Source organism: Furipterus horrens, unplaced genomic scaffold (assembly GCF_987537825.1).
Source record: "Furipterus horrens unplaced genomic scaffold, mFurHor1.1.pri manual_scaffold_3, whole genome shotgun sequence".
NCBI lineage: Eukaryota > Metazoa > Chordata > Mammalia > Chiroptera > Furipteridae > Furipterus > Furipterus horrens.
This window is the reverse complement of record NW_028327173.1, coordinates 180,755,251-180,819,448: the sequence shown is the minus strand read 5'-3', so window position 1 is coordinate 180,819,448 and position 64,198 is coordinate 180,755,251. Positions and strand designations below refer to the sequence as shown.

At 36.9% G+C, this 64,198-nt stretch overlaps 1 protein-coding gene and 1 non-coding gene across 3 annotated transcripts; both read right to left on the bottom strand.

Annotated features, from left to right (window-relative positions):
* Positions 1-7,950: 7,950 nt before the first annotated feature.
* On the bottom strand, positions 7,951-50,675 carry HIF1A (hypoxia inducible factor 1 subunit alpha). Of its 2 annotated transcripts, none has more exons than XM_090270961.1 (15): positions 50,536-50,675; positions 32,466-32,656; positions 31,517-31,662; positions 31,348-31,432; positions 27,560-27,672; positions 26,274-26,476; positions 18,922-19,028; positions 17,653-17,800; positions 16,465-16,685; positions 15,521-15,807; positions 12,774-12,896; positions 12,216-12,640; positions 9,806-9,920; positions 9,135-9,261; positions 7,951-8,282 (listed from the first exon to the last, which is right to left on the bottom strand). In XM_090270961.1, the coding sequence occupies exons 1-15, from the start codon at positions 50,568-50,570 to the stop codon at positions 8,131-8,133; spliced, it is 2,478 nt and encodes an 825-aa protein (XP_090127087.1). In that variant the 5' UTR covers positions 50,571-50,675; the 3' UTR covers positions 7,951-8,130. The 2 variants fall into 2 exon arrangements, with proteins under 2 accessions (XP_090127087.1, XP_090127088.1); XM_090270962.1 differs by having other exon boundaries at positions 9,812-9,920.
* On the bottom strand, positions 46,727-46,890 carry LOC150016880 (U1 spliceosomal RNA). The gene has a single exon (XR_016510290.1). It is a non-coding gene; the product is annotated as a U1 spliceosomal RNA (small nuclear RNA).
* Positions 50,676-64,198: the final 13,523 nt, after the last annotated feature.

Below are 64,198 nucleotides of genomic sequence, written 5' to 3'. Positions count from 1 at the left end.
CTGGAGGGGAGGAATGTGTAAAGGTGTAGGTGAGAAAAAGCCATGAGTGGATGATTGCTGAAGCTGGTACGGTGGCTGGTGCTGTGATCAGATAACCAGACATCTCAGGAGTGAAAGGCTTACTCTCCTGGCTGCCGGGAGCAGAAGATGGTTCTCAGCTCAGTGCTCTTTGGGGATTGCCTCAGCCGAAGAAAGCTACCTTACTTAAGGTCATGTCTTTTTTGGGAGGCAACCCACATCCAGTGAATGATCATTTTGGGGGTGTAAAGGACCCTGCCCTCCCTGTAACGTGGGACAACTCTCAAGGGTTATCCCAGTCCAGAGCTCCCCATGGGGCTGCTGAGGCCCACTTCTGCTTTTCCCCTGCTACATGTGTTGTTCCTTAAAGCACTCCTTAATAAATGACCTGCAATCTTCATCTCAGAGTCTTCTTCCCAGGGAACCCAAACTGCAGACACTGTGGCATCATTACAGTATTTGCTTTACTTTTGTACTGTGCAAAGGTTTCCATAATGAGACTTCTCTTTTTCCACCGCCATTTATCACCACCTTACCCTCTTCCACCTCCACCTTCCACTTACCCTCCTACAATCACCGCACTGTTGTCTGTGTTCATATGTTCTTTCTCTCTCTCTCTCTCTCTCTCTACTTCCACCCCCAGCTCTCTCTCCACTTCCACCCCCAGCTCTCCCTCCCAGAGCTGTCAGCCTGCTCTCCATCTATGAGTCTGTCTCTATTTTGCTTTTTAGTTCAGTTTGTTCATTAGATTCCACATATCAGTGAAACCTTATGGTATCATACTGTACTTTCTCTGACTGACTTATTTTACTTAGCATAATGTTCTCCATCCATAACGAAACTTTAAAGAAAGAAAAGAACCGAGTCAGACTGGATGTGGTGAACCAGGGCATGGCAAGTGGCCTCTAGAGCTCTGATTTTGGAGACTGGGTGGTGCCAATCATGATGCAGGAGGAGGACCCATTTGAAGCTAGTTATTGAGGAGCAATCTGGCCTGGACATAGATTATCAAGGTAGAGACCACCATGAAAAGGAGGGGGCAATGGTGACTTAGAACAACTTAAATGGCCAATAAAAATTCTTTTCAGCATTCAATCTTTTGCCCAGTGAATGTGTGACTACCTCACAGGGTGGGAATTAATCACTCTCTCAGTGGCAGGTACCATCTTCTAGAATATCTATATCACAATGTTACATCTTAGAATGATATTGTTTTAGTCTAAGGTGCAGCAACAAAATACCACAGACTGGGGGCTTATAAACAACAAAAATTTATTCCTCACAGTTCTGGAGGCTGGCAGTCCAAGATCAGAGTGTTTGCACTGTCAAGTTCTAGTAAGAGCCCTGTTCCAGACTGCAGATTGCATCCTCACATGGCCAAAGGGGCTGTGGAACTTTCTGGAGTCTCTTTTATAAGGTTATGAATCCCAGTCATGAGGTCTCCATCCTCGTGATCTAATTACCTCTCAAAGATCCCCACTTCCTAATACTAATCATTTTGGGAGTTAGGTTTCAAAATATGGATTTGAGGGGACACAGACATTCAGAATAAAGCAAACATCTTGAACTCACTCAACCTTCAGTAATTTTTCATTGAATGAATGGATTTCATTGGAAGAGCTTGAAAATGGTTGACAAGAGATAAATTCTTCAATGTCCTAAATTAAATTACAGAGGGCTGGCAAGTGGGAGAGAGACAACCGAAGCATTCAGTTAACATCTGTGGGCCAAAACTAACAAAAAACTATTCAGGAGGGTGGGGGATAAGAGGGGAAAGAAGAGGAAGGAGCTAAAGAACATGTATGAGTGACTCATTGACATGGACAACAGTGTGGAAATTGACTGTGGGAGTGGGAGTGGGATAAGCTGAGAAGGGCAAAGGGGGGAAAATTGGGACAACTGTAATAGAATAACAATAAAAAAATCTCTAAAAAAAACTATCCATTCCTCTTTTTAATTTTATTGATTATGCTGTTACAGTTCTCCCAATCCTTTTCCCTTTTGCTCCCCTGCGCCCAGTATCCTCCTTCCCTCCAGCAGTCCCAGCCCCCTTAGTTCATGTCCATGGGTCATGCCTGTGTGTTCTTTGGCCTCTCCCTTTTCTTCACTACTCTTAACATTCCCCTATTTTGTGCCTACCAATTATGTTTCTTAATCCCTGCGCCATTTCCCCATTCCGCCCTTCTTCCTCCCAGCTGATAACCCTCCAGATGATCCCCATACTTATGATTCTGTCCCTATTCTGGTTGTTTAGTTTTTGTTTTTATTTTTTAGATTCTGTTGTTGATAGCTCTGAATTTGTTGTCATTTTAATGTTCATAGTTTTGATATTCTTCTTTTTCTTAAATAAGTCCCTCTAACATTTCATATCATAATGGCTTGGTGATGATGAACTCCTTACCTTTGCCTTGTCTGGGAAGCACTCGCCCCTTTTCCAGGTACTTCCCCTGCTTCCCATATGGCTCTGGCACCTCTCTAGCCGCTCCCCTGATTGTGGTTCCCAGAATGGGTGGTTTTGTGGATGTTCTAGGTCTGTGGTGGCCTCTAAACCAAGTGGACTCTGCTGAGAGACCAGCAGTTTCTTCTTCTGCCCCACCCCCACTGGTTTTCACAGTCTGAAGCAAGGAGGCTTTATTTTTCCCAGCCCTGGAGCCATGAGCTGCAGGGCATGGTCTGGGGCTGGGATTGCTCCCCAAGTGTCCATCCCAACTTTTATAATGTGTGACTGAGCTTTGCACTGGCTGGCTACAGCCACAGCCTTGCTGCCGCCGCCACTGATAAACGTTGCACCCCACCACCACCGCCCTCCCCCCAACAGTCTGTTCTTCTCTATGGAGAATCACCAGTTTATATTGATCTATTAAGCATCCATAAGGCCATAAGGCATCTTTGTAAGTAAAAATAAACACACCAGGACTGAGGCTACCGATCAGTTTCATTAGTAAAAAAAAAAAAATTGTAGAAATTAGGGGAAAAGGGGACAACTGTAATTGAAAAACCAAAATTAAAAAAAAAAATTGTAAACACATTAACCACTTTAAAATATATATTTAAAAATAGACTTCCTAGGAAATTCTATTAGAAAAACCATAAACTATGAATTTTCCTTAAGAATATAATTTATAGTAAAATATAAATTATAGTCAGCTCTGGCTATGCATAGGTGAGGTTATTCTAAACAATACCTGCCTTTCTTTGTACTTTACAACAAACTGCACAATCCTAACATATTAATAACAGATTAAATTTAGAGCCTCAAGCTTTTCCCTATTCTATAAACTCACCACCCTTCTGTCCATCGAGATTATCTTCTCCCAAAGGACTCTCAATAGCTGGCCTCAATAAGGTTAAGGCACACAACAAATTTAAAAAACACAAGCAAAAAACAAAACAAAAACATCTGGAGCAGCTAACGTTTCCATTTACTTAATCTGAGACACCTCAAAGTGCTTTATTTAAAATAAACTGTCTTTGAGTGCCTTGAGGGGAATATATTTAAAGAGATCAGATTAGTAGGTAACTAATTAAAAAAACAAAAAACTGTTATATAGGTAATCAAGGTCCAGTTTGGCACAAAGAGACTTCAGATATTTTTTCTATTCTACAAAGCACAGCTTCACATCCCAAAGCATTAGATTGGGAATTACGGAGACAGTTCTACTGCAACACCCCTTCCTCCCGCCCCCACCCAAAAAAAAGTTTGGGGAAGGGCTGGGCACCAGAATTGGATAAGGCACCGAAGGCAAAGGGCACTGCTGACCCTCTTGCACCGCCTGCCTATCCAAAGGCTGGGAGGGGCCGGCCTCACAACATGCGATCTCACACGTACGCGGGAGCACGCAGGAGCAGACAGCGGACGCGGCGAACTTGCTCCGGCCCCAAACCCGGTGCTGTCGGGGCGAGGGCCGCGGCCGGACCGCGCTGCTGCGGCCAAGCACGTATCGGGGCGTGGCCTGCAGTGGGGGGCGGGGCTCGGGCAAATTTCTCCCGGCGGCTTAGAGTTCGCATCCTTAAATAGTACCAGCGGAACCGGGGACTAAAGGGGTGCCAGGTGTCTTCCGCATCCTTGGTATTTTCCGTGATGAGGGTCTGATCGCTGCTACTCTCAGGCACCTGCTTTTCCTCCGTCCCGGAATGGAGCCAAGACAAGAGAATAAAGGACATAACATAATGCAAGGAGATCGGGTGTCTGAGCAGCGTCCTGGGTAAAACCGTCCACTACAGGTAAGAAGAAAAGTTATGTCCAAGCCTCTGAAGGTATGAACACAACAAAGCTCCAAAAGGCATTCAAATTTGTGGTAAGGTGTAGCTTTTATCTTATAGGTAGACTATTGTATTTCGTATCAGTTCTACAGACTGAACTAATTCTCTGTAAAATGATCTGGGAGAACGGTCCGGCGCTATTTAAAGGGATGAAATATGAGCGAAATTGTAAGTGGCAGACGTAAAAGAACACCCGAGTAAAAAAAATTTTTCTTTACATTTTTGTTAGTTCCAGCTAGCAATATGTTTGCAAAGGTCTTATTTAACCAAATGCAATTGTTTTAAAAAAAATAAAATTTTATATTCTTGGCAATTGGTTTTTGATATTGTTGTAATGGCAATTTGTACTTTCAGAATTTTTTTTAGATTCTGCAAAGCCAGTAACTTTAAATTCATCTTTTCAGTATTTTAGAGGTTATAGGGAGAAATCAAGATTTGCAATGAAACAAATAAGTGAAAAAAATTGCGATAATTGCAAGGTTATCCAAACTTAATAGAAAATAAACATGTCTATTGTGCCATGGAGTCAAATAGCTCTGGGAGAATTATACCATATTCATATGGTATTTTAGTTCATTATTTTCTATTCATACATCACCTCATTTACCTGATAATGTCTCCAAAATCAGACACCACATCTGTAGTTAATACTAAAACCCAGCTAAGTAGCATTTCAAAACACCACTTTTATTAGTTTCCATTTCTGTCTTGCCATTCCTCTCAGGACATCTCCTCAATGTTCTGTATGATTCCATTACCTTCAAGAGACACAGACCATCAGCTCCCTCCACCCCCACTGCTTTCTCCTGTTTGCTATTTAAACAGTTAACGAGGAAAAATGTTCTACTCAACTGGACAGCACTGCAAGTGGTTAGCACCACTGGCTATGGAGTTACTGATCACCTGCTCAAATACTCTGAACCTTAGGTTACCTCTCCAAGCTATTTTCTCATCTACAGAACAAGATACAAGTACTAATTCATAGGTTTTATTTTTTTATAGATCGTGATTAACATGCAAAATGCTTAGCACAAAGTCTAGCGTAGAGTACTTAAGAAATGTTAGATTCATTTTATTTCTGGGAGACTGGGAAATTACAGTATTTCCAGTTCCAAGGTTAATAGTGAGGCTTGGAACAAAAGAACAAGACACACTAAACTCCTTTTACCATACCTTCAACTGTGACAATAATAAAATGGTCATTCATTCACAGCGGCACCAGAGAGAGGGACAAGAACATTAAGGGAAGAAGAGCTATTACAAAATTATAGTTGTTAGGGTAGGGTTATACTTCCTGGATAAAGATACTATTTAAAAAGTCTGATGGTGTCAGAGAGCACAATGCGGGGACGGCTGGTTCTGCTATTTCAGTTTCGAGCACTCCAGGGGGTTTGTTTTTTAATGGCCTAGAAGTGGGTACTTGTTTTCTTCCAGCTCGAGAGTCCTTTAAAGTGGCTTTCTCTTCTAAATCACCACTCTTAAACAAGTCATTTTTCCAGACTTCCAGATATTACATAATCTGACCATTTACTAATATTTGAAAACTATAAACTTCTCATTTTCAACTCAAGATAATTTACTATCAGAATGAACAGGATTTTGATATTTTGACCTGAAAATATTAAGCAACTACTTTATTTTAAAATACCACCTCTAGTACTGTCTGTAATTAAATTCACAAGCAATTTGGATGACAGTATTTATAGTAAAGTACACATGTGCCCCAAAAATCTTGTATTGGGTTTTAGTATTGTAAACTTTTGTTTCAAAATTTTCATGCATCTGTAATCACATTTTTTTCATTCTTAGGTAAAAACAGCCCCCCATGCAACCCCCAAAGATCCATGGTTTATTTTGTTCCTATAACTTCAGAATATAATACCTAAGATTCTGGCACCATTTATATAACTTGTCCATAAAAATAATTTGTAGTTGCCTCTAAGTATGGGGATTCACAGTGATTTTTGTGTTTTTGCTTTTATGATTAGAAAAGAAATACAGCAATCCCATGAAAATGAGATAAAAAAAGGTATTTTGAAAAATTTAAATATGCAGTATCATTAACATGAAACAAGGTTAGTTGTTTCATATTAGAGTCAGAAAACCTAAGTTTAAATCTCTGGTCTGGCATTTATTACTTTAGGGCTTAGACAAATCGTGTCATCATGTATCATTTGAGGTCTAAATTTCTTCATCTATGAATAGGAATAGATTAGAAATCATCATTTTTTTAAAGTTTTTTCTTTTATCGATTTGGGAAAGACATAGATTTGTTGTTCCACTTATTTATGCATCGAACCCACAACCTTGGCATATTGGAACAATGCTCTAACCAACTGAGCTACCTGACAAGGGGTAGAAATCTTTAGAGGAACTTCTAGTCCTTACAACATTATGTGATTATAATGTTCATGATTTGTTTCATTCATCCCATTCATATTAAATCATTAAAATTGTTTTACCTTAATAGGTTCATAAACTTATAAACAGATTTCATTTCTAAAAGCATTCTCTTTACAGTGGAACATTATGGTTTGTTATTTACCATGACATTTAGGGACACGATATACATTAAGGTGATAGCAAAAGATAAATGGAGAAATAATCAATGTCATGCCAATGTAACCTTCATAAAATACTTAAAATTGTTGGCAAACAATTTTAGGAGTTGGAGGTATTGAAATAAACATTAACATAGAAGCTGATCGAGGTGGGGCCTGGTCCACAGAAGATGTTTATTTGAAGTAACAAAACAATACAGTTAGTGTTAGAGCCAACCACAAAGAGCAAAAGGAATGAAAAATGTGTACAATGCACATAGAAAAAACAAGATGTTTACTGTGACAACTATATATTTCTAAAATAATACTTCTAAAATCACTCAATTATTGAAATCTATATGAAAACAGAAGGATGTTAATCGCGACAAAGTGCATAAAACCAAATATCAAAATTTGAGCAAATTAACATACTAGGCAATTCAGCTAACAAAGCATGATTTTTGTTTGTTCACAATATGCTCAAAACATCTTTATACCAACAGGGTGGGCAGAACATTTAGGTTTAATATCAATTACACAATATTAGCATAAACTTTCACAACTACAGATAGGGTATTGTTTTTTTTTTTGAGCTGGCAAAGTGACTATAGAAACATCAAGTTCATTTCTCTGAATTGAGAATTTTATTGAAATAAATGCCACATACCTTCCAGATATATGCATCTTTCTATATCATGTAAATGGCTTTACCCATTTAATAAACCATACAAGCATTTAAGAATCATTCTATGATTAACAATGTCATGTTCCAGGTTTAACAATTTCATAGGCCAAAAAAATGTTCTTCTTAAAAACTAGTTTTATAAATGCAGAATATATTGCATGAGTAACTGCTGGTATTTTTTTAAGAAAATATATTGTGCAATTGTGGCTACCATGTACTGCTGGCAAATCATTATTGTTTACGTAAAATATGAAAAAACTGAGTAAAAATTTTTCAAGCTGATCATGATGACAGGTTACTGCCTTCTTAAAAAGATTATATTGGCATCTTATTAAAAATAATTCAACAGGGGACAAACTCCCTAGCCCAAAATAAATAAATAAAAAGGTGCGCTTAAAAAAATGATGCTATACTGCAATGCAATGGTTTAAATATCAATGTGAGGATGTGCTGCCTGTGATCTGGCATTAACGTATATTAAGTAAAAGGGGATCAAAACTGAACTAACAGAGTTTGTGCAGTATTGTAGCCAGGCTTCTAAAATTAGATATAGAAAATATAAATAGACTGCTTTAGGTAATGAGCCACCAGTGTCCAAAAAAAGGAATGAAATTATGAAAAAGCTCAGTTAACTTGATCCAGCGCTCTGAGTAATTCTTCACCCTGCAGTAGGTTCCTGCTGCCTTGTATAGGAGCATTAACTTCACAATCGTAACTGGTCAGCTGTGGTAATCCACTCTCATCCATTGACTGCCCCAGCAGTTTACATGCTAAATCTGAAAAACAAGGAGATGTCTTAGTATTCCTTCATGTAGTCAATGATTATTATTAAATACCCACTCTGCACTAGGTAGTGGGAAAATAAGCAAATAAGGCAAATAAGCTCTTTCTGGAAGACTTTTTTAGTCTGCAGTATTTCCTCACTTATCGACCCACCACCCCGTGATAGGGGAAAATCAGAGAAGTAGGAACCTTACATTTATTTTAGTATTGATATGTATTTTAAGGCTTTATAAACCCTTCCCATACACTTATAAACCGTTCCCAGTTCCTTATTAACCTTTCCCACTCCCGTATTAACCTTTTCCACACTTTTATAAACACTTGTGTTCTTAAACATATACTACACTCTTAAACCTACGTAACTTTAACAACATACCTATACAGTACCACAAAATCCCGCAATATAGCAAAAAATCCATGATAAATAATTAAATATAATATTTTTAAAAATCCCGCGATAATAGAGGGACTACTTATAGTGCAAAACCATAGCTATATAAACAAGTAAGTGCAATCAGGTGTTACTGGTACTACGTCAGAAATGTTTACTGGACATAGTGAAGGCATGAAGGAGTGATAAATCCATTTAGAGAAAGGCTTAAATACTTACAAGGTTCAACTTCTATTCAATATTAATAGTACACAGACATATCAAGGACAATTGCTAAAAAAATTAAAGTTCCATCTTTAAATAGCTACTTCTGTATTTCAGCCATTAGAGAAAACACCACCCTTCCTTTTTAATCTTGCTAAGGAACGAAAACCACTCTCACATGGAGCAAAGCTCCTAAATAAAAAGTCATATAATTCTCTTTGTGATATCAGGGCAAAAAGAATAAACTAACCAGAAGGTATTAAAATAATAGTCTTTTGCTCCATTCCATTCTGTTCACTAGATCTGCATCCTTTTACGCGTTTCCAAGAAAGTGATGTAGTAGTTGCATGATCATCTGGCTGCTGTAATAATGTTCCCTAAAAACAGCAAAGTTATTTCAATTTTACTATTTTTTTAAATAAAAAACTTTGATATCAACATAAGCTTAATAACATGGAGTAGGCAATTTTATTAAATCAAATACTGCCTCAAATTCTTTTACTTCTTTCTCTTACCACTAAATAAATGATAAAGACATTTATTTGCCACACATTATGGCTGATATCTCTTAAATTCTTTCCAGTTAATCTGGATTACATGAATATTGACTTAACATAATTACTGTGTTTTGGGGGTAAGAAGGGGAAAGTAACTTAAAGGGAAGAGAACAAGGCTGGTGGTAATATTGGGAGGAATGAGGGGAGAACACCATTTTTTACTCAAAATACACCTGTATTACCTGAAAGTTTTACACTGAAAATGTACTCATTAAGTGTTTGTTCCTAAGAAACAGTGTATACAAAGTGAAAAACCACGTATAAATTCTAAAAAATCCAACTGCAGTATTTAGAAGAAACAAGAATTACCTCTATGTATAACTTATAAATAACACATTAGCTAGAAAAGCAAACATATTCTCACACTTACAATTCCTACTGCTTGAAAAAGTGAACCATCATGTTCTATTTTTCGTTTTCTTTGAGCATTCTGCAAAGCTAGTATCTTTGGATTTAGTTCTTCCTCAGGAACAGTAGTTCTGTAAAAAAAATTTTTTTAATAAAAATATGGTTGTCTTATTAAAAAAATATCCAACTAGCTTTTTCCCAGAAAATATATAATGCTTGTTTTCCAATTAAGGAATATAATGTTATATATGATAACTTTTCCTGATTACTAAAGCTTATCACTTTAAAAGCCAAAGCTCAATTTTTAAAACAAAATATCCTAAAATTTTCATTTCCCTATTAATAAAATAAGTGAGCAGAAGTAAGATTGATATTTTTGTAACTTAAATATTGGCCTTTCATTCCACCTAATACAGTACAGATATTCTTAGGACTGCTGTAATACAAAACTAATTTCATATTTGTATAGCATTTTCAGTTCGTAAAACGTTTCATGTTTATTAGTTCATTTTAGTCTCATTTCAATCCCAAAGACAGTAACATAGGTATATAATACCCATTTTATAAATGAGAAACCTGAGGCCTGTTAGTTGCTATCTCAAAGTCCCACTGCTAATTAGTTGGAGATATGGCAGTACATTCTGGACCTCTTTATTACCTGTGTCCCTCCCAGTGATTTTCCTACTAAACCATTTTGCCTCCAGTATTGATCTTGTTATCAAATCTGCGTGCATCTAAAATTAATGTTGAACAGTGAACTTTTATAGCTCAAATACATCAATTTTGTCATAGCTATTTTGCTTTTTTCAAGAACTCCCCAATCCATACATAATCATAAATGGCTCCTCGCTCTGCTCCATAATAGTTGAGAATGCACACGGGTAGGTGATACATTACTCTGCCTTCCTACATGCAGTTTTGTAAAACCTCCAGTATACAGACAGACAGGTTTTAAAATCCTTAGATAACTATATTATCTTTATGATGTATAACTCAGTGTATTATGTAAATATCGTTCAGTAGTACTTTTTTTAATGGTTATCTTTAATCTTTGCTATAAAGCTGTAATTTGTCTGGTTTAGTATAACATTTTGATTTTGCAAATAATTAGCTAGAGAAATTGTAATGAAAAAGTTTCCATATAATTTAGCTCTTAAAAATTTAGTGCATACTATAGTGGAATTAATATTAAAAATTGCTAATGTGACTAGAGATTAAGACAACTTCAGTTTTGACAAGTATATAGGTGTCAAAACTGAATATCCCATAGTCTCTTGTAGTGAATAGTAAACAATTATAGGTCATCATCATCACTGTTTATATTACTATTTTCATTAATCTGTTCATCCAATTACCATTTATTGAGCAACTACTACATGTTAGGTACTATGTACTAATTCCACTCACATGTCCAAGACACTGTCATTGCCCTAGAGAAACTCAGTCTAAAGTCACTTGGTAACACAATAATTCACGAAATAATGTAAAATACTTCTTTGTTCATCTAAAACCCCAAGATCTTTTCTTAACTCTAGGAAAAGCCTCTCACAGCACTCTAGAGTCAAAGTAGTGATGCAAGGCAGGAGAAAACACCATAAACTCTGGCTATGGCAGTGCTTTTTCCTATTGCTATTGATATCTGTATCAGTCTAGGCATAACAGAAAAGGAATCATTTCTCTCTTCAACATGCTGCCCCAATGACTAGCTTAAATTATTTCCTCTGACAAAAGCCACAAATTTTAAATATGTTAAATACCATTATATACAGAAATTATTCATTTAAAATTTGGTTGAAGTCCAGATATTTGCTCAAATTCACTCCACAGAAGCAATGTCATAAAATCAGGCTTAGATTCCTGCTGTAGCTCTTAAAAACCTATTTAACCTACAATAAATAATGTTCTATAAACATGTAACATAACTATACATAAACCTTAAAAAGCAGTCTTGTGAATATCTATATTGAATACTGAGGACCTAAGACCATCAGGCTTAATGTGAAATGGGGAATTGGAAATAACCTGAAGTAGGAAGGGCTTTTTTCAGGTAAGCTTAAAAAGAGTTCCATGAAACGGAAGCAGTGAAAATATGCTAACTAGTCTGATTTAAACAATCATAAGAAACTGGGCGAGTTTTTGTTCATTGATAGAACGTATTGGTTAGATTTTATTTTTAGAGGTATTAGAATACCCTCCTACATTCAGATAGTTGATATGATTATTTTAGAAAAAATAAATACATAAGCTAATTTTCAAACAGTTTTTGGAGTTATTGTTTTAAGTTCAGAATTTATATATCAATTTTATGCTCGTTAAAGAATACACATCAGAAAATCTGCTATGTTTAGAAATAATTTACCATCACATACATTTTCTCAAAAATAAATAAAAGAACTATAACTTTAATGTTATATATAAATAAATACCTTTGACTCAAAGTGATAGATAACACGTTAGGGCTTCTTGGATGAGACTTTTCTGTCTGTTCTATAACACCTTTTCCTGCTCTGTTTGGTGAGGCTGTCCGACTTCGAGTATCACTATATAGTGATGTTGCAGTACTAGGAGTTTCTTTCGGTATGTGGGTAGGAGATGGAGATGCAATCAATATTTTAATGTCTTCTGTACTATCTTTTGTCAGAGTTTTTAATTCATCAGTGGTGGCAGTGGTAGTGGTGGTGGTAATACTTGGTTCTTGCATATCAGTTGGCTGGAACACTGTAATTGTACTTGCACTTTGGGGGCTTGTAGAACTGCTTTCCAATGGTGACAACTGATCGAAGGAACGTAACTGGAAGTCATCATCCATTGGGATGTAAGGGGCTAACATCTCCAAATCTAAATCAGTGTCCTATAAAACAACAAATGCATGTGTTTTTACAATGGCTACATCTTACAGAAGAAAAACAAGTTAAACCCAAAGTCGCTTCAGACTAAAAATTAATACAAATTTAATATAAAATATAATAAATGAATTCATATACCTGAGTGGAAAATGGATTCTTTGCTTCTGTGTCTTCGGCAAAAAGTTTCTCTACCAATTCCAACTTGAATTCATTGACCATATCACTATCCACATCAAAACAATATTCACTGGGACTGGTAGGCTATAAAAGGAATTAAATGTGTTTACTTTCCCCAAAAATGCCTGTGTGTTTTGCTAGCTGTCAGAATTCTCAAACCAGATCTCAGAGAATACAAAAGAAAGTTTGCCTGTTCTATAAAATTTTATCTAACTAGTGAAAAGTCAAATTTTTGAACTTAAGACTTTTATCTAATTTTGCTAATATAGTAGTTCCGCCTTATCTGGGGTTTCGCTTTCTGCAATTTCAGTTGCCTGTGGTCAGCTGAGGTCTAAAAATATTAAATAGGAAATTCCAGAAGTAATTTGTTAAGTTTTAAATTTTACATTGTTCTGAGTAGTGAGATGGAATATTGCACTGTCCCACGACATCCTGCCATGGACATGAACCATCCCTTTGTCCAACATATCCACCAGCGTATCCTCACTGGATACCCTACCCACCCATTACTGTAGATGTAGTTACTTGGTAGCCATCTTGGTTGTCAGATCAACTGTCACAGCATCGCAGTGCTTGTTCAAAGTAACTCTTATTTTACTTAATAATGGCCTAAAGTGGAAGAGTAATGATGATGGCAACTTGGATATGCCAAAGAGAAGCTGTAAAGTGCTTTCTTTAAGTTAAATTGTGAAAGTTCTTGACTTAATAATGAAAGAAAAACACCCCGTATGCTGAGGTTGCTAAGAAGGAAAAAGAAATTTGTGCTAGTTTTGCTGTCACATCTTTAACTACAGAAGTTACAGGCACAGTACGTGACAGTGCTTAGTTAGGATGGGAAAGGCATTAAGCTTGTGGCTGGAAGCCATGAACAGAACGCGTGTTCCAACTGACGGCAATGTGCTGTGCCAGAAAGCACTGAACCTGTATGAAGACTGCAGCAAGGGATTCCCGGTAAACAGTGACACTGAGCCATTTACTGCAAGCCAGTAAGGGATGAAAAATTTAACATTTACTGGACAGCCTGCATCTGCCAATGAAGAAGCTGCTGCACATTTCCGGCAACTTTATCAGTTGATTAGGGATCGGTACTATGCTTGGTTTCAGGCATGAGCTAGGGGTCTTGGGATGCATCCCCCTAGGAGAAGGGGGAACTACTGTATACATATTTGACTATATGCAATATAACATCTTTTATAAAATTAAAGATGCATTTATCTGTTTATTCTAAAGAATAAAACTCATCTGGCGGCAGAGAGGTATAAGGGAGTGACTAAATGGTAATGTAAAAAATACAATAAAGATTAAATTAAAAAAAAAAACACCTCATCTAATAATTCAACTCTCACATGGTACCCAAGGGCCAATAACTAGATGATATATACTCACTGAAATCTACTGTTGTACCGAGAGGGCACCTTCCTGTGACCTACCTAAAAATCTTACAGCTACTCTGGGGGGAGGCATGGAAACTTAAGTTCTTTTACTTATATTCACCTTAATGAATGTACTTTTCTTTTTTTATTCTTTCAATTTTTTAAAATTGATTTGAGAGAGAGAGGAAGGGAGGGAGAGAAACATCCATGTGACAGAAAATCATCTATCAGTTGCCTCTCACATGTGCCCTGTCCCAGGACCAACCCCACAACCTAGGCATGTGCCCTGGCAGGGAACTGAACGTGCAACCTTCTGTTTATAGGACAACATTCCAACCGAGCCACATTGGCCAAGGCTGAATGTACTATTCTTTTAGAAGTTCTGAGCAAGAATTCTAACCAAAAAATTAAAGCTATGTATTCTGAGCATAAACTTTTACTTCCCTCATTATAACCTTTTTTTGTTGGTTTAAAAACAAAATGAATCAAAAACATTTTGTGTTAGGCAAACTGAGCAACCAGAGTATAGGATGTAGTCTCTAGAAGGTTATGAGATATCAATTATCTTACTCCTCGCTTGCTAGTCTGGATCCATAAGTATTTAATTTAAAATTAATTTACCACCTATTAAGGCTCACTTATGCTTCATTTATCAAGTCATCATATTCAGATCTCAGTTACTCAGCTCTTGAGCATATTTTTAGACACAAGGAGCTCTGAAACTGAAGCACTGTGGATTTAGAAATAGAGCCCTGTGTGATACCTGTAGTCTTAGCCCAGCGTATACCTTAAAGAGGATTTTTATTGTGCCTATAGGAACACTAATATCAAGACAGAACTCACATAAAAAATAGCTACTATTTTTACGTTACACTTATCCATAATTTCAAAATAGTGATGGAAACAGGACTAAATTGGACAGAGTTTAGGGTACCTTTCCCTTTAAGCTTTTGCCGTTGGACAATTCTACAACTCAAGAGTATGTATGGGCTTAGAGCTAACGTAGGTACAGTTTTCTTTCTCTGTGGATGTCTAAATTCAAAACTTTTTTTCCTCATTGATATAAATATACAGAGAAGCAATGTGTGTGTTACCTTTTGATTTTTTGTTAAGCCAGTTCCTTCCCATGTTCCTATCTTTGACTAAAATATGCACTGAAGGTCCAAGTTAAACTCTTAAATTAACAATTTTTGTAGTAATTTTAAAGTGCTAAAATGCACACAAACAAAACCATGACATGTGGGTCAAATAAACGTTTGAATCAAGTCTACAAATATATCCCTTCCTGAACATTAAAATCTGAAATTTATCCTGTTCGTGTTATATCACACCCACCTCAGGGGAACTTTGTCGTGTGCTCCCATCAGAAGGACTAGCTGGCTGATCTTGAATCTGGGGCATAGTAAAAGAGAGTTCCAGGGACTCTGGATTTGGTTCTAATTTTAATGCAACTTCCTGATTGAGTGCAGGGTCAGCACTACTTCGAAGTGGCTCTGGAGTTTCAGAGGCAGGTAATGGAGACATTGCCAAATTTATATTCTGTAGTTTTTCATTAGATGAGGGGAGCATTACATCATTATACAATGGAACTTCCTCAAGTTGTTGGTCATCAGTTTCTGTGTCTGTAGGGAAACAAATTAGTCAGTTTAAAGAATACCTAGATTTTAACATATACAGAAATATGTCCTCCTCTACCAAAGGCTTGTCTAGTTCACTCAAACAACAAAAATGTTACCAAATTTTCCTTAATCAGAAAGTTTACAGATACTACAGTATAACTATTAAGTCCAAATTATCTTTGCAACCCACTACTGACAACTCCTATTAATCTAAATGGCTTAAAAAACCCAGCAATTCCAGTCTTTTCTTCATTAAAATTTAACCTGTTTGAAAGTAGTTTTCATTTTTAATGTTTAATATTATGGTATGACTGCTTACTTATATTTTAATGCTACTAAACCTATTGCAATATAACTTTGCTAGATTGTGGAGGAAATATGACAGTAAGATATAGAAATAGCCAAGTAGCTGAGAAAATTAAAATGGGAAGAAGAAATACCTTAAGGACACTATGAAGCACAATTTCCAATGTGATAGAAGCAGAAATGCTTAGAAATTATGGGGGCAAAATATTTAAGAAAATACTTTCAAGAAGACTACAAAAAAACAAAATACATAAGACCACGATGTCCAAATTATTACCAACAAAAAAAGAGCGAGGGGGGGGTTTGCATCAGCAGAGATAGTTTAGGCAATTAACAAAATAACTAAAGACCCACCATTGCTGCCAAAATCTAAAGATATGATTGTGTCTCCAGCAGCTGGGGCCAGCAAAGTTAAAGCATCAGGTTCCTTCTTAAGTTTATCAAAGAGACTACTTGTATCTTCTGATTCAACTTTGGTAAATAGCTGAGTCATCTTCATATCTGAAGATTCAACTGGTTTGAGGACACATTCCGTTTGTTGAAGAGAGAAGATCAAGTCGTGCTGAATAATACCACTGTCAAAAAGAGAGATCAGTAATTCTTAAATGAGTACATGACACTCATGAGGGTACGGGAAAGGGACTCTGAAAGGACCTTGTCTCCTAAATGTTCTTTATGAAAAAGAACATTTTAAGATGCTTTGACCTAATCTCTCGTGCATACTTGGTCATATCCATTCAGGGTTTAAAATACCAACATGAAAGAAAGACCTATTAAAACTCACAGTATAGGATAATTCAAATATTTGACTAATTTCAATTAAGAAACTTCAGCTATCCCTTTGGGAAGAGTGGTGGTGACAAAGAAATGTAACAGTCAAGTACATGGAACACATAAATAGACCTTCCCAATTTTTGTGCTGACTCACATATAATGAAATTGGCCCATAAGAACTCTGGTGCTAAGGATGGTCTTAGAATATAAAGATATACAGATAAACGACCAAGATCATTCTAAAAGGGGAGCCACATTTTCTTTGGTGGTAGAAAAATGATATGGTTATGTCACCTATGGGGATAGAGTTAAAAAGGGTTGATGAACAGCTCCATATTCATTTGGCTTACATATAAATTTTATTGCTCTTTTAATCAACAAATATTAAGTGTTTACCATGAAATGAACTGTAACAAAAATTAAAATATCTAACCCTTGCTCTCAAGTTTACAGCCTATAGCTGCCTTGAGATAACATATGCTGACAGCTGTATGACTAGAACAAACTAATCCATAGATCTGGTGTGTTTTTTCAAGGTCTTTTAAAAAGCAGGATAAAATGAATGGGTATAGACAGCTATTGGTAGTAGTTAGTAATCATCGTAGAATAGCTGGCCTGAAAAGATCAGAGTACTGAAAACCATAATTATATAGAAATGTGAAAGTAAAATTCAGTTAATATTTATAATCTTCTCTTCCTATAAAAGAACAGAGTATCCAAAAGGAGTTATTACTTGTTCCCCCCAAATATTTATTTTTCCAAGCTTACCTCACAACATAATTTACACATACAATGCACTGTGGTTGAGAGTTCTTAGTGTTATATATGACAGTTGCTTGAGTTTCAACCCAGACATATCCACCTCTTTTGGCAAGCATCCTGTACTGTCCTGTGGTGACTTGTCCTTTAGTAAACACTAGGAGTAAAATGAAAAAGTCATGCAGAGAAAATAACTTTTAATTGTCAACCAAATGAATGGATGCTAAATGTTGATTGCAGTTTTAGAAAAGGAAAGAAATGTTTATATTAATGGAATTAGCTGTAATTGTTTAAATTGGAAGTGAGAGGAAAAGCCTCAGCAGAGCTGAAAATGTACCCAATTTCATTCTTCTAACCCCCCAAAATAAACTCCTGTCCTGCCTATCTTCACTTTAAGTAAAATGAAAGCGAGGAATGAGGGACAACAGTGACTAAAATTCCTTTAAAGACTTAGTTCTGAAGGCATCAGAAAGACTAGAGAATGAATAATCTTCAGTCCACAGAGAACATTCAAGAAAGAAGTACTGCTATCATTTTCTTAAAGTCCTCTATAGTTTCTAGATAACCAAAGATGCTTCAAATAACTGTGTTAACATATTTGAATTTCAATTGATATCATGTCACTTTGGGCAATCCTGATTACGGATTTGGGAGGAAGTACTAGATAAATAGTAAAGATGATATTATCATGAGTACTGGGCCCATTATGTAGTTCGAGGACAAGAACACTAACTCACTGACAATGAGCTTCCCAATGACATTGGGAAGTCATGTTGAGGTACAGATTCAACAGGCAAGTGAGAAATTCCAAAGTTTTACTTACCATGGAACCTTCAAATAACATTCAAGTAAAACTGAGAAACACAAATATCAAGAGTTCTTATAACCACTATTGCATGCTATTGATCACCCACACTTCATTAAACAATTCACGTTATTGAACAATTATTTTCTGAGTGCCTTCTATGTGCAAACCACTTTTCCAAATACTTACGTATGAATTCTGAAAATGATGCTATAATATCCTATGGTGTATTTTTTGAGTCTTTGTATTTAAAACGCTGGGGAAGTTTTAGATAACAAATGATTCTGCTTTAACTGGTATTTATAACAAATACAACACAGATTTATTAGTCAAAATCCCTTATGAAGTTCTGTTAAGATATTTGGTCTAGAAAGACTGGTTAATATTAACCAAAAAATTAAAATGTATGATCAAAAAGTAAAGAGACATCAAGAGTTAAATAAAACATCTATGACCTCCTCTGTTGTACTTACTATCATGATGAGTTTTGGTCAGATGATCAGAGTCCAAAGCATGATAATATTCATAAATTGAGCGGCCCAAAAGTTCTTCTGGCTCATACCCCATCAATTCGGTAATTCTGTTAAGTAAAAAATGTAAGAAGAAAAAAGAGAAACTAAATAATAATGAAGATTTTTGCTTCTGTAGATTAACAAATATCCATTAACCTTATAAATAAGTAAATTTTCAAAAATTGAGAGCATTTGCCCTGGCTGGCATGGCTCTGTTGGTTGAAGCGTCATCCAGTAATCAAGAAGTTGCGGGTTCAATTCCCCATCAGGGCACCTGCCTAGGCTCTGGGTTTATCCCTGGTCTGGGTGCACAAAATCCCCGGACCAGGCACACGTGGGAGGCAACCAATTCATGTTTCTCGCATCAAAGTTTCTCTCTATTCCTTTCTCTCTCTAAAAAAACTATGGAAAAAAAATGTCCTTGGGTGAGGATAAAAATAAATACACAGCATTTTTCTCTGCTGAAAAAAAATTTACATCTCACCTTTAGTAACTCTACAGTTAATAAATACAGTACTATCTATTTCTTTAAGTCCTCTAGATTCATCCTGTTATTTGACCTTTTAATCCCTTTCACTCAAACTTGTTGCCTATCTTTATCACATTTTATTATACATATACTACTTTTGGTAACAAGACGGGGTATTAATAAATAGATATGAAGTACTGCTAAATTGAATGATAAATGCTGTAAAGGCAGTCACTTACATTTACATTAAAATATAGTTTAAATCCTTAACATTATCTTACCATAAAAGTAGAAGCTTTTATGTGTGTATAAACCAGATCCTTCATATAACAGGTTCCCTAGGCAAGGCTTCACTCTGGGGGATCAATACCCCACTACAAAATTTTAATATCATTAACCAAAGAGTATTCACACTAAATGGGAATAAAAGAATACCTATTATGTTGATTTTGGAAGATGCTCTTGTACTTCATTCTTTAAAATAATACATAAAATTATAGGAATTCATTTCAGATGGAACAAAGATATCAAATTGAAAGTGGACTGGAGAGTAATCCAGTTATCCCTTCTGATTCTCTGGTAGTTCCTTTACGGCAGAGACTAAACCTTATATTCTCTGTAACCACAGTCTGAAATGGAACGCTTGCATGGGAAAGAGAAAGCTGTTTTTTAGCACGTGTTAGAAGACAAATATTCTCTTCTCTTCTGGGAGCACAACATGTTAGGCTTTCTGATTTCTCAGACTTTAGATTTCAAAGAACTTCCTGAGGTGCAAGCAAAAGTTACTATCACATTGTGCCCCACCCAAATCAAACCCCAATTAATTACAGAAAGCACAAAGGGAAGATATCCTTCTCCTAAGGAATGTGTAAAAATAATATGGTTGTGTTGTCACACTTTAGGGCAAGATCTGCCATAGTTTACTCCAAAATATATAGATAAACAGAGCTGATTTGTTTAAAAAAAAAAAAAAAAAAAAGGCCAAAATCCAGAATCTTTACAAAGGGTTCTCTCTAAATACATCTACACTAGGTGGCAGTATTTCAAAGATAACTACCTTAAAAAACCAGCACTCCTCTCAATTATGCTTTAAAAGTCATCTTAATTGGTCTTGTGTAGGTTATATGTTTAAACATTACCATTAATTTTTTTCCTTACTTAAACCTTCATATACCTGTGTACACCTGGTACTGTCCTAGGTGTGACACGGAAAGAAAACTCAACATGTGGCTAATCTTCTGGTACACGCACCACACTACTTATGAAATAATATGGTACGTACAGCGATAAGGGCCTGCTGCAGGAATCAGAGCCACCACCCTACCCTAAGAAGGAATGCTGGTGGGGAGCTGGGCTTAGAGGGTGGAGGGACTGAGCAAAACAGAAAAGGACTCCTGCACATGGATAAGTGTGGTGACTCCTGGGGGAGAGGGGTGTAAGGGGACTAAAAGGTAATGTAAAACAATCCAGTAAAGACCAAATTCAGTTCAAACCAATAAAAAAAGATTTTTTTGTCTGATATAGTTAAAAAAAAAGAAAGAAAGAAATGGTGGGTAAAGGACAGTTTTTACAGGAGACTTATGAGTTGAATATGTAAGAGAGTCAAAGAGAAAGCAAAACCATTTAAGGAAGAGAAGGTACACCACAAGCAAAGACAGAGATGAGAAAATGCCCAACATTGCACAGGCAACAAAGACTGATGTGGTCAGTGGGAGCAAGTGAAAGAGAGGAGGCTGGAAAAGTAGGCAGGACGACCACATTAATGAAGAGATTGTATATCGAGTTAATCAAATGTCAATCAGTACTTCTCAGTCTGAGTTGAGGTATGTCTATCACTAAAGGATGCAAGATGTCAAAATATAAACAGGCACATATTTTCCTAAAAGGTCAATTTTATTCATATGGGAGGAAGAAAGGTAAATTAATTTAACTTTAGAGAACTATGCACCTTATATTCTGTACCAAAAGGAAAGGACTGATTCAGGAAATTTGATCAAAAAGTATTTTTAATGAACTAGGAAACCTGTGATCTAAGCCAACCATGCAGACTTCTGGTCAAGATGGCAGCATAGGCAGACACGGCTCGCCTCTTTGCACACCACATCAAAATTACAACTGAAATATAGAACAACCATTGCTCAGAACCACCAGAAATCGAGTTGAATGGAAGTCTGACAACTATGGAATTAAAGAAACAACATCCAACAAGATGGGTAGGAAGGATGGAGGCACAGAACGAGCTGGTAGCTCATCCATACATGATGGAAAAAATTCGGGAGGGGTACCTCAGGAGCGAGGAGTCCCAGCCCAACACCAGCCCCTACCAACCCTGGGTTCCAGTGCTGTGAAAATAAGTCCCCACAGCTTCTGGCTGCAAAAACCAGTAGTGATTAAGTCCATGGAAGAAACTGCTGGAACCCCAAGCAGTTCCTCTTAAAAGAATCCTGTACACACAGACTCACCTATTCAGACTCAACTCCCTCTGAGCTCTAGTGCTGGGGTGGAAGCTTGAAGGGCACCAGTGGCATACTGGGAGAGGCTGAAGTGTCTTGGCATCAGGGCAAGCAGAGGCCATTGCCCCTTTCCTAAACTCTCCCCCATAAGAGCCACAGAGGCAACAGGCTGGTGCCATATCCGAGACTCCCATCAACCTAACAACTGTTTGACCTACTTGGAGATTCCCTGGGACACTGCCCCACCCAACTTATGGGCCCACCCAAGCTGCTTTTCCACATGAATGGCTGGTCTTGGCTCATGCCGCACAACTTCTAAATCCTCCCACACAAGAAACAGCTGGCCACACTGAGTCCCAGGCTCGGAACTAGCAGCAGCCAGCCTTGAAACTAACGTCTTGGCTTCACTTGAGAATCTCCAGGCCCAGGACAAGTAGCAGCCATTGCACATTGCTTTATAGCTCAAGCAGGGTGCCCCTGGAACACAGTGGGGGCTCCACTTGCCCTGCAACACCAGGAAAACCCCATGGCCAGCACACCCAGTGGACAGCTACAGACCACATTGGAACACCACGACCCTAACCCTGCACAGCTGATCCTCCACGAAGGGCAGAGTTGGCAATCAGTGGTCACACCAATCCTAGCAGCTGACTGGCCAGGTAAATCCCTCCCATTGATCTGCCAACAGCAGCCAAGGCTCAACTACAAGAGAAGGGTATTCTCAGCCCACATGAAGAGTGCACCTTAAGTACCCAGCTTGGGTGATAAGGGAGGCTGTGCCACTGAACCCTATAGGACACCTACTATATTATGCCACACTACCAAGACAGAGTCAAAACAACTCTATCTAGTAAACAGAAACAAACACAGGGAGGCTGCAGAAAAGAGGAGACAAAGAAACATGGCCCAAATAAAAGAACAGATCAAAACTCCAGAAAAAGAACTAAACAAAATGGAGACAGACAATCTATCGGATGCAGAGTTCAAAACACTAATTATAAGGATGCTCAAGGAACTCAGTAAGACTTAAACAGCATAAAAAAAATCCAGTCAGAAATGAAGGATACATTGTGTGAAATAAAGAACAATTTACAGGGAAACAACAGTAGAGTGGATGAAGGCGAGAATCAAATCAATGATTTGGAACATAAGGAAGCAAAAAACAACCAATCAGAACAAGGAGAAAAAAAGAATCCAAAAAAAATGAGGATAGTATAAGCAGCCTCTGGGACAACTTCAAGAAGTCCAAAATTTGCATCATAGGGGTGCCAGAAAAAGAAGAGAAAGATCAAAAAATTGGAAATCTATTGGAAATAATGAAAGAAAAAACCCCTAATTTGGCAAAGGAAATAGACGTGCAAGTCCAGGAAGCAGAGTCCCACACAAGATGGATGCAAACAGGTCCACTCAGAGACACATAATTAAAATGCCAAAGGTTAAAGATAAAGAGAGAATCTGAAAAGCAGCAAGAGAAAAGAAGTTAGTTACCTATAGGAGAGTTCCCATAAGCCCATCAGCTGATTTCACAAAAGAAACTTTGCAAGCTAGAAGGGATGGGCAAGAAATATTCAAACTCATGAAAAGGAGGGACCTATAGCCAAGATTGCTCTACCCAGCAAAGCTACCATTTAGAATCAAAGGACAGATAAAGAGCTTCCCACACAAGAAAAAATTAAAGGATTTCATCATCACCTAATCATTATTACATGAAATGTTAAAGGAAGTTATTTAAGAAAAAGAAAATCAAAACTATGAATAATAAAATGGCAATAAATACATATTTATCAACAATAGAATCTAAAAAACAAACTAAGCAAACAAAGAACAGAGACAGAATCATGGGTACAGAGAGTGTTTTGATGGCTGCCAGGTGGAAGGGGGTTTGGGGGAATGGGGTGAGGGGATTAAGAAGTACAAGCATGTAGTTATAGAATAGCCATGGGGATGTACAGTACAGTAAAGGAAATGGAGTAGCCAAAGAACTTATATATATGACCCATGGACACGAACAATGGTGGGGGGATTGACTGAGGGAGTTGGGGCTGCAGGGTGGAGGTGGACAAAGTGGGAGAAAGTGGGAAAAATTAAAACAACTGTAATAGCATAACCAATAAAACAATTTTTAAAATTAATGAAAAGAAATAAAGCAACTACACATTGTACAATTCATTCATTGTACATGTCTTGAGGGCAGGAACTGTTAATCTTCATTTCTACTTTAGCACCAGTTATAGTGCCATGCACACAGTAGGTGCTCAAATAAATGTGTTGAATGATTGTTAAGAAGTTCCTAGAAAAAGCTCTAACCAGAAAACTTATCAAACTCAAAACCTTACTTTGCTGATCTCTAAGGTGGTTGTCTTTACTCCTCTGCATTGATCATTTTGCCAATTTCCTTGCTCTATCTAGCTCCATCAATTTCCTTTCTTCCCATCCTATACTTCTTAAGTAAGTTCTAAAAATAAAAAATAATTCCTCAAAAAAGGATGGGCATTTCTGTTCTATCATACATTCCCATGAATAGGACAGAAATGCCCTAAGATACTTCTTTGCTTTTCTATCTTCATTTTTCTTATTGACACCAGAGGTGAAGCATTCACTATGTGTACCTGGCACTCAACAAACTTTTAATCCTTGCAACAAGCTTTTGAACTAGGACCTTTATTTTAGATAAAGAACATGAGAGTTATAGAACAGTTAAAATACCAGAGCTGCAAAGCCAAGGCTGTCTCCTGATTATGTGATTCCACAGCCAGCACTCTAACATTTCCTTGTCCAATGGGGTGGGGCATTCTTATCTATATTATGACTAAGTGCTTAAAATTGGTTTTCTCATATAATCTCTGAGATGACCCAAATAAAGTCGGTGTCACTAAATATGAAAAAACTGGTACTTAAAGAGAAGAACTAATGAGTACAAGATCATTTCAAAATAAGGCAGCAAAAAGTCAGGATTTAGGAGTCTGGCCACAGAATCTATGCCTTCAGCCACTATATTACATAGCCTTACAGTAAAAAAAAAAAAAAAAAAAAAAAACGGGGGGTAGGGGGACAAGCAGGCAAATAATTAATAATTACAATGGTAGAATAAAATCCATGACAGTATATAGAAATCAGTATATAATAAAATCTAGAAGTATATAGAAACAGTTTAATTTTAAGGAACATGGAAAACGTCACTACAGAGTGGGAAAGTAAGTGCAGAGCACGAGGACAACAAAAGAGCACGTGGAGCTCTCTGACTATGGGGTGTTAGGGAGACACATCAGAAGGAGTCCCCCCTCCTACTGATTAATATGGAGAAGAGGGGCTGGGGTCATTTCATAAATATCCTTGTTTGCCATGCTAAAAAATTTAAGATTTTATTATAGGTCTATTTTTCTTTTAGCTTTTTAAAGTGCGTATCTTCTTTTGATAAATAAAACTCTCCTGTCCTCTTCTAAAATTTTTATAAACATGAGTTTCTGTGTGAGAAGATGAAAAAAAAGCAGTTGAAGCACTTTCAACAGGAGAATGACATGATCTGATTTTCACATTAGGAAGCCCGCCTTTTAGAAACCTGGCTGAGAGTAAAAGGGCACAAGTCTGTTGGTAGAGAGACAGCTTAAGAGATTATGGCAACAGTTCAAGCCGAAGGTAATGAGCTGAAAAATTCAATGGCAGGAGAACAAAGGTAGAAAAAAGGGAATGGATTGAGGGCTATAAGTAATTTATAAAATTTAGAGACCAGTAAGAGTAGATAATGAGGGTTAAGAAAAAGTTAAGGATGACTTTCCAATTTTTGCTGGAGTCATCCATCTATGATGGCATATTTAACCATGACAGACATTACAGGAGGAAAACCGGTACTTGGAAGTTTTTGTTTGGGGCAGTAGTGGTGCAGTTCAGTACAGAAATATTTAGTTTACAATGCACATGAATATCTATCCAGAAAAAATTATCAACTTGGCAACTAAATAAAAATAGATAGGAATACAAATTTGGAAATGGCAATAGAAACAAATAGATGATAAAGCTGCTCAGGGAAAATACAGAGGTGAGGAGATGACCAAGGACTTTTCTTTTTAGTCCATAACCTAAGTAATCTATCCTTCCTCAAATAATATCTTGTATGTCTTTGAAATAACTTGTTTTCTTTTTAAATTAGAGTCCCTAAAGGAAAAAGACCTCATGTTAATAATTCCTGAAAAGCACCTGGTAGAATAAGTAATATTCATAGTACATAGTAAATGTTCAATGTGGCTGAACTAATAATCAAAGTTAATATGATATGACACAGTTCTAGGATATATCACGATATTCAGCTTAGTAGGGGTTTTTATATATAGTAAATAGTTTTTTAAAAGTTGTGGATTAATTAAAAATTTCAAGTTATATTTTATCTCATTTACCTTTCATCACAATAAGAAAATTTCATATCCAGACTGTGACGACTGAGGAAAGTCTTGCTATCTAATGGAATTTCAATATTTGATGGATGAGGAATGGGTTCACAAATCAGCACCAAGCACGTCATGGGTGGTTTCTTATAACCACACTGAGATTGGTTCCCATTGGTATCATACACATGAATATGTCCTGTGCAGTGAAGTACCTGTATATAAAGAAAAGCAGTTTTTAAGAGAGATATATACAATAATAGAAAAAAAATGCAGAGATAAGCAATTGAGTCTGATATGGCAAGTAAGCTTTGATAAAATACACTGTCATTAGTAGATTAACTGTATTCCTGGAAATCAATAAATATTTTCCCTACAAATACCATCTATGACCTATTCCTCAGGCACTATGAATTATTCTTAAAAAAAAAAAAAGAAAAAAGAAATCTTAACCCTTTGCAACAGCATGGATAGACATGGAGAGTACTAGGCTAATGAAATAAGCCAGTCAGAGCAAGAAAAGGACCAATTTACTTCATTCATATTGGAATCTAATGAGCAAAACAACAAAATAGAAACAGACTCATAGATAGACAACAGACTGACAGATGTCTGAGGGGAGGGAGAGCTGCAGGGCTGGGTTTAAAAGGTAAAAGCATTACGCAAAAAAAGAAAAAAAAAAAACCCAGAACCAGAAACCCAACAACAACAAAAAACCTCAGACACAGTATGGTGGTTGGGGGGAGGTAGAAGAGGGTATGAGGAGAATAAACGGTGACAGAAGGAGACCTGACTTGGGGCGGTAAACACACAGTACACTATACAGATGATGTATCATAGAACTGTATATCTGAAACCTATATAATTTTATTAACCAATGTCACCCCAATAAATTCAATAAAAAAAATTTTTTTTAAGTCTTGTTCATACAAATCTGCACTGATTTTTCATTCATCTGGTCATCATAGCTATTTGATGGTTATTTCTTGCTTTGATAACTGTTTTAACACTGAACAACAAAAAAAAGATGCAATAATGAATAAAAAAACTAAGCTTTATCAAGATTCAAACACTGGATGTTTGGCAGAGCTTGGTAAGCCAGTGTCACAATTCACATAATTTAAGTTCATGCCTCAGACTGGCAAATTACATTACTGTTTGGATATTAAATCTGCAAATGCCAAGAACAACTCTTAAGTTTTCCTTCACAGTTCTACAGCTACCTAATACTAGCACTGTCATGCATGAAGTCATCTATAAATCAAGTACATCACCACTCACAAATCATTTTTACTTACCTTCCATGTTGCAGACTTTATGTTCATCGTTCTCCCTCGGCTGGTTAGGGTACACTTCATTCTGAGAAAAAAGCTTCGCTGTGTATTTTGCTCTTTACCCTTTTTTACAAGGCCTAAGGAAAGCATGAAATAAAGTTTAAAGACATAATTAAATATGCATATTTGTTATAGTAAGAGTAGCACAGTACCCAGCAACTGGGAGCTGTTCAATTAAACATCCCAGCATGAATAAAGAGAGACACACATCTAGCAACCGAACCCTCCAATCAGTATCGGGTTCTCAACAGCAGTGAGTGATTCCCTGAGTTGGTAGGAGAATCCACAGTCAGGTAACACTTAATCATTTCACATCAAGCCAGTAAAGGTCAAATTTCAAAGAAATATAAATATGGCATGAATTTGTCCTATGAATGTGCTATCAGTGTGTAAGAATACCCCCCAAAAAAGGAACTTCAGTGAACTCTTCCAAACCTTACTAAATATGTTATTCAATTTATAATAAGCACTCCATTATTTATAGAACTTTTAAAATTGAAAATTTATTTTCAATAGCAAATAAACATTTTTTTTGATATCTGATTTTTCCTTAAATCTTCCTATAAAGCAAGCAGGAAATTATTTCTATTTTGTCATTAGGTGAAAAAAAAGGTAAATGACTTTTCAAAGTAAAGTTAGAATTAAATCAATTCAGGTCCATTTACTCATATTCCAAACCTAATATAACTGAAAAATGACATTACGACACTCAAGGGACTAGGCAAATAGCAACTTGATTTTTTATCTTCTTTGATTAGTCTGATTCAGTATTTATTATTCAGGAAGACACACTGCCTGTCTGGAAGAAGGTAAAACATTTAGCAGATGTAGGGAAGCCAATAACAACAATACAATGCAGAGTCAGTGTCCAAGACTTGCAAGAACGCTTTAAAGAAGTACAGAGAGAGCTTAGAAGGCAACTTCTAGTTATGGGGAAATCAGGAAGTTCTTCTTAGAAAAAGAGACATTAGAATTTCAGTAAATAGATAAGTTAGAAGGGTATTCCAGGCAGAAGTAAGAGAATGGAAAGCACACAGGTGGGGAAATAGCATATTTGGGAAACAGTACTAGATAGTTCAGTTTGGCCATAATATCAAGTTCATGCAGAAGAGTAATGAGACAAAGTTAGAAGAGAAGGTTAGAGCCATAAAATTCTAAAAAATTCTGAAGTGGGAAGCACAACCAGGAACTTAAAGAACATTAATCTAACAGCAACATATAGGATGTGTAAGAATTGGAATACATGAGGGTAATGACGGGCTAACCAGTAGCGGAAGTAAAAACGATGACAAAAGATAAATGAAGGTGTAGAACGTATAAAAACTTGAAAATTGATGAAAATAAGGCAGCAGAGAAATTTTAAGATTTGTAGATATTTAAGGTTAATATATTGAAAGAAAAGTGTCAAGTAAAAAAGAGAAACAAGTTAAATTTAAATGTGGGCCTAGTTAGCTGGAAATAGTGGACTCAAGAAAGAAGAGGAGTTATAGTTCAGACTTGTAATAACTGAACCAGGCAATTTAGGGCAGTCTTGGTGCTGATACAAGTTATTCGGGTTCACTTAAATAAGGATTGAATTTGCCCTCCTCAGAAGTGTTTGAGAGTGGATTTTAAAGAGATGCAACAGAACCATACTGGTCTTGGTTATAATATAAGGGGTGTCTGTTTGGAGGATGGGAAATGGTAGTGGTGGTGGTGGCACGAATGATCCAACATGTAAACTTTGGGGAATTCTCACTCCTTCATAACCTAAGCTTGAACTGGACTCACCTTTGGAAATACAAAGCTATTGAATTGGGACATGAAGATAAATTTTAATACCAAGGTAGTGGAAAAGTACTAGTATTTTCCTAATGGGAAAAACATTTTTCAAGAAATAAATTTTCAGCCTTCTAAAAATATACCATTTTATAATAATTTATGAGATCTGAATAATCTTTTTAACATTTAAATGAACTATGTTGTACAAATACACCAATAGCTTTTAGTGTATCATTAAAATATAATGCCCCGTAGCAGCCTCTCTTCTAAAAGTAAAAATCTGCATTTTTGTTTCTATAAAAAACACCAAAAGTTCATTAACTGCATTAGAAATGATTTCAAGAACACATGCATGTACTTAAAAATTTGCTTAAAAACATACATTTAAATTATATTAAGCAGACTATATCCAATTTAGAATAATTCATTAACATCATTACCAAATCAAAACAAGACTTCCTATTATCTACCCCCTCATAGTCTAGCCTAATGGAAGCAACTGAGCAGCCACTACAAACTTTTAAGTCTAACGACCTGAACTCTCATTAAATTCATTGCCAACTTACTCAGGTCCTTGCTCAGAATATATTTACTCCTTTTTATAGCATGCACTTGCTTTTCAAGTTCACAGTAAGCAGTATGAAACTTAAAAACAGGAGAGGGCTCCTGCTGACAAGGTGAAAAATGACAGCAGATTATAGTGAGAGTTGGTGAACATGAAAAGAGCTCTACGGTGCTAACAAGTGTGGGTTCTGGAGCCAGGCCACCCAGGTTTAACCCGTGCTCTGCCATTTACTAACCCAGTAATCTTTAGCAAGCTACTCAATAACTCCATGCCTCAGTTTCCTCAATAAAACAGAAATAACAACAGTAACTTCACAGGGTTGTTGTGAGGCATAAAGGAGTTAAAGCACATTAAGTGCAGAGAACAGTGTCCCGGGACAGTATAATCTCTCAATAGAGGTTAACATGAGGTTATAAATGAGATGAGGAAAAAGAAACCATAAAAAACTATTCGAAAGTACAAGTCTGAGGTTGTTTAATACAGAAATAAACAAACTTATACACTTAAATTAGAGAGCTGCAAAGAACAACTACAGAGCATAACAACAAATTTTCATTGTAACTTTCCGTCAAGAAAAGTACAATGACAATTTACAAATTATGATCGGGATATAAGTACTCTGTTTAAGAGGGCACAGGTATGAAAAGACTTTCTTTACTTGTTAAATTACTAAGTGAGGATCCCTGATACGCCATAGAATAAGTAGTAGGGTGGTGACGGGGGTGCTCTGGGAGTACAGTAGTCCCCCCTTACCCATGGTTCTGCTTTCTGTAGTTTTACATTACATGGTTAACCTCAGGTTGAAAAATAAAAAATGAAAAATTTCAGAAATAATTCATGTTTTAAATTGTGGGAAAAAAGCACTTCCCCAAAATCTTGGAACATTTGATTATTTTAAACAATTCATTCCTAAGAGTCAGCAGGTCTCAGCAGGTCATTTTGATGCTGCTAATGTGGAGGCATGCATAATGTGATACTTTGTAATCTAACTACATAATCTCAAGTTATTGTAAACATCATGAGAGGTCAAACAAGCAATTATTATGTTCTTTAAAATCTGGTGAACCTTCTCTTCTTTTTCTTGGGCCTTTAGAAAGCTTGAATCCAAACATGCACCTCAATTTCAATAATGGTCTAAAATCCTATTATCTGCCATTTGTATTATGACTTCTCCTTGTCTTAAAGTTGTATTTTAATTTATAACTTCCTTGGTTCATGGACTTTTAAAAATTGTTCACATACTTTAATGAAATTCCTAAAAAAATAGAATGATGGGTTTAACAAAGAATAGAGTAACATTTTATTAAATATGAAATGATGTTTTGCCTTAAATTACTACAATAACAAAATTTAAAAACTAGTAACAGAATCTGATCAGGTAAAAGTACCTGACAAATTAAAGCAAACAACAGACTTTTCTTCTCACCGTTTCTGTGTGTCAGCATCTCCCTCATTTCCTCATGGTCACACGGATGCGTAAAATCAAACACACTGTGTCCAGTTAGTTCAAACTGCAAACATATTTTCAAAAATTAGATCTGTAGCATGAAATCATAAAAATATAAATAAGAACTCTTAATATATGAGTATTTTACCTGAGTTAATCCCATGTATTTGTTCACATTATCAGAAATGTAAATCATGTCACCATCATCTGTGAGAACCATAACAAAACCATCCAGGGCTTTCAGATAAAAGCAATTCATTTGTGCCTTCATTTCATCTTCAATATCCAAATCACCTAAAAAGAGCACAAAAACAGGTAAAAATTCATTTAAAAGTTATACTTAAATAAATATTTAATGTTTTAATAAAGTTTCCCCCATATACTTTATTTAATATACACAACCTATATTTTTTCTGCATATCTTCCCCCCGTCACTCTTCCTTTTAACACAGAACAGTGAAGGCCAGAGAACAGGAAGTCTAAAATTAGATTTGCCAGCTGCTTTTAATGATTATTTAAAGTAATATAGAAAGGCAAACAATGGAAAAGAGAAAGAAAGGTCATGTTATTAAAAGATAGGTAGGTAGGTGGGGCAGGAAATAGAGGCAAAAGGCCAGAAGCTTTAAAAGCAGGTAATAAAAAGGCTGTTACAGTAGTCCCTCTCTATACCACGGGATTTTTAAAAATATTACAATTATTTATCACAGACTTTTCACTATATCGCGGGATTTTGTGGTACTGTATACGTATGTTGTTAAAGTTACGTAGGTTTAAGAGTCTAGAATATGTTTTAAGAACATAACTAGTGTTTATAAAAGTGTGAAAAGGTTAATAAGGGACTGGGAACGATTTATAAGTATGTGGGAAGGGTTCATAAAGCCTTAAAATATATACAAACACTAAAATAAATGTAAGGTTCCTACTTTGCAGATTTTCACCTATTGCGGGGGTGGGGGGGCGGTGTCTAGAACATAATACCTGTGATAAATGAGAGAATACTGTATATTAAGGAGAAATTGGCCATCCTCTAAATATAATTTCTAATTACTTTTAATTTCTAATTTTTAGGCCTATCATGACCTTGTGAAACAACTCACCAGCATCGAGAAGTTTCCTCACACGCAAATAGCTGATGGTAAGCCTCATGACAGAAGCCTTATCGAGATGCGAACTCACGTTATGGGGAAGTGGCAACTGATGAGCAAGCTCATAAAAAACTTCAGACTCTTTACTTCGCCGAGATCTGGCTGCATCTCTAGACTTTTCTTTTCGGCGTTCAGAACTTATCCTATTTATCAAAAAAGAAGTGGATGGGGAAAGAGATAGAAAATTTATGTTAGTTTGCATTTGCTTGAATAAAACTAATTTTACATTCTGCTTACCATAGAAGGTTTAGAAGATGCTATGTAATTAAATTATACAGAGATTTGTCTACCACATGAAGTATTTTTAATGGAGAGCTATATAAATTTTTGGATTACTGAGACAAAGAAGTCTCATAAGAAGTCCAAGATGAAGTTTTAAACTTGTCTGAAGTAGGTGTTTCCTCCGACATGTCAAACTGAAGAGGATGGTTCTGTTTAGCCCAAATCTGAAACACAGCCTGTATATGAAGACTGCACCTTCACTGCCATTCAAAAAGCCTCAACACAGAGAAATCACGATTAAGTCTAGAGAAATGGAAGTTGTGCACAGTAACTTAAAAGCAGGTGATTTTTTTTTTTTTTTTTTTTTTTTGTAAACTGCTGACACTATTACAGATGTCCGCCCACATTCCCTTCCCTTTACCCATTTTGACCCAATCCCCAAACTCCTTTCCCTCTGGCCATCACTACAGTGTGGTCTGTATCTATGGGTTATGCATATATGTCCTTTGGCCAATCCCAAGCAGGAAGAGCAGTAATACCTACAAACTGATTTTTGACTTGTTTCTTTTGACTCCAATACTCTCCTACCTTCCACCTTACCATATGAGCAATACTGACTATAAGGTATAAGAATTTATATTAGCAGCTATAATAAGCTCCCATTTTCAGGTTGCTTACTCCCTTAACAGCCCCTCATCTATCAGTAGCACAACAGGTGCTAAATAAATGCAAGGTTATGGAATAAAAACAAAGATATGGCACAATACTAAGAATTTAAAGGAACCAGTTGACAACAATTTATAAAGGTGTCAATATAATGATGTATCTTTGGAGAAATCTTCCAAGAATAAAGTCGATCAAAAAGATTTCCCAAGTCACACCAAGAAGAGTTGACTTTGCTTAACTGACCCAAATGAAGATAAACAAAGGTAAACTGGATTCGGTCCTTAGTTTCTTTTTTAATAGCCATCTATTAAAACCTACTCTGTGCCAAACACTGCCCTGTACGAGGCGCCTAGTTCTAACTTAACAACCTATATATAGCTTAAATATTATCCCTATTTTACAGATGAGGAAACTGGGATGCAGTTGGTTACAAAGAACCATTATGTAGCAGACAGGATCTGAACCCAGGTGTTTTTTACTCCAAAGTCTTTGTTCTTCCACAATGCTTTATCTTCTCACGGAGAATGCGCCTTCTATGGTAAATACTCAGTTGCTCTCCTATGACCCTCAAATTAATCCTGTTAAGTCGATTATTAAATGTTGAAAACAGCCATTACCATTTATTGAGCACTTAGCAGTATGTTAAGGACTTTGCCATCATTATTTCACTTAATCCACCTTTAAGTCCTATGAATGATGTACATAGTTGTCTTCACCTCAAATCTCTCCTCCCTCCAAATGATTTGCAGAACTGCAAGGTTCAATCATAGAAGCAACATTCTCAAGAAACAGGCAGGGTTCTCAGCACATGCTCCAATTATGTTGTGTAATAACAAGTAAATACCTAACAGCTGTATTGTGACAATAGTGATAATATAGTTTTTAGCACTTACTCAATTTCATGTGCTTATCTAACTTTTATACTTTAATAAGGAATATCAACATATGCTGTTGTTAGAACTGAACTTCAGTACAAAAATTTCAATTCATCTAGATTAATTTAACTTGAGTATCTTGAGATTTAAGGTGAGCAATTAAAAACTATTATTACTTGTCACTAATCTGTGTGAACAAGGGTTTTCTCAATGCTGTACAATTTATATAAAAACATGAAAATAAATCAGATGCTGAGGCTATCATGAAAATACAATGATGTCAATCTGAAACTTGATTTTTTAATGCGCATTAGAACTGCCTCTTTGTTCTAATTGACTTTAAGGAATTAATGTTTAAAACTTGAACTTAAAAATAAAATGTACTAAATAAAAGTATTATAAGTTTATTTTATACATATACTAGAGTTCCTCAGGACAGGGTATAGGGTAGAGGCCAAGTGGATCCCCATTGGCCCTAGCATGTGCGATACTGTTTCCCTCACCTTTTGAATTGGCAAGTGAGAGGGGCAACGGCAGTGGGAAACAGGTTCCTATCTGGTTCAAGTAAAACCAACAAAAAAAATGGTGATCAATAACCTCATGATAACCCTGAATATTATTAGTTCAAATGCCATAATCAGTCTAGATGATCAGATTTTTATCAGCACCTTTCAGACTTACTCTCCCCTTTTCTCTTAATTACTCAACCAAATCTAAGTTACTAACAAGTGAAACATTTTATGAAGAACTTAAATTCTTTTATTATCTGTAGCTGATCAAGCTAACCATGGTGATGGATTATCTCCATAGCTTTAGAAATACTTGTATTGTCCAGAACTTTGAAGATTATGATTGTCCAAGATGTGTCAACTAAATTATAAGACAAATCCATTGGAAATAAGAGCTTGTATGTATAAACATTTCAAGGACAATATATCCAAGCTAGTGAAGACTAAAAGAATAAGAATTTGAGCATGTGCCAGAATTTTTCTTGTAAGAAAAATAAGCCTCAATAAAATAAGTAACATAATACTTCAAGAGTTGACAAACCTAAATGAAAATCAGTAATCAATCTGGACATTAAAGCAATTAGGAGACCTGCAATAAAAATTTAATGAAGAAACTGATCTGATGGTCTTCACATGTCACTATGGGAGTTCTTAAAACATTTCTAAGCTTAAAAGATTCCCAAGTTCTTATGAGTTTCAGCATCTGCACTGCCCAGCTTCTGTCTACTCATAGGAAGTCTCTTTTTATCAGGTCATACCTCACAGAATTACAGTGTTGACCAAGAATTATTTCTGTTAAACCATGTGGTGCGTGAAGAGATGAATTCTGTACTATTTGTTTACTTACTACTTAGATTACACAATAAAAGGTTTGTAGACCAGAAGGGAACTGGCAGGTTTTCAGCATGGAAATATGCTCACTGTATTACTCAAAATCATCAATTCTATCTATGTATTTTTTAAAATTAAGTACAGATCAAGTAAATTTCTGCTACTTCTATATCTGCATAAGGTGCTATTTCACAGACTACTAGTCATACTGGAAACCAATGAAGAGTACAGTAAAAATTCTGCCTTTTGAATAGTTTCTTACCCAATTCCATGACAGCCCTAGAACAAATGTTTGAGTAAAGTAGCAAAATAACTCAATTTTTGTGGTACTATAGTTTTCACACACTCATAATTTTATTATTATTATTATTATTATTTCACATACACCACTGGACAAGAAACTAACAATTATATCTTGAAATTATTTTTGTATAGGAAATGTATTTAAGGAGGTAATTTAGAGCCACTATCTTATTAAGCTTCTTTTGTACAGAGTTCACGAATAAGCAATAGCTGTTTGACAGAGAATGCCTATTATTCTTTAGATTAACAAGAACACAAAATAATCTCAGCTTTTTTTAAGTCATCTGTGTTGCCTACTGATTGCACAAGAGAAGTCTGTCAGTGTTCCTAATTGTAAATACGTATGACTCTAAGAACTAAAGTTAGAGGATCCAGTCAAGATGCCAGCAAGGGCAGACATGGCTCACCTCGTCACACACATCAAAATTACAACTAAAATATAGAACCACCACTACTCAGAACCTTCAGAAATCAAGTTAAAAGGAAGTCTGACAACTACAGAATTAAAGAAACCACACCAATCCAGACTTGCAGAAGGGCGGAGATAAAGAACAGGCTGGTCTCTCACCCACAGGCGGTGGATAAAAATTCAGGAGGGATATTTTGGGAGCAAGGAGTCCCAGCTCCATACCAGGCCCCCTCGCCCAGGGTTCCAGTACCAGGAAAATACTTCTGGCTGCAAAAACCAGTGTGGATTGAGTCGGTGCAATAAACTGCTGGACTCCCAAGCAGTTCCTCTTAAGAACCCACACACGGACTCCGAGCTCCAGCACTGGGGTAGCAGCTTGAAAGACACCAGTGGTATATATACAAGGAGAGTCTGAAGTGTCTTGGCATCAGGGCAAGCAGAGGCCATTGTCCTTTTCCTAAACTCTCTTCCCCCACAGAGCAACAGAACCAGCAAGCTGATGCCATATTGAGACTCCATCAGTCTGGCCAACACTGACCTGCCTTGGAGATCCCCAGAGACACTGCCCTTACCCAGGCAGCTTTTCCATATAAATAGCTAGTGTTGGCTCATGCTTCAAAACTTCCTAAATCCTATCAAACAAGCAACAACTGGCCTCCTGAGTTCAAGTGCCCCCACTGCCCCCTACCCCTACCCCCACCCCGGGCAATACCAGGAGCCAGCTTAGATCCACAGCTTGGCTTCCCCTGGGAATCTCCAAGCCCAGGGCAAGTAGCAGCCAACTCACATGCAGGATGCCACAGGTGGGCAAAACACAGGTGAGGGCTCACCTTGGCCTGCACCACCCAAGAAACTCCAGAACCAATGTACCTAGTGGACAACTACAGACCACGTTGGAGCACCACCACTCTGCCCCTGCACAGTTGATCCTCCATGGAGGGCAGAGGTTGGTGGTCAGTGGTCAGACCCAGTCGATGCAGCTGACTGGCCTCGGTAAATCCTTTCCATTCATCTGCCAGTAGCAACCAAGGCTCAACTAGAAGAGGAGGGTGTACTCAGACCAACCGAAGGGTGCACTTCGAGTACCCAGCCTGGATGATAAGGGAGGCTGTGCCACTGGACGCTATAGGACACTTACTACATTAAGCCATACTACCAAGACACAGAGTCAAAGCAGATCTACCCAGTACACAGAAACAAACACAAGGAGGCTGCCAAATTGAAGAGGCAAAGATATATGGCCCAAATGAAAGAACAAAATAAAACCTCCGAAAAAGAACTAAATGAAAGGGAGATAGCAAACCTACCAGATGCAGAGTTCAAAACATGATAATCAGGATGCTTGGAGAAATGATTGAGTCCAGCCACAAAATGAAGGAAGAAGAGAAGGTTATACAAAGAGAGATAAAGAAAAATATACAGGGAACCAACAGTGATGGGAAAGAAGTCAGGGTTCAAGCTAACAATTTGGAATAAAGGAAGAAATAAACATTCACTCAGAACAAGAAGAAGAAACAAGAATTGAAAATAATGAGGAAAGGATTAGGAACCCCTGGGGCAACTTCAAACGTACCAAGATTCAAAATATAGGGGTGCCACAAGGAGAAGAGAAAAAGCAAGAAATTGAAAACTTCTTCGAAAAAATAATGAAAGAAAACTTCCCTAATTTGGCAAAGCAAATAGACATACAAGTTGGACCCAAAGAGGACCACACCAAGACACGTCATAATTAAAATGCCAAAGGTTAAAGATAAAGAGAGAATCTTAAAAGCAGCAAGAGAAAAGAAGAGCGTTGCCTACAAAGGAGTTCCCACAGGACTATCAGCTGATTTCTCAAAAGAAACTTTCGAGGCTAGAAGTACAGTACATATTCAAAGTGATGATGAAAAAAGCAAGGACCTACAACCAAGATTACTCTATCCAGCAAAGCTATCATTTAGAATGGAAGGGCAGAAAAAGTGCTTCCCAGACAAGGTAAAGCTAAAAAAATTCATCATTACCAAGCCATTACTACATGAAATGCTAAAGGGACTTACTTAAGACAAAGAAGAAGATCAAAACTATGAGCATTAAAATGACAACAAACTCACAACTATCAACAACTGAATCTAAAAGATAAAAACAAAAAGAAACTAAGCAAACAACAAGAACAGGAACAGAATCATAGGTATGGGGATCATTTGGAGGGTTATCAGCTGGGAGAAGGAAGAGGAAGAAAGAGGGAAATGGTGCAGGGATCAAGAAGCATAATTGGTAGGAACAAAATAAGACAGGCGCCTGGTTAAGAATAGTATAGGAAAGGGTGTAGCCAACCATAGACATGAACTAAGCGGGGAGGGACTGCTGGAGAGAAGGCAGGTACCAGGCAGGGGGAACAAAGAGAAAGAAAATTGGGACAACTGTAACAGCATAAACAATAAAATGTACTTAAAAAAAGAAAAGAAAAAAACCTTTGACCCCTACTATATATAAAGTACTAGATAAATAAAACCAAAATTTGTATGGGAAACTTATCCTCTAAGTTGGAGGTTCTCAACTTTTAGCTTATATTACAACTACCTGGAGGATTCTTAAAATACAGATTACTGGGCTCTAACGCCCAAGTTTCTGGTTCAGGAGGATGGTGGTGACTGAGGATCTGCATTTCCAACAAGTTAGCATGTAGTATCAATGATGCTCGTCTAGAGAACACTTTTAGCCCCTCTGCTCTAAAAAAAAATACTTCTATACGTGTCCTCCAAAAATGGCCAGAAAAGTAAAAGACTGTTCACTCATACTCAAAAATGGTTTATTAAAACTTTCTCTTAAAAATGTTGCCCAAATGTTTTACAAATACAGGAAACGTGGCCAATCTCTAAGACATTTACATTGCCACATACTTAGAACTCAGTAACTATAAAAATACACTAAGGACTTAGTCTAGTCAATGACTGACTTGCGGTAAACATCACAATTACCAACAGAACTTTTACCTCCCAAATATAATGTGCCTAGATCCCAACCCTGGAAATTCAAATTGTAAATTTGGCATGTCTGCTTACAAAAAAATTTCACAGATGATTCTGATGAGCACTCTTATCTGTTCAAGGTTTGTGTCTCATCTATAGGTCCTTGAAAAATTTACAGATTCTTGAGTCGCATCTGAAAATTGCCAAATGAGAATTTCTGGAGGTGGGTCCTGGGACTCCTTATAATAGCTAAACACCCAGGTGATTCTTAAGCAACACAAGTTTGAAAATCATTAGCAGGTCTTAGAGCAGAGACTTAACAGGTTAACTAGCAAATTCTGAAAAAATAAGAAAATTGTATTTTTACCTACAACTTACATATGCAACAATATGACAACTATGTCTGTCAGGGAGAAGACTGAACTGAGTGGGTTGAGCAATACCAAACAAGCAAGGTACAATTGCTGAGAATAAGAAACTAGAGGTACAATTCCAGGATGGGCCAGTAATAAAGTGTATGCTTAAAAAAATCCAGTAACTTGGCCTCAAAAATATAAGATCATGATTAGGATTCAAAGATGATCAAATGAAAAATGTGCTAACTATGGAACAGTTTTTTCAATTCTTTGAAATAATTTTTTATAAATAATATTAATATTTTAATCTCTTTATGAATGCCATAAAAATCAAAGGGTTGAGAATCACTGTCCCTGAGTGACAGCTGTGTGAATGGCTTTCCCAAAATCATATCACTTACTCTATCACTACTCTCCCTTTCTATTTACCTCCCCCTCTCAGCTGGTAAATGCTTTTTCTCTCCATTTCCCATGTTATATGCCTTCTGATATTAACAGAACTGAAAGTGGAACTTAAGAGGTCAGTGACACAACACTTTGTGTATGTGCGCATTGAGAAGAATGTGTCCTTAATTAGTTAAATATAACAGAAAATACATTAAGTTATAATAATCAAGAATTTACATAATAAAAAATCATACGTCTCAGAATAAAGGTACACACATTGAAATCACACCCCAAAGATTTTTCCTATTTAGTTCAAAACCCTGACCATGACGAAGATTCCAGAAACAATGACAAAGGAGAAGCTCTCCTGAGGCAAAAATGTCTTGGTTCTCTAACCATACTAATCTCTCTTATCCAATGTTTCAAATAAATTTTCCTAAATAATTATCCAGTTTCCTTCTCTATAAAGAGGAGGTGACACTATTAGTAAGGGGCAGGTCTCAGACTCAAGTCCCCATATTTAATATAGCCCATGCCTTTCTACAAATCAGATGCTCAACATATAATTTTTTAATTTAAAGATTAAAGAAAATCTGGGGATGTTTTTACTTAGGATTAGAAAAAAGAGACATGATGAATACCTTCAGATATTTGAAAAGGATGTCATATGGAAGGAAGATTTGGTGATTTATGCAATTCCAGTGATTAATAAGTGGGAGTTACAACATGGCAGGGCTTTGCTCGATAGAGTAACCAGTGTTGAAGGTAAACTCTATGATAATTTAAAAAGTGCATTCTCATTTTGTTGGTCCTGTGAGAATAAAAAGCATATTCTGGATCATCTAAATGATCTCTATATAGGTCTATACTCTTGCTATAAGCCTTCTTCTGTGTTCAAGGTTGCATTTATTTATGATGAAATTGGTACCAAATGAACAGGGTCACATTCTTTTTATTATTATTATTATTTTTTTTTTTTTAACAGGGTCACATTCTTTAATGGTACCAGATTGAGCTCACTGGGCACATCTCAAAGGATTATGGAGATTACTCTGAAAAAGATCTAAACATTAGTGGGTTGAAAAATACTGGAATAAAGAACTTTCTAACATTTATAGTTGCCGAAAATAGACTGTCTTTTGAGAGTTTTTTGTGTGTCTAAGAAAATTCTTAAAGCAGACGGGCCAGATTGGTTAACACAACTATGGAAGATGCGCCTATGATGGTTTATATTAAATTTTTTTAAAAAATCCTAAAGTCAGTATTTTGCAAGAATCTCTAATTTGAAAACACACTGCACTAAAAAATAAAAAATAATAAAAAGGCATATGTTATGGATGAATCAATTAACACCCCAGACTGAATATTTAGTTGTGACCTAAGCCATCAACAATTCAATGTTTTTCTTGAAAAATCAGATGTACAAAATATCTGTTGAATAAATGAATGGACAATCTGTTATAGGTTAGAGTGGTTAGGTGCTACAGCAGCAGTCAAAGGTTGAAAAAATAATTTAAACCATGGAAATAATCAACTTATTTACATTATCCAAGAACTACTCCTTCCTCCACTCACAGGGAATACTATGACTACTGGTTTGACATATAACCCATTTAAACAGTTTAGCTATGTTCTCTGCAAAGGCTGGCAATTTCCAATTTTCTTCCACCAAAACATTAAATGAAAGACGTTTAATGAATTAATACCGAAAGAGCAAGGAAAAGTAGGCCTCTTAAGTTCCCACCCTTTGACAGCCAAATAAACACCCTTTAGAATATATTTCTTCCTTTACTATTATCAATATGGAAAATGATTATTTTAGAATAACATGTATGTACAAAAAAAAAAAAAAACCAAACCTTCACTTAATTTGCAAAGGCCAGATACTCACGGGAAAATATATCAATGTAGAGAAAAAGTAGCACTAACTATTCTATTCTAAGTTAACTGATAGTCTGGACCAAAGGACTATAATCAGCCTTTGTCAGATTGTCCCAAAGAAGGTTTGAATGACTCTAAGAAATATCCTGAGACTTCAAGGGAGTCTCTTCTGAAAACAACTTAATATAATAATATATAGTTCCTAATTTGCCCTGGCTGGTTTAGCTCAGTGGATTGAGCGTCGGCCTGCGAGCTAAGTGTGAGCTAAGTGTCGCTGGTTCGATCTTCCAGTCAGGGTACATCAGAGAAGGAAAACTCTGACTCCAAAAAACCTCCGCTGCCTTGCGGCATACCTCTTCAGGGGAAAGGCTAAGGGAGTAAACCCCGACAGAAAATCCGGAGCCGGAGTCCCTAAGGCGGTTTGACGTTGTAGTCAACACCGGCAACTCCTGCGGCGCACCTGAACCCAAGCTGTATCGACTCCGTCTTTCCCTTGGACCCTTCAGCTGCGAAGAGAGGGGGGGTCTGCTGCATGGGCAACAGCAGACCCTCCATATCACCCTGCCCAGGCTCTGTAGCTTCAGCTTCACTGGAGAGGACACTCCAGCGTCATCGCAAGATGTCGATTCAACACGGGAGGAGACAGATACCATGTCACTCCCGAGTCGGACTGCACAGCCATTCTCGATGGTGCAGATAGACTCTTAAGAAGCTACACCATCGTCTCTCGAGACGGACGGCTGCCGACGACGACGAGTTCCTAATACATTAAGCCTTTACTATATTGCAAGAAATGTTTTGAGTGTTTCACATGCATTAATATCTCTTTTATCCTCACAACAATCCTATAATAAGGCAATTATTCTTATACTCCTAATTTACAAATGAGGAAAGTGAGAAGTAGAAAGAGGTAAAACAACTTGTACAAGATCACAGTTAGTATAATGGCAAAGGAAGCAGTCAATCTCTAGAGCTTAAACTCTTAGCCATTAGTCATCCATTACTACCACTTTCTTAGGGAAATGAAATGAAAACCCTAATCCATGGTAGAAGAGACTCAGCTTCCCAAAAGGCACAGCAAAAACAATGGCAAAACAACTATGCTTGGTAGAAACTCATTAGAATATGAATTCAGGTAATCTGCCACAAAAACTATAGTCCATTCATTACAATACCAGCATTGATCAAGAGTACTGTATAAAGAGATAATAATCTACATCAAGACAATCAAATAAACTACAATAAGACATTTGGGCCCTGGCTGGTGTGGCTCAGTGGATTAAGCACACGCTTGCAAACCAAAAGGTTGCTGGTTCAATTCCCAGTCAGGGCATATACCTGGGTTGCGGGCCAGGTCCCCAGTTGGGGGCATGTGAAAGGCAATCGATATATCTCTCACACGTGGATGTTTCTCCCTCTCTCCTCCCCTTCCCCTCTCTCTTAAAATAAATAAACTCTTTAATAATAATAATAATAAAAGACATTTGACTCATAAAAGCAGGGAACGCAACTGGCATAGTCAAAAACACACAGCCCAAGAAGGGCAAACTGACCCTCATCCAAAAAACTGATTATGGATACTAGATTATCAAAAACTGTATGAATACAGGCATGAAAATGCTAGTGGTCATCTTTCATGTCATATAGCCTGTAAGAGGCAGGATAAGGCCATCATGCAAACAGAGCAAAGGCATATAAACCACATAATTTTCAAGAGAAAATAAAGGATGATACTCTGAGGACAGCACTTGAGACTCTGGATCTAACTGTCCCTTAAACCAAAGCTAGATTCTGTGAGCCAGTAACTGCCTTATTTCCCCCTTAAACTAGTTGGAGTTGTGTTTTATCATTTGAAAACAAGAATCCTGATGTACTTATCAAATTGCCAGTGTTTTAAATTAAAAACAAACTTTAATGATGATGAAGTATAAGAAAACGGCATTCTCTTATACTGCTGGAGTTTAAGCTAGTCCAAACTTTCTGGACATTCACAGTAGAGTTGAGAAAAGTTTGCTAAAAATAAAATAAGGGTAAAGGGACTTTCCAGAATAATTACTTGGCTGATCTTCTGCAGTCATACGCCTCTTTAAGCAAACTTTTTCGCTGTTTTCTTCCATATATTGTAGAGTGGCAGGCACTAACTTTTAACATACCTTTAATGCCAACTACATGTTACACAGCTGTATTTATTAACAAAATGTTTACTAGCCTGGTTCTTAAAAATACTGTAAGTATTTTTAAATGACAAAAAATTAAAATCCAAGGTTCAAGAAAGTTCCAAACTATTATGAGGGGTTCCCAAGCATTAAAAAAATAAAAAATAAATAAACCCTATGAAAAGTAGGACATAGAAGATGGAACATGACTTCCAAAAAAACTTTAAAAAATCTTAAACTCTCTTTGTTCATTCAATTAGTCTTCCATTGCTTCATTTGTTTGTTCAAATACTTATTAAGAGTTCACTGTATGCCAGTTTTCTCTTTTATATCACAAGCTTTAAATTCAGTCTATTTGTGATCTTGCCCAGTGAAACATGTTTATAACTGAGAAGGGAAAAGTGGGTCACTATAAAGAAATTTAATACTTAACATCTGAATTTACATGGAAAGGTCTATAAGAACAGATATACATATACCCTAATTTATAAAAACTTAAACTTTCTACTTTTTTTTTTTTTTTTTTAAGATTTCAGTTATTTTAGAGAGGGGAAGAAAGGGAGAAAAAGAGGGAGAGAACTATCAATATGAGAAACATAGATCATTTGCCTCTCCCACGGTCCACATGACTCTGTTCCTGACCTAGCCATCTGCTTAGCTTGTTTTCGTTTTTTTAGATTCAGTTGTTGATAGTTTTGAGTTTGCTGTCATTCTACTGTTCATAGTAAGTCCCTTTAACATTTCATATAACAAAGGCCTGGTGATGATGAAATCCTTTAGCTTTACCATTTGTAGGAAGCACTTTATCTGCCCTTCCATTCTAAATGATAACTTTGCTGGATAGAGTGATCTTGCTTGTAAGTCCTTGCTTTTCATCACTTGGAATACTTCTTACCAGTTCCTTCTTGCCTACAGTTTCTTTTGAGAAATAAGTAAACAGTCTTATGGGAACTTCTTTGTAGATAAATCACTGTTTTTCTCTTGCTGCTTTTAGGATTCTTTCTCTATCTTTAACCTTTGGCATTTTAATTATGATGTGTCTTGGTGTGATCTTCTTTGTGTCCAACTTGTTTGGGACACACTGTGCTTCCTGGACTTATATGTCTGTTTCCTTTACCAAATTAAGGAAGTTTTCTTTTATTATTTTTTCAATTAAGTTTTCAATTTCTTGTTCTTCCTCTTCTCCTTCTGGCATCCCTATGATTCAGATGTTGGCACTCTTAGAGATGTCCCAGTCTTCTTATTCTCTCCTCACTTTTTTGAATTCTTATTTCTTCATTCTGTACTGGTTGACTGGTTTATTTCTTCCTTGTGTTCCAATTCATTCATTTGAACACTGCTTCCTTCCCTTCACTATTGGTTCCCTGTGGATATTTATTTATTTCACTTAGTGTAGCCTTCATTTCTTCCCTTATGCATTCACCGTACTCAGTGAGATCTCTGAGCATTCTTATCACCAGGGTTTTGAACTCTGCATCTGACAGGTTGGCTAGCTCCATTTTGCTTAGTTCTTTTTCTGGAGTTTTGATCTGGTCTCTCACATAGACCATATTCTTCTGTCTCCCCAATCTGGCAGCCTCTCTGTATTAGGTAGAGCTGCTTTGACTCTGTCTGGGTGCACCCATCTTGATGAATATTTCTTCTTTGAATTTTTGTTTGTCAGATTTTCATACAGTTCAATTTTCTGGCAGTTCTAGTTGTTTGTTTTGCAATTAGCTGTGATCCTTCTTATGGTTGTGCAAGGAGGTGAAGCATGTCTACCTACACCTCCATCTTGGCTGGAAGTCTATACGTGGTATTTAGTAGTCAAATTCATAAGAACAGAAAGCAGAATAATGGTTGCCAGAGATGAAGGGGCTGGTGGGGGTGAGGGTGGTAAATCAAGTGTAGTTGTTATGGTTATAGAATTTCAGTTTTACAAGATGAAAAAGTTCTGGAGATTGATTACACTTCAGTGTGGATATATTTAACACTATTGCACTAACTGTACACTAAGAAATGATTAAGATGGGAAACTTTAAGGGTTTTTCTTTTTACCACAATTAAATTTAGATTTTACATATTTTCTAAAAGGATCATGTCTGGCAAATATAGTTTTATTTATTTCTTATTGCAGAAAACACAAGTTTTAATATAAAACTCAATGCACATACAAACTAGTTAATTCTTCTTGCTCCAAGAGACATAGAAGGATATCATTATTTTTAAAATTCCAATACCTACAATTAATTAAAAAACCCTCATCATACTTTCACCAAAAATAATGAGCAACAAGAAACTGGTTTATCTTAGTTTCAAATTCTTTACTAACCCTCCAGTTAAGCAGAAAACATACACAACACATAACAAGTAGCTGAAGGCTGGGTAAAATCCATCAACTAGATAATTAGTCCCAACATTTAAAAAAGTAAAAAAAAAGAAAAAGAAAACAGGAGAATGTTCTTTTCAATAATTAAGATAAGCCGCTTAATAGAAAAGTGATCCAACAACATATTTAAATTAGATTATTTCTCCTAGTTAAGACACAGACGTGTTAACAATCTTAGATAAGATTTTAATCTTTTTAAAGAAGCACCTGATTTTTTATGTTATATTTTAAGACACATCTATGAATAAGCATTGTAATCCAACCCAACTCTTTAACATCTATGCATAACAGGTTTGTTTTTTTAGGGGAGAGCACAAACACAGTCTTCCACTACCACAAGTTATGCAGTCAAGTTTCCCACATTTGGGGAAATCGCAGGGGTCAGCACACCCAGAGAGCAATGGATAAGCCTCACACTGGGAAAACCACCTTCATGATCATGGCATCTCCCCTGCCAAGTAAGTATATGCATAACAGTTTTTAATCTCACTACCAAACACTATAATTACAAGCTCTTCCAAAAATAAATAAGTAAATAAATAAAAATCAGTCAGGAGAGTAATCCCCCTAAGCCACCTACACACCACTCCTAACATACTATAAATGTAACCACAGCCATCTTAACACTGAGCTTAAGGACAATGGAAGTCAACCTGAAGAAAGAGTAGAAAATTGAACATTCTCCAAAGTGCACAAAATGCTTTACAATGGACCACAGGAATGAACTATCACGCTTTATCAGTCTAAAACAACATGTATCAATAAACACATACATGTGGAAGAGTGCACTAATATATTGATTTCATACAAATCAAGCCCCCAAAATTAAACTAATACATGCTTGAGGCATTAACTTGAGGTAGAAGCCAATGGTCTTAACTCTGCAGAAATTCATAAGCAAAGAACAGTTTTTCTACCATGTAGGTTCATATACTTTATTGGGAATAAACATTTTATCAAATATTTTAGCAAAGATTAATATTTATAAAATGGTCTCAACTGTTGCATTAAGACAAAAATGTTAAGTTACTGCCAGTCCTAAGACTGCAATGCCTTGCACAACACCTTGTTGAAATGACCTGTATGACTAGAATGTGTTTATGACTCGAGTCTCTCTAGTCCAAAGTAAATTCAAAGTAACCTATTTAGAGATTAAATAAAGGGTAAGAAATTATGAAGAAGGGGACCTAGAATAGACAGTAGATCAGACTGCTCAAACAGAATAATTGATCCTAGATGCCAATATAACCTAGGAATGTACTAATTTAACCAGACAAAAACAAAGCTCTGGATCCAATGTTAGTCTTCATTTTTCGGAGGTATAGAAAAAATGGATGAGGTGATGGGAAGAGGAAGTAATACAAACAAACAAAAATACTTGGAAGGACTTGCAAAAAAAGGTTTTTAAGTGTGAAAATTTAGACTAGAACTTTAATAGGTTCTAGTTTAAATGCTTAATTTCAAGTGTTACCAAGACTCCTAAACCAGGCACTGGACATAACCTCATTTAATCTTCACAGTAACTGTTAATTTGGCTGCTATTATTATCAGCATTTCAAAAAGAGGACTTAGGCTCAGAAGCATTCAGTAATTTGCCCAAACTTACAAAGCTAACAAAGTGAAAAGGCTGGACTCAACTCAGAGGTGTCTGGCTCAAGATCCTTGCTCTAACCACCAGGCATGATGACTTCAAACAAGTGGAAAATAAAAGTAAAATTGTAACAATAAAAAAAGTTACTGATAAAGTAGAGAGCTTCTTGACCGTTAATGGCCTGAGTTAAAGAGGAAGTTAAGGAATATTCATTCTCAAAGATTTTACTTTAATGATCCAATAAAGTGTTTTGGAAAACTTGTAAGGAGTATGCTCTGAAATCTGAAACCAAACGATGAACCTTTTGACATTTCTTTGAAATCTAAAAATCGACATCAATGCCAGCCACTACCCCTAAGGAATCAACATCAAAGACCCTATATTAAATCTATTATAACCATACCCATCCTCTGTTCTGATTTCTTCCAGTCCTTCAACTATGAATTTCCTAAACTTTCTTTGAAAAAAGACAAGTTTGTGTCCCTCACCCAGATTCTGAAGGCTCATTTAAAATGGAAAATTGTAAGGAAATGGAAAATCCCAGCCCCTCAATCTCTGTAACCTTTTCAAAAAGTTCAAAAATTATTGTTTAGAAAGGGACAAACACCAGACATCTTTAACAAACAGCATCTAAAATTGTTGAGCAGTCACTATTTATTAGGTGTTGAACTTAATTTTTCACTTTTAAGAACCTCTATATTAAGAAATATGATTTGATCTGGTCCAAATTTGCTAAAACTTTCAAATGAGAAGAATTTTGAAATAATAGATGGGATGGGACTGAGGAAAATCTAAGAGCTAGTTTATAGAGTTGGGGCAATGCATAGTAGCTAATTAGTTCATTTATATTAAAGCTGTTTATTATATTCTCAACTGATGAACTGCAAAGGATAAATGAATACAATATTATATATATTGCCTGTGAAAAGGAAGTGATCCATGCATAACTTAATGTACAGTATTAAGTATGATTCAGCATATAAAAAGGACAGAAAATTGGCACTACAAAAGGCAGTCTTGCCTTAGGTTTACAATATAACAGCCACATCATTTCATCAAAAGCACTGTAATCACTTCTGCAATATTAATTGCAATTTATTACTGGCAACTGAGAATTAAGTCTAAACCTGTTTAGTCACTTTTTGAATTTTATAAATGCTTTCCCTGCTGTATACAAACTAAGAATGTACAGTATCATTCTACTGAATAAGAACCAAAAAAGAACCTACAAAATAGCAAGAACACAAACACATTTATCTTCTGCTGATACTGATTAGAGAAACTAATCTCTCCTTGAAGAGTGGAAGGACTTAACAGTAAAGCCAACCTTCTAACCACAACTCTTACTATAAATCTTCAATTCCTTAAAATGATTTCCACAAAAGCTAAAACACCAAAGTGGATCAAACTGCGTGTAGGGAGAGTGTAGGAGGTCACTCTTAATTCCACTGGTCCGACTAACAATTCTTAATCCTGTGATATACCGCTTAGACCTTCCAGATTGTTGTTTTCTTTCCTTTCAAACTTGCATTAAGTTCTAACAGAATACTTATTACTTCGGATATATCTTGAAGGTTCTCTTTAATATGCTTCAATTTCAGGAAAATGAGACTTCTAAAAATGTTAGTGATACATTTCATTTGCTTTGATCACATACTTTTTTCCAATCTCATTAAAAAAGTTTGCCTAAATAGAGACAGCCGCTACATTTTCACTAAAATACTTCCAAGAATGAGGCACATGTTCATTCGTAACGTCTGGGCTCTCTTGACAGATGAAAGAAATACAAGTACCCAAGTCTGATATTCTCTTTAAAAGGCTGCGATTTCTCTAAATTCCCGTTACTTCGACTCTCAGTCTAGGCAACTTTTTCAAGGCGATTAAAACAAACCAAAACCTGCACGTGCAAACTGAAAAGTTAGCATCTTCAGGGCGTCGCGGCAAATCCCCAATGCACAAAGGCAGACACCCGCCGCGGCTGGCCAACTTGGGGCAGGATCGCATGCGACCGTGCGAGCTCCTCGGTCGGAAACCAGGGCCGCGAGCCCACTGGGAAGCCAGGACCTGCGCGCAGGGTCCGCCCTGGGCCGTTTTCTATGGAACCGGAGAGAATGGGGGCGGGAAGGAGCGGAAGCTCACTACAAACGGCGGCGATCGAGCTGCGACTCATTTCTCTCCCGGGGGTTCAGGATAGGGGAAGTCCGTCCGAAAGGGGGCACAGGGCAAGCTGGCTTTTTGAGACGGGTAAGGAGGGTGGCGGGAGGCCCCAGCGGCCGGGAAGGGAGGGCGAGCTGCGTCCAGCCACCGGCCCCAGAAAGCGCTTTCGAGGCTTCTCCCACCCCCTACAACAAGATGGCGACGTGGACAGAGGGGGAGCCCGGCCAGCGAGGTTGGGGGAGAGAGAGAGAGAGGAGGGGAGAAGAGGCAGAAACAAAAAGGCGGCCCCCCAGAACGCCGGGGCCGGCCCGCGAGCCCAGGGCGGCGGGCAGGCAGGGGAGCCGGCGGAGAGCATGGGCTTACTTTTTCTTGTCGTTCGCGCCTCCGGCGCCCTCCATCGCAAGTCGGTCGCCGCGATGCCTTCACGGCGGCCACCCCCCAGGCTCGTTCCGGCCTAAGCGCTCGCTCCCTCCACACCCCGGGAGAGAAGAGGAGGCAAAGAGGAGGCAAAGAGGAGGCACGTCCAGCGGTGCGAAACCCCTCGTGAGATCAGAGGCAAGACTAGCAGGCGGCAATCGCAGGACTCCACGCCAGGATCAGAAGAGCCTTCCCTCCGGCTGCTTGTCAAGGCCCGACCCGACGACTGGCTCAAGCGGGGACGAGGGCGATCCTCGCGTCCCCTCAGTCTAGGCAGCTCTGTGCACTATGGAGCTGAAGCAGCGGCAGGGGGCGGGCAGGGACGGAGGCGCGCTCCAGGCACGCGAGTGGGCAGGAAGGAGAGCGTCGGGGGCGCGCTCGCCGGCAGAGCTCAGCTCTCACTCCTGCAAGCCCGCCTCACCTGAGGGGGAGGCTGGTTCCCTGAAAGCCAATGGCGAGCGACGCAGGCGACCAGGCCCCACCCCAGGCCACGTCTGTCTGAGCCAATCAGGAGTCGGTCAGCTGAGGCACAGCTGGGACGGGCTACCGCGCTCACGTGCGGGTCTGTGTGCTGCTGCGGAGAAAAGAGAAAGAATCTCGGGTGCGGCCACCGTGGTCTGGGGACCCTGTCCTCGGAAGTCAGTGGCTGACTTTGGGAGGCGCTGCTGAGAAAGGATTTCAATCTGTGGATCACAAGTCTGCGTCACATTTCCTGCTCTCGGAACAGCAAGGCTCCCCCTCTCTTTCTCTTCGGAGGCTGTGCAGGTTTACGGCCAGCTCTACAGAGTCCCAGTTCAAAAAAGTATACTTTCCGAGTCGTGGCAGTAAACCCCTTGGTCTCTTTGCTCAGATGTGCTACAATAGGGTCTTTCTTGCTAGGTTACCTAACCACGGGCCATGTCACCAACCATACTCTTTGCCAGACAATACAAGGGTACTCTCCTTGTCCACTAAGTTTTTGTGATGAAGTTTGATTATTGAGTAAATGCAAAATAAATAAACAAATTCCTATCTTTGTAAACCTCTCAAAGGAAGTAGTTAAGGTAGTAGGGAAATCCTAAGATCTGAAATTATTTTAAGCACTTACAAATAGGTGTAAGCTTAGCATAAACCTGAATTTCAGGGACAAGAATAGGGAAAATGGCTTTAGGTAGGCTTTGATTTTACTTTCTTATTGCTTCTAAACAAGCCAAAAATAATCTTAGATGTATTTTTTTAAAGGGGGAGACGACTCTTAGTTTGTGACTTAACCACCATGAGGCAGAATTCTCATACCCGCACCAAGTCCTGGGCCAAAGAGCTCTGAAGCGGACATAACTGGATATGCTGCCGGCCAGTATTACCTGTTTGCTAACGTGACTTTTCAAGCTACTGAATAGGACAATCGCTTTTTGGTTTTGGAAGTACACATTTCAAACCTGTAACTAAAAGGAATAGATTTTGAGTTCAATAAAGAACTACTGCATATATATACATATATATATGTATATATATATACACTTAATACTAGCTTATTTCACTTCTCATTTTTCCTTTATTAGTAATATTGTTACAATCTAGCTTTGAGTTATAAATAAATGTGAATATCTGTAATGAATTTCAGTTATATTGGTGTGCAAAAATAAAATGATCTATATAATAAACTTTTAAATTCTGGTAAAACAACAGCCGATTCACATAGCATGTCTTTTTAACTAGTTATAAACCCATAAAGATAACGTTTAAATATCTATCTTAATGCACCTTTTTTTTCCAGATCTATAACACTGAATCATATGTCTTCTTGAAAAGTACTGTGGGGAATGCCCAAAAAGAGGAAAGGAAAGGACCATATAATAACTAGTCATTTTTCTGTTTTAATTGTGGAAAGAACAACTGTAAATTATAAACATTTTAACATTCTGAAAACTTGGTGTTAAGAATGCTGGAGTCAGAGTCATGAGTGAGCTTGAACTCAGACTCTGACACAACTCGTTTAACTTCCTATGCCTCAGTTTACTCATTTGTGTCTATGCCACAGAATTATGGGGTGATTAAATGAAATAATAAATGTAAAGCACTAAGAACAATACCTGGAACATAGTAAGGGACCAATAATTGTTACCCATTAGTATTGTTGTTTTTATTATTATTATCATTACTGTAACTCCAAATTTGTGCCTCTTCTAGCAATAGTTACTTGGGCTTCTGCCAGAGTTCCGCCAGTTTTAACTATCAAGAATTCCAATTATGGTAATATAAATCTGCATATATTTTCAACTTTGGAACTGCCCACCTTGTTCCCATCCTCATATATAAGCATGGTTGCAGAAATATTTAATCATTTCCTTTCTCATTATACTTGTAATAAATTCTGTCTAGCCACTGAGTATAGCTAAGGTGTATAATACTTGGTACATCAAAAAAAACCTAAGCATTTTGTAATAGTAACTTTAAGTCATTTAAAATTTTTTAAGCATTTCAAAAGTTTAAAACAGAATAGTTCAACCAGCAACAGGTATTTTTGAACATTCATTAAATTGGTCCCAAAGTTCCATTTTCCTTTTCAAAAATGTATTTTAAAAATGGTATTTGTGTGTATATGTATACACATACATATATGAACATGAAAAGCAGTAATACTCAACCAACTTGTTTTCACATAATTACGGAGCCAAATAGTATTTCCAAATTCAATCTATCCTGTTTAAAAAAACAATAAAAAAGACAAAATTTTCTATGGGAAAAAATTTAAATTATCCTCATTAAATCAACTATTAATAAATGCATTTAGGTTATTACAATGTAAATAAAACTTAACAATCAGCTTTATTCAATCATTTTCTAATCTTTGTAAGTGTTCAAATTTTATTGCAAATCACTTTGTAGGACTAAGTAGACTGAAAGATTACTTGGAGATGACTCAGTTGACCCTTAACTCATTCCTACCAAATATGGGTTAAGGGTCAATTGAATATGGGCAGTGATTCAAGAGGTGAGTCAAACTTGAAATTTGGATTACTACTAAATGATATAGAACACAGTCTTTTAAAGAGTGAAACACATCAGATTCAGATAATTTAGAATGTTATCAAACTAAGATAACCTAGTGGACAGTAAGTGATTCTCAGCTTATTATTACCCTTAGCTTTCACTCCCCTCCCTTTGCTCTATTCTAGTTCAAGAACAACAACAAAATGTGTATCGTTTGGCTTGAAAGTGCTTAGAAAGTAATAGAAATTAAAGATCCTTTTTTTTTTTCCTTTTGTGAGAAACGCTCACAATAAAACACGGGGACACAGGACTTGAGCCGCAAAGTGAGGTGTTTATTCACGAGTCTGCAGAGTCAGGCGCACCACCAGCCAGGAGCATGTGCATGCAAAGTAGAAAAAGAAAACTGGTTTTATGCTAATGTTATTAACTCTTCCCTCCCTAATGCAATTAGCTACCCCACCCCTCTCCCAGTTTCTCCATTACTGGTTAATCCAGGCTCACAATCTAATTCGATTAACTATTTAACTCAGGGTGTGATTAAGTAAGGGTAATCTAGTTATAGGTCTATCTCTAAATTATTTGCAAAGTTACCTAGCTACATCTTCCCATTTCTCTATGTTTGGTGACAACAATCTTCCTCCTTTTGATCCGGGAGATATGTGTGAGGAGCTGCGGAATGTCATTTCCTCACCCCTTTTCCATGATTCATCTGTTAATTATCTCCTCTCATTTGAGAGTCATCCTGGCTGGTTTGGCTCAGTGGATTGAGCGTCGGCCTGCGAGCTAAGTGTCCCTGGTTCGATCTTCCAGTCAGGGCACATCAGAGAAGGAAAACTCTGACTCCAAAAAACCTCTGCTGCCTTGCGGCATACCTCTTCAGCGGAAGGGCTAAGGGAGTAAACCCCGACAGAAAATCCGGAGCCGGAGTCCCTAAGGCGGTTTGACGTTGTAGTCAACACCGGCATCTCCTGCGGCGCACCTGAAGCCAAGCTGTATTGACTCCGTCTTTCCCTTGGACCCTTCAGCTGCGAAGAGACGGGGGGTCTGCTGCATGGGCAACAGCTGGCCCTCCATATCACCCTGCCCAGGCTCTGTAGCTTCAGCTTCACTGGAGAGGACACTCCAGCGTCATCGCAAGATGTCGATTTAACACGGGAGGAGACAGATACCGTGTCACTCTTGAGTCGGACTACACAGCCATTCTCGGCGGTGCAGATAGACTCTTAAGAAGCTACACCATCGTCTTTCGAGACGGACGGCTGCCGACGACGACGACGACATTTGAGAGTCACTGGCTTGCTTCTTTATCCCTCACACTTTCAAGGATCAAAACAAAATAAATATGTATCTTTTGAGTTTATGGAGAACAAGAATAGACTGAATATTTGACACTAGCATTTTCAAATTATAAAAGACTTTTTAAGCATAAATTTACAAAGAAATACTCAGGAATTTTTATTTTCTGGTCCAAAATGCGAAGAGTTTGGAAGCTGCCATAATCACAGAAAGAAAGAAAAAAAAAAAGCTGAACAAACTGAAAACCAACAACTCTTCTTAGATCCATCAGAGAGTATTGAGGTGACAGGGAAAACTGCTGCCCTGAAAACAGGAGAGGTAGAGAATCACAGCTTACCAGAGGATCACAATTTACCAGGAGCAGAAGTCAGCAGCTGAAGCCAACTGTTGGAGCCAATATCAGTAAGAACACTTTAAACTGTAATAGAGGAATTGTTGGAGGCTCTGTGTGGACCAACTTGAGTTAAAAACTCCAAGGGGGCTCCTCTTTCTGAGTTTTACCTCTGTTAGGGACAAAGGAGCAAGCCAGTGACTCTCAAATGAGGAGATAATTAACAGATGAATCATGGAAAAGGGATCAGGAAATGACATTCCGAAGCTCCTCACACATATCTCCCGGATCAAAAGGAGGAAGATTGTTGTCACCAAACATAGAGAAATGGGAAGATGTAGCTAGATAACTTTGCAAATAAATTGGAGATAGACCTATAACTAGATTTCCCTTATTAATCACACCCTGAGTTAAGTAGTTAATCGCATTAGATTGTGAGCCCAGATTAACCAGTAATGGAGAAACTGGGGAGAAGGAGAGGGAAGGGGGAGCTAATTGTATTAGCATAAAACAAGTTTTCTTTGTCTACTTCTCGCGCACATGCTCCTGGCTGGCGATACGCCCGACTCTGCAAACTCGTGAATAAACACCTCGCTTTGCTGCTCAACTCCTGTGTCCGGGTGTTTATTGTGAGTGTTTCTCACACCTCCAGGAACCCTAACAGTCTATGAAAATCTGAAGGGAAAAAAAGCTCCTCTTGCTTTTTTTTAGGGGGAAGGGAAAACTAACTCTTTTGAAATACTCCCAGAGCCATCTGTTCTTTTTTATAAAATCTGCCCTCAAGGAAACTATTTTATCTGAGAGGAAGGGAAACACCCAATTCCAGCCCTCTCTAGCCTTCAACAGGGGAGGAGGGAAACACTCAGGTTCACTGAAAGAATGAGACCTAACCACATAGGACTATAGAATGCTTTCCCTCCTCCCAAACCTTAGAATAACACCACAACAGTAGGATTTTTGTGTAATAACAGGGGGTTATAACTAAAAGAACTACAAACATCAGATCCTATTTAAAAAGTCACTGGGGACATCCAAAGAGAGACAAGAGAAACTAAAACAAGGACTAAACTTTAGCTTCAGACCCCGCAGTTGCACCAAGCATTAACACTAGCCTAACTCCTAGCCAGATACACTTAAAAGTTTATATTAAAAGCCTACCTACCTAAGTTCCTTTTGCCTGGTACATTATATTTGCCTTTAAACAACAACAACAACAAAATTACAAGACATGCTAAAAAGTAAAAAAACAGTCTGAAAAGATAAACCAAACATCAGAACTAGACTTAGATATGGCAGAGATTTTGGAATTATCACAACTAAATTTAAAATAACGATTAATATGCTAAGTATTCTAATGGAAAAAATGAACAACATATAAGATCAGATGGGTAATATAAACAGACATATGGAAACTCTAAGGAAAAATTAAAAGAAAATACTAGAAATGAAAATCAATATGACAGAAATGAAGAATGCTTTTGATGGGCTCATCACTAGACTGGGCACAGCTGAGAAAAGAATAAATGATCCTGAAGATACATCAATACAAACTTCTAGAAGTAAAGTGAAAAGAAAAAAATTAATTAAAAAGATGCAACAGAATATCCAAGAACTGTGGGACAATTATAAAACTGTAATGGGAATACCAGAAAGGGAAGAGAGGGGAACATAAGAAATATTTGAGGGAGGGAGAGAAGGGGGATAAATAAGGGAAGGCTTTTAGTCAAGGAACGTGTATAAATGACTCATGGACATGGACAATGGGGAGGGATATGATAGTGGGAGAGGGGGTGGGCTGGGTGGGAGGGAGCAATTGGGGAAAAATGGGACAACTGTAATTGAAAAACCAAAAAATAAAGTAAATAAAAAAAATATTTGAAGAAATAATGGCTGACAGTCTTTCAAAATTAATGGCAGATGCCAAAACCACAGATCCAGGAAGCTCAGAGAATACCAAACAGGAATAAATACCTCCCCCCCAAAAAAGACTCATAAATATATCATATTCAGACTGCAGAAAATAAAAGAGAATTTTGGAAGAAGCTAGATAGAGGTGGGGGTGGGGGAATGGTGAGAAATACCTATAGAGGAGAAGGATAAGAATTACGCTGGACTTCTCTTCAGGGACCATGCAAGTAAGAAGAGAGTGAAGTGAAATATTTAAAGTGTTGAAAGAAAAAATAACACCCAACCTAGAATTCTGTGTCCTGCAAAATTATTCTTCAAAAGTGAAAGAGAAATAAAATTAAGGAAATATTTTGCCAGTAGACCTGCCTTGCAACAAATGTTAAAAGGCCCTGGCTGGTGTGGCTCTGTGGATCAAATGCCAGCCAGTGAACCCAAAGGTCACCGGTTTAATTCCCAGGCAACCAATCAATGTATCTCTCACACACTGATGTTCCTCTCCCTCTCCTTCTCCCTTCCTTCCATTCTCTCTAAAAATAAATAAATAATATCTTTTTTTTTTAAATAAAAGAAGTGTTAAAAGCTTTTCAGAGTGAAGAAAAATACTTTAGGTTAGAATCTTGAATCTATACAACAAACAGAAGAGTGCTATAGAAAGAATAAATGAAAGCAAAATAAATTAAAATTTTTTCTTATTCTTAGTTGATCTAGCAAGTAACAGTTTGTTTAAAAAAATAACAGTAAAGATATATTCAATGATTATACCCTACAGATAAATGAAATGAATGACAGAGCTTTTAAAAGGAACAAGAAGGAGGAATTGGGAAAATTCTCTTAAAAAGTATTTATATTACTGGTGAGGCAGTATAATGATATTTGAAATCGGACTTGGATTGGCCATAAATGTAGAAGGTCTGTTCAGAAGTGTACAGCCATCATTATATAATAAGAACAGTTTGCACAACATTGATGTAACCTGGCAGCCAAGGAGAGTGGACTGGAATGCATGTGTGTAAACAATGACGACTTCACTGTACTAGTCAATGGGGGCAGTAGATGCTATTGAGTGAGCATGTGTATTGTGTGGCCATTACATTCAAAATGATTGAGCGAGTAGAGCAATGAACCTGCATAAAATTTTATATTAAGCTCGAACCTTCCTCCACAGGAGTTATTTGGATGATTCAAAATGCTGTAGTTATGGGCAACTGGTGACTGGCAACTTCATCACAACAGCACATCTGCTCATTCATCACATCTCGTCCAGAGTTTGTTGTTGAAACATCAAATCACCCTGGTGACTCAGCCCTACTATAGCCTAGATTTCATGCCCTGCAACTTCTGGCTTTTCCCAAAACTAAAATCACCTTTGAAAGGAAAGAGATTTCAGACCATCGATGAGATTCAGGGAAATATGATAGAACAGCTGATGGCATTGGGAGAACTGTGTGAGGTCTCAAGGTACCTATTTGAAGGGGACTGAGGTGACATTGTCCTATGTACAATATTTCTTGTATCTTGTATCTTCTTCAATAAATGTCTCTGTTTTTCATATTATATGACTGTATACCTTCTGAACAGACCTCATATATTGCAAACTCAAACTGGTATGCTAAAAGAGGAGAGAAATGTAATCATACAGAATAAATTACATGGAATTCTCCTTTTTAAACCAAAGAAGGCAGAAAAACAGTGGAAGACAAAAAAGAAAACAAAGGACAAGGATAGCAGATAGAATTCCAAGGAATTGACAAAACAAAACAAATAGGAAAACTCCTGGAATGAATAAGAAATTATAGCAAGATTGTAAGCCCTAGTTGTGTTTGGAGCATCATCCCATGGACCAAAAGATCATGGGTTTGATACCAAGTCAGGGCACATACCCAGGTTGTGGGTTCCATCCTCAGTTGGGGGAGGAATGAGAAGGCAACAAATTGCTGTTTCTCTCTCTCTCTCTCTCTCTCTCTCTCTCTCTCTCTCTCTCTCTCTCTCTTTCTCTCTCAAAAAAGCAGTGAAAAATTGTTCTCGGGTAAGGATTTTAAAAACTAGGTTGTAGGACATAAATTTAATACACGAGTCAATTACTTTCCTGTATACAGAAATGAGCTATTGGAATTTGAATTAAAAACACAACCATTGACTATAATTAACAATACTATATTGTATATTTGAAAGTTGCTATGAGAGTAGAGCTTTAATGTTTAATGTACTCACCATAACAGCAACTACAAAATGGTAACTGTGTGAGATAAAGAATGTGTTAACTAATCCTATTGTGGTAAGCATTTAGCATTACATACGTGTATCAGATCATTACATTGTACACCTTAGGCTTATACAATGTCATAAGTCAATCATATCTCAATAAAGCTGGGGGAAGAGAACACAACACCATTTACATTAGTCGAAAGAAAAGAAAGAAAGAAAGAAAGAAAGAAAGAAAGAAAGAAAGAAAGAAAGAAAGAAAGAAAGAAAGAAAGAAAGGAAAGACTTAGGTATACATCTAACTTAATATGTGCAAGACCTTATAAGAGGAAAACAGTAAAACTTTCATGAAGGAAATAAAAAAAAATATCTAAATAAATGGAAAGGTATTTTATGTACATGAATAGGACAACTTATTTTGTTCAGATATAATCCAACCCCCCCCCCAATTGATCTATAGACTCAATGCAATCCAAATGCTAAAATAACTGGACATTCACATTAAAAAGTGAATCTAGACTCTGACCTTATTACACCTTTCACAAAAACTAAATCCGAATGGATCCTAGACCTAGATGTAAAATGCAGAACTATAAAATTTATTGATGATAACATAGGAGAAAATCTAGGCGACCTTGGCTTCTACACCAAAAGCATGATCCAAAAAAAACAGCTAAATTTGATTCCATTAAGTTAAAAACTTCTCTGCAAAAAACACTACTAGGAGAATAGAGGGGGCAAGCCACATACTGGGGAACACCTATCTTACAGAGGACTTGCATCCAAAATATACAGAACACTCAACAATAGGCATCTAATTAAAAATACGCAAAATAGACAACCAATTAAAAAATATGCAAAAGGTCTGAACAGCCCACTCGCCTGAGAAGATATACAGATGGCAAATAAGCATATGAATATATTCTCAATATAATACATTAGCAGGAATTGCAAGTTTAAATAACAGTGAGATACCACTACATACATAAATGGCTAAAATCCCAAACCCTGATAACATCAAATTCTGACAAAGATGTGGAGAAATAGAAACACTCATTTACTGCTGGTAGGAGCCAAGATGGTTGGTGCATCTTCTCTGGAAGACAGTCTGTTTATTTGCAAAGCTAAACATGTTCCTGCCGTACAAACTAGCAATCATAGTTCTAGGTATTCACCCAAATGAGTTGAAAACTAATGTTCACACTAAAACCTGCACATGAATGTTTATAGCAATTTTATTCATAATTGTCAAGACTTGAAAGCAAGTGTTACACACCAAGAAGTAATTTGATAAACTGTGGTGCATCCAGACAATGGAACATTATTCAGTGCTATCAAGCCACCAAAAGACATTAAATACATATTTAAGGAAGACCCTAAATGCATGTTGCTAAGTAAAAAAAGCCAATTTTAAAAGGCTTTATATGATTGTAATTATATGACATTCCAGAAAAGGCAAAACTGTGGAGGCAGTAAAAAGATCAGTGGTTGCCAGGGATTAAGGGGAGAAGGAGAAAGACGCATAGGTGAAGCACAGAGGATTTTCAAGGTAATGAAATTATTCTGTCTGATACTCTTAATGGTGGATATGTGATATAATGTATTAAGCAAAATCCATAGAATCCTCAAACACGAAGCGTGAACTCTAATGTAAGCTATGAACTTTTAAGAAGAATAATGTATCAATATTGGCTCATCAGTTGTAACAAACATACCAAACCAATACAAGATATCAATAACAGGGGAAACTGGGGGGGAAGTGGGAGAATATGGGAACTCTCTATACTTTCTGTTTGATTTTCCTGTAAGCCTAAAACTATTCCAAGAAATAAAGTCTATTCATTATAAGAGGTAAAAGGAATACCTTTCTAAAGTCAAGTTTTCATATCTTCCCCAAACAAAGCAGAAGGCTTGAATTTGTAGGAATGAACCTTGATGAAACATCCCTTTGACTAGAAAAGAAAGTGATATTTGGATATTTTTCCAACATCAAAGTCAGCTGGAATTTCTGAAAAGCCATAGATCTGTAAGATTTTCCACTTCTAGAAAGGAAAAACATCAGAGGAAAAAGAACAAGAGTCTTATCTTTGAAAATTAATAATAATACTACCCCCTGTTCCACTTACAGGATTTCAACATTCTTTTTTCACCTATATGTAAGCTGGTACATCAATAAACGAAAGAAAGATGTTTATTAAGAATCTACCTTGCCCACTTTCTGCCAGATCAGACCAATATGCCAGCATACCTAGAGTATATCATTGTATTATTCATTAATTCAACATATATTGTGTCCATTCTCTTATGGACCAGAAACATGATTTTTGTTTAATCTGTAGGTTTGTGTGCCATTGTAGAGTGTGAGTTCCTTTTATCTCAGCAGCCTCAAGAATCTAGGATGGTACCCAGCACACAAGAACAACCAGTCTCTTGAGCACCAGCCACATTCTAAGCACTATGCTAAGCATTTTTAGATATGCTCTTTCATTTAAGCACTATGACAGCCCTGTGAGGTAGGAACTATGGTGATCATATTATGGATTAATAAGTTAATGGTCAAAGAGGTAAAAATTAAAAGTCACAAAACTAGGAATCAATGATAGCAGCATCATAAACCATGTTTTATAAACTCCTTTATTCTACTCAAACTGTGATATCTCTGTGTGAGTAAATGCAAAGCTATAAAAGGTGTATGTGGGGAGGACAAAAGCATAGTTCATCTTCCCTAGAGTGTCAATTTTAGAATGAGGATAAATTGAGTAATATATAACTATGTATGTGTGTATGGGTATGTTATGCATTTAGCTAGAAAAAAATTCAACATAGCAAATATGAAAAAGCTCTCTTGACCCCCTTTTCCTCTTCTGTCTCCATATAGGGAACCAATGCTACCAATTATTTGTATGTCTGTCCAGAGATATTCAATTAGAAAATCAAAAGATCTGTTTTGTGCTCTTTTGTACAAATGATACACTTACACACTTTACTCTGTCTACCTATTGAATTTATTTCCTGTAACAATGTTTGGAGATTATTTCTTAATCAGTTCATATATAATATTTTCAATATTTATAATAAACAGATGTACAAGTAGAATGCACAATCATAAAAAATTTTAAATAAAATTAATGTAATGTTAATATCTATGAACAAAAATCTTTTCAATTTGATTACATATAAAATTGTGTTTTCAGGCAGGTTATCAGAGAGATATTTAACAGCTAGAAAGACAAACTTCTATAATACATTATACTTTGCTTTGGGAAAACCCTACCATGTCACTTTTCTTATCTCTTTGTGAAAGCTGCCAACATTAAACAAATTGCAAATAGAGAATATTGCTTTCTACCTATATTCACTATCTTAACCAGTTAAAAATTATTTTGTCTTTCCTTTGTCCTTACTATCTTTAGAACAAGTATACTTTTTTTAAAAGATTTTATTTATTTATTTATTTTCAGAGAGAGGGGAAGAGAGTAAGAGGGAGAGAGACATCAATGTGGTTGCCTCTCTCACGCTCCCAACTGGGGACCTGGCCTGGGGACCTAGGCATGTGCCCTGACCAGGAATCAAACTAGCGACCCCTGGATTCACAGGTCAGCACTCAATGCACTGAGCCACACCAGCCAGAGTTACAATAACTATTCTAATTTTGCATAGTGTGCATCATTTTTTCAGCTACAAGGACACAAAAACTCTGTGTTGTAAATAACTATCAATTTTAAAATGCAAATTCAAACCAGCTTATCTTCATCTGATTTTTATGAAAGTGAAGAGTGAAAAGTACACTATGAATCTAAGAATTCTATAGTAGGAGTTTTAAGACTTCTCTTGCTATATTTTGAGCATTTATGGTTGTGATATGAATTAATATTACATAATTATTTTTTATTTAGGGCCAAAATTCAGCAGTGTTCATATATCTGTAGAAGAGAAACATCTTCAAGTTCTATATACAGTCTGCTGAAGTTCTCCCAAAACCCTGCTAAAAGATAAGCTCTTGCTCTTCCAGAATTTCTGTACCTCTTCATCCAACTGTGTTTCAATGCTATAAGGAAAATATTTTTTTCATATTATAGTACAGGCCATCAGATGATGAAGGGTAGGTGAGAAAATATCAAAATAAATCTTAGAACTGAAGTGGTTACTTTTATAAACTGTTTCTGTGATATAGTTATTCTCTCCAAAACAATTGTGGTTTCTATCAGTAAAATACAAAACAAAACAAAACACCAGAACATTAAAAATTCTAGTGACCTGACATTTAAAAGGTATTTTTCTCTGGATGTTAATTTTCACTGCAAGTTGTGTTTTTTTATTCAGCAATTTCAAAATAACCATTTTAAATGAAAAACTGTGATAGAAAAATTAAAGCAGAAAGAAGCTCCTGACATTGCTTAATATTTATCCTACCCCAGTTTTCTTTCCATGTGCACTAAGCCACTGGCAACTCATATTTTCCAAATTTTGGGTGGATAATGTTTTCCCTTTGATTTTTTTTGGTGGGTAATGCAGAAACATTAGCTGTTTGGCTCTTATATTGGAAAACTTATAAAGGCTCCTTTGGTTAAGTGTGTCCAAACTTGTCTACAAAGAACCAGACACAATCACAGAAGTTGATTAATTTTAGACCCGGACTTGCAAAGACAGGTTAGCTGCTCTCCTGTGTGAGTATAAATTATATGGCAATACCAAGCAAGCCAAAGCTTCACAGCATTATCTTATTATCAAGGCTCATAATATTAAACATGCACTATGTGCCAACTGTTGGGGTAAATCTTGGGAATTATGGACTCTGTCTATTATTACTTCAACCAACACCTTCTAGTCTTAACCCTTACGTCCGCTCCCCACTTCCTATCCACCCTCCTGGGATTGTGAGGGATAAAAGAAAGACAG

Bases quoted from the DNA above. Each gene is read 5' to 3' on its own strand.
- HIF1A (XM_090270961.1), bottom strand. From the start codon at position 50,570: ATGGAGGGCGCCGGAGGCGCGAACGACAAGAAAAA. The intron at 31,433-31,516 runs GTAAAATACTCA...ATATGTTTGCAG, and splicing joins AATACATGGGATTAACTCAG to TTTGAACTAACTGGACACAG. The intron at 16,686-17,652 runs GTAAGCTTGGAA...TCTTTTTGACAG, and splicing joins TGTGTAAATTATGTTGTGAG to TGGTATTATTCAGCACGACT.